Below are 71,788 nucleotides of genomic sequence, written 5' to 3'. Positions count from 1 at the left end.
AGGGAACCTTGGCATGCTGCAGTCCATGGGGTCGAAGAGTCTGATATGACTGAGCAAATGAACAACAAGTCTCTTCTGGCTCCCTCCTTGCTTCTTTTCACATATGCATTCCTCCTGATTGAATATCTGCATGTTTAATCTCATCTTGGAGTCTGCTTTTTGGAGGGCCTGTACGGACTCACTTGAGTTCATGTTTGGTTCACCTTGGTAATTATTCTAATCACAACTTGCAGAGAGTTTTTCCTGACCCCGAATCTCAGGAAATGCTCTCTACTGTTCTCCTTAGAAGTTTCTCTGTATTCCTCCAATGGTTCCTTTGACTTCATCTATTAATTTCCCTCCATATTTTAACATTGAGATTCCCCTCCCCTCAAAACACATCCTTTCCTTATTTTTCTTCTTGCTAGTTATACTGAGTAGACCAGTCTCCATCCATTCTCTTTTCTCTCTCTCTCCTGGAAAGTTTTAATTGCCATCCTTTAGTAAAATGTTCAGTGGGGTCTGCTTCCTATACCTTTGTACCTTCTCAACTTAAAAAAAAAAATTTCGTGATTGAAGAATTTTATTTCTCAGCATGTTTCTCTTCCACTGTTTCAAAGAGTTGAAAGGGTTTACATGTGGGAAAACAGGCATTTCTTCATCTTTACTCTTTTTATGTAAAGACATATGCACATATGTTAATATAATTGATTTCCACTTAAAGCTAACCATTTGCTGTAAACTGTAGAAAAGAAGCTTGTCTTCTAAAAAAATACAGCAGACACATAATTGATAAAATAGAAAATTCCCATGGGAGGAAAATTATCTTAAAATATGATAATTATTATGTGATTGAATTTCCCAATTATGCTTTTCTTTGATAGCAACTAAATATATATATATATTTTTAATTTTTTTATTAAAGGATAATTGCTTCACAGAATTTTGCTGTTTTCTGTCAAACCTTGACATGAATCAGCCATAGGTGTACATATGTCCCCTCCCTTTTGAACCTCCCTCCCATCTCCCATCCATCCCACCCCTCTAGGTTGATACAGAGCCCCTGTTTGAGTTTCCTGAGCCACACAGCAAATTCCCTTTGGCTCTCTATTTTACATATGGTAATGTAAGTTTCCATGTTACTCTTTTCATACATCTCACCCTCTCCTCCCCTCTCCCCATGTCCACAAGTCTATTCTCTATGTCTGTTTCTCCACTGCTGCCCTGTAAATAAATTCTTCAGTACCGTTTTTCTAGATTCCATATACGTGCGTTAGAATATATTTATCTTTCTCTTTCTGACTCACTTCACTCTGTATAATAGGTTCTAGGTTCATCCACCTCATCAGAACTGACTCAAGTGCGTTCCTTTTTATGGCTGAGTAATATTCTATTGCGTATATGTACCACAACTTCTTTATCCACTTATCTGTCGATGGACATCTAGGTTGCTTCCATGTTCTACCTATTGTAAAAAGTGCTGCAATGAACAATGGGAAAATGTGTCTTTTTCAATTTTGGTTTCTTTAGGGTTTATGCCTAGGAGTGGGATAGCTGGGTCATATGGTGGTTTTATTCCTTGATTTTAAAGGAATCTCCATGCCATCTTCCATAGTGGCTGTATCAATTTACATTCCCACCAGCAGTGCAAGAGCATTCCCTTTTCTACACACCCTCTCCAGAATTTATTGTTTGTAGACTTTTTGATGAAGGCCATTCTGACTGGTGTGAGGTGATATCTCATTGTAGTTTTGAGTTGCATTTCTCTAACAATGAGTGAATGTTGAGCATCTTTTCATGTGTTTGTTAGCCATCTGTATGTCTCCTTTGGAGAAATGTCTGTTTAGGTCTTTTTCCCACTTTTTTATTGGGTTGTTTGCTTTTCTGGCATTGAGTTGTATGAGCTGCTTGTATATTTTGGAAATTAATCCTTTGCCAGTTTTTCATTTGCTATTATTTTCTTCCATTCTGAAGGTTGTCTTTTCACCTTGCTTATAGTTTTCCTTTGCTGTGCAAAAGCTTTTAAGTTTAATCAGGCCCCACTTGTTTACTTTTGTTTTTATTTCCATTACTCTAGGAGGTGGGTCATAGAGGATCTTGCTTTGATTTATGTCATCAAGTGTTCTGCCTATGTTTTCCTCTAAGTTTTATAGTTTCTGGTCTTACATTTAGTATTTAATCCATTTTGAGTTTATCTTTGTGTATGGTGTTAGGAAGTGTTCTAATTTCATTCTTTTACATGTAGCTGTCCAGGTTTCCTAGCACCATTTATTGAAAAGGCTGTCTTTGCCCCATTGTATATCCTTGCCTCCTATGTCAAAAGTAAGGTACCCATAGGTGCATGGGTTTATTTCTGGGCTTTCTATCCTGTTCCATTGTTCTATGTTTCTGTTTTTGTGCCAGTACCATACTGTCTTGATTACTGCAGCTTTGTAGTATAATCTGAAGTCAGGAAGGTTGATTCCTCCAGCTCTATTCTTCTTTCTCAAGATTGCTTTGGCTATTTGGGGGTCTTTTGTGTTTCCATATGAATTGTGAAATTTTTTGTTCTAGTTCTGTGAAAAATGCCATTGGTAATTTGATAGGGGTCGCATTGAATCTGTAGATTGCATTTGGTAGTATAGTCATTTTTACAATATTGATTCTTCCTACCCAGGAACATGGAATATCTCTCCATCTGTTTATGTCATCTTTGATTTCTTTCTTCAGTGTCTTATAATTTTATGTGTACAGTTCTTTTGTCTCCTTAAGTAAGTTTATTCCTAGATATTTAATTCTTTTTGTTGCAATGGTGAATGGGATTGATTCTTTAATTTCTCTTTCTGATTTTTCATTGTTAGTGTATAGAAATGCAAGTGATTTCTGTGTATTGATTTTGTATCCTGCAACTTTGTTAAATTCACTGATTAGCCCTAGTAATTTTCTGATACTATCTTTAGGGTTCTCTATGTATAGAGAACCTCACTGCAAACAGTGAGAGCTTTACTTCTTCTTTTCCAACTTGGATTCCTTTTATTTCTTTTTCTTCTCTAATTGCTGTAGCTAGGACTTCCAGAATTATGCTGAATAACAGTTGTGAAAGTGGACACCCTTGTCTTGTCCGTGATCTTAGGGGGAATGCTTTCAGTTTTTCACCACTGAGAATAATGTTTGCTGTAGGCTTATCATATATGGCCTTTACTATGTTGAGGTAGGTTCCTTCTGTGTCCATATTTTGAAGAGTTTTAATTATAAATGGGTGCTGAATTTTGTCAAAGGCTTTTACTGCATCTGTTGAGATTATCATATGGTTTTTATCTTTCAATTTGTTAATATGGTGTGTAACATTGATTTATCTGCTTGTATTGAAGAATCCTTGAATGCCTGGAATAAACCCAACTTGATCATGATGTATGAGCTTTTTGATGTGTTGCTGAATTCTGTTTGATAAAATTTTGTTGAGGATTTTTGCGTCTATGGTCACCAGTGATATTGGCCTGTAGTTTTCTTTTTTGTGTGTTGTATTTGTCTGGTTTTGGTATCAGGGTGATGGTGGCCTCATAAAATGAGTTTGGAAGTGTTCCTTTCTCTGCAATTTTTTGAAACAGTTTTAGAAGGACAGGCATTAGCTCTTCTCTAAATGTTTGATAGAATTCTCCAGTGAAGCCATCTGGCCCTGGACTTTTGTTTTTTGGGAAATTTTTGATTACAGCTTCAATTTCAGTGCTTGCAGTTGGGTTATTCTAGAAATAATTTCTATTTCTTCCTGCTTCAGTCTTGGAAGATTGAACTTTTCTAAGGATCTGTCCATTTCTTCCAGGTTATCCATTTTATTGCCAAATAGTTGCTCATAACAATCTCTTATAATCCTTTGTATTTCTGCACTGTCTATTGTAACCTCTCCTTTTTCATTTCTAATTTTGTTTATTTGATTCTTCTCTCTTTTTTCTGGATGAGTCTGGCTAAAAGTTTGTCAATTTTGTTTATCTTCTCAAAGAACCAGCTTTTAGTTTTATTAATCTTTACTATTGTTTCTTTCATTTCTTCTTCATTTATTTCTGCTAGGATGTTTAAGATTTCTTTCCTTCTACTAATTTTGGGGGTTTTTTTTGTTGTTGTTGTTCTTCTTTTTCCAGTTGTTTTAGGTGTAAAGTTAGGTTGTCTATTTGATGTTTATCTTGTTTCTTGAGGTAGGATTGAATTGTTATAGACTTCCCTCTTAGGACTACTTTTGCTGCATTGCATAGGTTTTGAGTTGTCATGTTTTCATTGTCATTCATTTCTAGAAATTTTTTGATTTCCCTTTTGATTTCTTCACTAACCTGTTGGTTATTTAGAAATGTGTTTTTTAAACTCCATGTGTTTGTGTTTTGTTACAGTTTTTTTTTTCCCCCTTGTAATTGATATCTAGTCTCATAGCATTGTGGTTGGAGAAGATGCTTGATACGATTTCAATTTTCTTAAATTTGTTGAGGTTTGATTTGTGACCCAAGATGTGGTCTATCCTGGAGAATATTCCATGTACACTTGAGAAGAAGGTGTATTCTTCTGCATTTGGATGGAATGTCCTGACGATATCAATGAGATCCATCTCATCTAATGTATGATTTAAGACTTGTGTTTCCTTATTAATTTTCTGTTTTGATGATCTGTCCATTTGTGTGAGTGGGGTGTTAAAGCCTCCTACTATTATTGTGTTACTGTCAATTTTTCCCTTGATGTCTGTTAGTGTTTGTCTTATGTACTGAGGTGCTCCTATGTTGGGTGCATAGATATTCACAATTGCTATGTCTTCCTCTTGGGTTGGTCCCTTGATCATTATATAGTGTCCTTCCTTATTTCTTGTAAACCTCTTTAAGGTCTATTTTGTCTGATATGAAGATTGCTACTCCAGCTTTCTTTTGCTTCCCATTTGCATGGGATATATTTTTCCATCCTCTCACTTTCAGTTTATATGTGTCTTGGGGTCTGAAGTGGGTTTCTTGTAGACAGCATATATATGGGTCTTGTTTTTCAGGCAAATAATAATTAAAATAATGGAATATACACATATACATATACACCCTTGAGCAAAGTCAAAACAGTCCAACAAAAATAAATGACAATAGATTGACCCGGTGAACAAAGGAAATCAAAAATTCTATTTACAAGTTAAGAACAAAACTAACTAAAGCACAAACTGGAAAACAAAACTAAAGCAAGGTGCCAAGTGGGGAATAAAGCAATGAAAACAAAACTAACAAATATGCTGAGAGGAAATGAAAGAAAGAAAAGAAAGTAAGAATAGATATGTAAAGTTAAATAGACGTAGATGAAGAAGATTTATGTACATTAAAGATTAACTGCAAGGGGAAAAGAACAGTAGGAAAGGCAAACAAAGGAGTAAATGTAGAAAAAATATAAAAGGTTTAAAAAAATTAAAAGTTAAAATTATAAAAAAGAGAGAAGAAAAAAGTGAAAGAAGAAAGAAAAAAGGAAAACTTCACAGAACTGCAAAAGCCCAATGTAGATGCAGAGGTTTATAACAACAATAAAAAGTGTGACTGAATATATACATTTACATATATACCCATAAGCAAAATCAAAACAGCCCAATAAAAATAAAGTACAATAGATTGGCCCAGTGAAAAAAGGAAACAGAAAATTATATCTACCAGTACAAAACTAACTAAAGCACAAACTGGAAAACAAAATTAAAGCAAGGTGCCAATTAGGGAATAAAGCAATGAAAATAGAACTAACAAATATGTTGAGAGGAAAGAAAAGAAAGAAAGAATAGATATGTAAAGTTAAATAGAGGTAGATGAAGAAGATTTATATATATATTAAAGATTAACTGCAAGGGGAAAAGAACAGTAGAAAAAGCAAACAAAGGAATAAATGTATAAAAAATAATAATAGATCAAAAAAATTAAAATTAAAAAAAGAGAGGGGGGGAAAAAAAAAGGCAAACTCCGCAGAACTGCAAAAGCCCAATGTAGAGGCAGAGGTTTATAACAACAATAAAAAATGTGGCTGAGACAGAAAAAAGAAAAGAAAACAAAAGCTCAAAAGCTTAATTATTTTCAAAGTGCCAATAAAATCGACAACTACAACGGGGGGGGGGGGAGGGGAGGAAAAAAAGAAAGAAAAAAACCCAAAAGAATCTATAGAACAAGTCAAAACATAAGAATAATAAATGTTTTTCTCGAGTCGCTGCTGCCAGAGTCCTTTCCCTCGTTGGGAGTCACAGCCCACCTCACCTCTTGCCTCACCTCCCTCACTCTGCTGATCTCTGGACCTGCTGTGGGGGCAGCTCAGATTCTGACCTGGTCCTGCTCCTCTGTGTTCTTGCCTCCAACGCCCACCGCTATCTGAACTACTGCGTTTTCCTTTGTGGGAGCTCTCAATGACACAGAGTCTGCCTAGTTGATCGTGTGGATTTAATCTGCAGCTTGTATAACTGGTGGGAAGGTTTGGGTCTTCTTCCTTGGCCACACTGCCCCTGGGTCTCAATTATGGTTTCATTTCCACCTCTGCATGTGGGTCGTCCACTGGGGTTTGCTCCTGAGGCTGCCCTGGAGGACTTGGGTCTGCCCCGTGAGGGCCAGGGGTGGAGGTGGTGCAGCTGCTTGGGTCTCAGGGGTCCTGGCAGCACCAGGTACTCGGGGGGTTGGCAGCTAGGGCAGCAGGAAATATAGTGCTCTAGAAGGGTATGGCAACCCGTATTGGCCAATATGCTCCAGTATTCTTGCCTGGAGAACCCTCCTGACAGAGAAGCCTGGCAGACCACAGTCTACAGGGGTGCAAAGAGTTGGACATGAAGGAAGCAACCCTGTGCGCATAGACGCAAGACTTTCTTGCCTGTGGCAGCTCTGCCCCCGTGAGAGCTGAGTGTGAAGGTGGTGCGGCTGCTTGGCTTGCGGGGACTCTGGTGGCGCCAAGTGTGCAGGGACACGGATGGCCTCCACCGGAAGAGTTATGGCGCTATCACGGTCTTTTTTCAAGCCTCTTGTAGCTGGCGATCAGAAGCCCTCTTTGTCCAGTCTTTCTCTGTAGCTCTGCCTGTTCAGGCACTTAGAGGGCTCCCTTGCCTGGGGTCCTTCTCTGCTGTCAGGCACACAAAGGGGACCCCCTGGCTGGGGTCCTACTCTGTAGATCGGGGCATCAGGCACTTAAAGGGGCCCCTGGGGGGGTCCTGTTCTCTAGTTCAGCGCTTCAGGCGTTTGATGGGCCAGCCTCTCTACTGTTAAGCTGCCAATGCTGGCCTGTGGGGAGAGAGAGGCTGTGGTGATGACTCCACCCTCTGTGCGTGACTCAGCAGTATCACCTTGCTTCCATGGCTGCCCGGCTTTCCTCCACCGTAATTTCCCACCACAATCTCCTCCCTCATATCCCCTCAATCCATCTCTCCACAGTCAACCGCAGCCCTCGCCCTGGGATTGCTCCACAATCCCAGCTCCCAGCTAAACTCCCAGCTCCCAGCTCCCAGCTAAACTCCAGCTGCTAGCCGCTGCACCTTCCAGGGAATCAGCATCCCTGTCTGGGGTATGTATAGTTGCAGCAAGGACTGTCTGATCCTCATTCTGTTCAGGCTGCCACAGATCAGCTGTTTCATCCTCAGCCTTAAATGTTTCTCTTCTGACTCAGACAATTGCCCTGATGTGGGGATCAGACCCCTGGTTCAGTTCCTCCACCCACTGAGGGCAGGTCCAGTCCTTCTAACACTCCTGTTTTTTCCCCTAGTTCCTTCATCCTACCGAGATTTGCATGGTTCTGTATATTCTCTTCCCCTGGTCAGGTCCTCCTGTCCGCTCTCAGCTGCGGCTCTGCATGCACTTCTGTGTCTGAAGGTATATTCCTGATGTATCCATGGAGAGAGATGTACTCCACTCCCTCCTCTGCCATCTTGTTCTCTCCTAGATATATTTTTAAAATTAACAAATGAAGTTTTTTTCCACAGCAGCAAGAAGGCCATCAGTTGAATTTTACAGTTCAGTAAAAGCTTTAGTATATGTGACCTCCTTGTTCTTTGTAGATTCATTCATATAATTATTCATTCAACACAGTCATTATTTAGCTGCTGCGTGTGTAGAGGTGTCAGGCAGTGGGGAGGTGAGACTGGGAGAGAGATCCTAGAAAGGGAATCAACTTTTGATTACAGTCTACTTTTGGGAATTTCCATGCAAATATCCTGAATGTGTTAGTTATGCATAATAGAGTTTTATCTTTTTATTAAAAAAACTCTACATTTTATATAAGCTTCTTCACATTTAAATATTCATTCAGGGTAATACTGGACAAATAAATTACTTCTCTGGCCCTCAAATTCCTCATCATAAAACAGGGGTGGGCAAACAGATTCCTTTTGATTGTCATGAAGATTAAATGCAGTAACATATCAATGTACTCTTTCCTAGCATTCAACAACCATTGGTGTGTTCCTCTAACTAGGCAACTCAAAATCTAAGTTCTGATAACGTTAAGAAGAAAGGAAATAGTACTAAAACTGAAAACATTTACAGATTGGAAGCAGGCACATAGAAGTCAGCACAGCTAAGTAGTAAGGCAAGATTTAAACTTGGAGCTTGCCCTAATTATCAAGCATTTATTACAGAATAAGACAGAAAGCATCTTCCCTTAGTCCTAGGTCAGGTTTCCCAAAAGTAGACCTTGAAACAAGGATTCATGTTGAGATCAGTTGCTCAGACGTGTCCGACTCTTTGTGACCCATGGACACACTCCAGGCTTCCCTGTCCAACACCAAATCCCGGAGCTTGTTCAAACTCATGTCCATTGAGTTGGTGATGCCATCCAACCATCTCATACTCTGTCATCCCCTTCTCCTCCTGCAATCTTTCCCAGCATCAGGGTCTTTTCAAATGAGTCAGTTCTTCCAATCAGGTGGCCAAAGTATTGGAGTGTCAGCTTCAGCATCAGTCCTTCCAATGAATATTCAAGATTGATTCCCTTCAGAATGGACTGGTTGGATCTCCTTGCAGTCCAAGGGAATCTCAAGAGTCTTCTCCAACACCACAGTTCAAAAGCATCAGTTCTTCGGTGCTCAGCTTTCTTTATAGTTCAGCTCTCACATCCATACATGACTACTGGCAAAACTATAGCTTTGACTAGATGGACCTTTGTTGGCAAAGTAATGTCTCTGCTTTTTAATATGCTGTCTAGCTTGGTCATAGGTTTTCTTCCAAGGAGCAAGCATCTTTTAATTTCATGGCTGCAGTCACCATCTGCAGTGATTTTGGAGCCCAAGAAAATAAAGTCTCTCACTGTTTTCATTGTTTCCCCATCTATTTGCCATGAAGTGATAGGACCGGATGCCATGATCTTAGTTTTCTGAATGTTGAGTTTTAAGCCAACTTTTTCACTCTCCTCTTTCACTTTCATCAAGAGGCTCTTTAGTTCTTCTTCACATTCTGCCATAAGGGTGGTGTCATCTGCATATCTGAGGTTACTGATATTTCTCCCGGCAATCTTGATTCCATCTCATGCTTCATCCAGGCCAGCATTTTGCATGATGTACTCTGCATGTAAGTTAAATAAGCAGGGTGACAATATACAGCCTTGATATACTCCTTTCCCCATTTGGAAGCAGTCTGTTGTTCCATGTCCAGTTCTAACTGTTGCTTCCTGACCTGCATACACATTTCTCAGGAGGCAGGTCAGGTGGTCTGGTATCCCCATCTCTTGAAGACTTTTCCACAGTTTGTTGTGATCCACAAAGTAAAAATTTGGCACAGTTAATAAAGCAGAAATAGATGTTTTTCTGGAACTCTCTTGCTTTTTTGATGATCCAATGGATGTTGGCAATTTGATCTCTGGTTCCTCTGCATTTTCTAAACGCAGTTTGAACATCTGGGAGTTCACAGGTTCATGTACTGTTGAAACCTGGCTTGAAGAATTTTGAGCATTACTTTGCTAGTATGTGAGATGAGTGCAGTTGTGCAGTAGTTTGAACATTCTTTGGCATTGCTGGTCTTTGGGATTGGAATGAAAACTGACATTTTCCAGTCCTGTGGCCACTGCTGAGTTTTCCAGATTTGCTGGCATATTGAGTGCAGCCCTTTCACAGCATCATCCTTTAGGATTTGAAATAGCTCAACTGGAATTCCATCACCTCCACTAGCTGTGTTCATAGTGATGCTTCCTAAGTCCCACTTGACTTCACATTCCAGGATGTCTGGCTCTAGGTGAGTGATCACACCACCATCGTGGTTATCTGGGTCATGAAGATCTTTCTTGTATAGTCCTTCTGTGTATTCTTGCCACCTCTTCTTAATATCTTCTGCAGGTCCATACCATTTCTGTCCTTTATTGTTCTCTTCTTTGCATGAAATGTTTTCTTGGTATCACTAATTTTCTTAAAGAAATCTCTAGTCTTTCCCATTCTATTGTTTCCCTCTATTTCTTTGCATTGATCACTGAGGCAGGCTCTCTTATCTCTCCTTTCTAGTCTTTGGAACTCTGCATTCAAAAGGGTATATCTTTCCTTTTCTCCTTTGCCTTTCACTTCTTTTCTTTTCACAGCTATTTGTAAGGCCTCCTCAGGCAACCATTTTGCCTTTTTGCATTTCTTTTTTTGGGGGATGGTCTTGATCACTGCCTCCTGTAGAATGTCACGAACCTCCGTCCACAGTTCTTCAGGCACTCTATCAGATCTAATCCTTTCAGCCCATTTGTCATTTCCACTGTATAATCGTAAGGGATTTGATTTAGGTCATACCTGAATGGTCTAATGGTTTTTCCCTACTTTCTTCAGTTTAAGTCTGAATTTGGCAATGAGGAGTTCATGATCTGAGCCACAGGCAGCTCCCAGTCTTGCTTTTGCTGACTGTGTACAGCTTCTCCATCTTTGGCTGCAAAGAATATAATCAGTCTGAGTCTAGTATTGACCATCTGGGGATGTCCATGTGTAGAATCATCTCTTGTGTTGTTGGCAGAGGGTGTTTGCTATGACCAGTGCGTTCTCTTGGCAAAACTGCGTTCAGTACCTATTTATTTATTTATTTATTTTTTTTTCAGTACCTATTTATTGAATAGGAAACATTAGTTCCCCAAAAACTGTGCCAGCTCCTGGCCATACTTCTGAATTGGTCTCTGTCAGTATCCTACTATTTTGCATTCAATGCCCCGCTATTGCTTTTCCTGACTTCATCAAGGTTCTTTAAGTGGCATGGCTCCCAGGTATAGCTTCCAATTTTCTTCGACTTCTACTTTCCTATCGAAATGCATTTGAACCCCATACACCATGAGTGTTTTTATAAGCTTATTCTTACTAGAATAATTGTGATTGTCCTTTTGAAGGCAACTTGGTGTACTTGTCTTTTGAAGCAATTTTTATCTTAACAGAGAACTTCTGAATATGCAAAAACAGTATCCTCCCCAAATTAATCTCCAAGGGATTTCAGACACCAAATAGAGAAGTACAAAAGGCAAAACTTGATCTCTCTTGATCTGGTAACAGAAGTATGGATTTTGCCTATTAAAGATGATTAAAAAAAAGTCTGTTTATTTTTGCTTCCTTTCTACGGCACACCATGTGGTGCTTACACATGGTTTTATGCTTTGACTTCTCATTGCTAAGGATAAAGAATTGAATTATATTAGAGATTGTTTTGGGAAACCCATGGGGCACATGTAGTTAATTAGAGATATGCCCTCAGTTTCCTGTCCTCATTTATCCTAAGGGATATAAAACACATCCCAATAGAGTTTCTTCTGGAAATCTTATTTAGCCAGGAGGCAATTTTTTTTAATGCTCTCATCAGTTTAAATGGATGCTTTTAGAACTCTAAACTTAATATTAATTCTAAAGTCTCCCTTTATTTAGGAAAAAATTCTCAAATTATTAGTGTGAAAAGACATTTTGTTTGACTAAATGGGATTCAGCATCTCCTAATTCTTACGGCCTCATGGCATAGACGTGGATTTCTTTATTTTGGCTGCTGTAAGTTGATATGCCTCTTTCAATTCATGTACTCTAACTGCAATGAAGACTTTGATGGTTCAGTTATAAAATGCATATTAAAAGAGGAAGAGTTTCAATTATCAAAATAATTCCATACAATTCCTTATGCTTCCCAGTGTTTTTGAGGAGCTAAAATCCATTGTTCTGAATGATTTTAACTTCCTTTTTACCCCTCTTTGGCAACTGTTGCCTCTTTGGCAACTATCCCACGTTTTAGAAGAGCCATTTCCTGGAATTTTATCAGAGTATTTTTACTGACTTAACTGCATCTCTGTTTTCTTATTTGTGACCTAGTTATACCTAAAAGGATATGGCAATCCAGAAGTCAATAGTAATACTCTTTGCAATTTCATAATGAAATCAATTTTTTGTCCTTTTAGTACTCTCAACATGATCATACTGCTCTTCACTGCTATTTGTTTGCTAGCTTTCGGGGTCGTATGCATAGTTTGCACATGATCATAATAACTTATTCATTCCCACGTAACTTAGGATACGTGACTTCAGGGTTCTCAGGGTGTGCTTTAAACAGAATAATACGGGGGACCTGGCAAAGCCTGGAAATTAAGAAAAGTTATCAGTTAAGGCTGCCTTTGGCTTCATGTAACAGACACTCAACTCTATAAGCCTGGCTGAATAGGGTTTTCTTTTTCTGGTATGATAAGAAGAGTGAACCCCACAACCAGGACTGGTCAGCTGCTCAAGAAAACTGCCAAGGACCTGAGCATCGTACTAGCTTCCTGGTCTGCTATCCTTAGAGTGTAGTTCTCATCTTCAGGGATGAAAGAAAAGAGCCCTGCCTCGAGTCACACAGGGCAGGGAGGGCACAAAGCGAAACTGCACATTGGCTGATTTAGTTTTCTGTTATCAGAAAAGTAAGTGCTTTTCTGGAACTTCTACTGAGTGTATACATGCTTATATCAGGTTGACCAAGGCCTAGATCATGTGGCTATGGGAGTCTGGGGCAGTGTTTTCAAGTGTTTTTAAGTATACATTCAATCGGAATTCCCTGGTGGCTCAGACGGTAAAGTGTCTGCCTGCAATGAGGGAGATTCGGGTTCAATCCCTGGGTTGGGAAGATCCCCTGGAGAAGGAACTGGCAACCCACTCCAGTATTCTTGCATGGAAAATCCCATGGACGGAGGATCCTGGTAGGTTACAGTCCACGGGGTTGTAAAGAGTTGAACACGACTGAGCGACTTCATTTTCAATCAGAATAGAAAGAAGAAGGGGTGACGGATATTGAGTAGACAACTAGTGTCTGCCAAACAGGGATTTAGGGAAAGGGAAGTGAATGGGTGACATAGTGCCCCAGATCTAAAGCTCACTAGCGACGAATACAAAGAGAGTTCCTGTGAAGTAGGGGGCCTGGGACAGGTGACCCTGGGCTTTACCTGGTCATACTCAGTAAGATTCTATACTTGCAGGTCAGAAAACCTGAACTCTCCGTCTCTCAGTGACTCTCTGTCTTTTGAATACCCACTCACTCGAAGCTGTAGAGGCAGGAAGGCAACCAGAAAGATGATTTATTAGTTTATGATGAGAATATTGCCAGCAAACATACCAACTATTGATGCTCACTAGTGAAATAATCTCTCCCTGTAGGCAGATGTATGTGTGAAGCAGATCATAAGAATGAAATCAAACAGCGATGTAAATGGGGTGACCTAGGTGGCTAATCTAGTGGAACTAAGACCCGGTAGCCCTCAGCTCCCATCCTCCCCACTACCTGTAGGTAACAGTACCTGGGAATAAAATACAGTTTTCCTCACCTTCTGAGAGAAAGTAGAGTGTTCCTATGAAAGCTTTCACAAGCTGAAATGGCATAAAGTTACGAAGTAATAACTTTAGGCTATATATTGCTAATGAATGCTCAAAATAAATTGAGATAAAACACAGATGCTCGGGTACAACTCGGAACTGTGGCAGCTTAACACCGAGATGCCGAGTGCAGTTCTCAGGGGATGAGCTGGGTGGCGCCACTCTTGGCGCTCAGGATGCGCGCTGCCTCTAAAATAAAAGTGTTGGTCGCTCAGGCGTGTCCGACTCTTCGCGACCCCATGGACTGCAGCCCGCCAGGCCCCTCTGTACATGGGATTCTCCAGGCAAGAATACTCGAGTGGGTTGCTATGCCCTTCTCCGGGAAACAAAAGCTGAATGCTATTTTCACTTTTTTTCCGTAAAAATAAAAATCCTCTTCAGATTTCTTTTGGTTAGTAAAGCTAAGTACTCATGCAGGTATTCTGTAAAAATCAAAGTGGTATAAAGTGAACTTTTGAAAAGCAGGAGATGCCTATTCCCGCGTCCTTGGCTGACGCATCCTCACCCTCACACCCCAGTGCCAGCATGTATTGCCTGTGTTTGCTTCTCTGGCTCCCCTCTTCTTGGCTTCAGATTTTGATGGGTTCCTCTTTTTGACAGTTACATTCTTTCCTCGTATGTGTTTAATATATTCACACTGGTTATCCCCAAGACTGGACCTGGTGAATAAATCTGGGGACAGGCGGGAAACAGACAGGAAATGGACAGCAGTGTACCCTGAGGCTAGCCAAGGTGGAGGGTTAGCACCAGCCCTAGAATCAAGTTGCTTTGGCAATAGCTCCAGGTAAAGGGTGGGCTTCCTTGGTGGCTCTGGTAAAGAATCTGCCTGCCAATGCAGGTGACAAGGGTTTGATTCCCAGCTCAGGAAGATAACATGGAGAAGGAAATGGCAACTCCAGCGTTCTTGCCTGGGAAATCCCATGGACAGAGGAACCTGGTGGGCTACAGTGCATGGGGTCGCAAAGAGTCAGACACGACTGAGCCACTTTCACTTTCTTCACTTTACAGAGGCAGAGGGCATCCTGAGTGCCAAGAGTTGGACACGTCTTAGTGACTGAACAACAACAACAACATACCTTCAGTTCAGCTCAGTTGCTCAGTCGTGTCTGACTCTTTTCGACCCCATGAATCGCAGCACGCCAGGCTTCCCTGTCCACGACCAACTCCCAGAGTTTACTCAAACTCATGCCCATTGAGTTGGTGATGCCATCCAGCCATCTCATCCTCTGTCGTCCCCTTCTCCTCCTGCCCCCAATCCCTCCCAGCATCAGGGTCTTTTCCAATGAGTCAACTCTCTGCATGAGGTGACCAAAGTATTGGAGTTTCAGCTTCACATATATATACATATATGAACAACATGTGTATATGTATATATATGTGAAGAACAATTTTTAGCATTAACTTCTGAGAGAATAACAATTTCTCTACTTAATTCTATCAACACAGCAGACTGAAGAAATTTGGGGGCACAATTAATTTGTAATTGAGGAGAATCTCAAGTGTCATCTCAGATCAAGGAGCTTGACACAGGTTTAAAACGAGTCTCTTGTACATATTTCCTGTTTTATTTATCTGAACTTTCCTCTCAGCCTTGACCACTGACCTTGTGAGTTTCCTCACAAATTTAATTATATTTTCATGCTCTATTGCATTACCAGATATTTTCCTTAACCAAACTACCCCAAGACTTAGTGGCTTAAAACAGCAATCATTTTATTATCTTATGTTTTTATGAATTCATTGGACTCTGTTGGGAGTTTTTTGGTTTTGTTTTTGGCTGGGTTGGAGTCATGTTTAAACTTGACTAGAACAGAACATCAAAGGTGACTCACTCATGAAACATTTGATGCCAAATACTGGCTGGTTGAGAGACATGGACAGTAGCCTGCCTGGGGAAGACTGAGGGCAGGAGGAGAAGGGGGCAACAGAGGATGAGATGGTTAGATAATATCACTGACTCATGAGTGATGAGTATCTGAAAACTCCTGGAGATGGTGAAGGACAGGGAAGCCTGGCCTGCTGCAGTCCATGTGGTCACAAAGAGTCAGACACGACTGAGCGACTAAAAAACAACAAATTGGCCGGTTGCTTTGCTGGGAGCAGTTGACTAGAGAGGGTACACATGGCCCATGCTGAGCTTGTCACAGCATGGTGACTTGTCTGAGAGGGAGGGTCCCAAGAAAGAGGAAGTGGGAGATGACAATCCAAAGACTAAACCCAGAATCATTTCTGCAGTATTCTCCTGGCTATGCAGTTATAGCAACAGTCCAGATTCAAATGGCTGGAAAACAAATTCCTCTCTTGATGGAGAGAGTGACAAAAGAGTTTTTGCCATTTTTAATTCCCAACTGGTTTTTGGAGGCACAAGAATTTTCCCTACTCAGACCCTACATTGAGCCACTTAGGTTGTGATTAAATCTGGTATTCCAGTAGCACCTCTTTCACCAATCTGGCCCCTGTCACATTAAGTTCTTCAGCTCCAATATTATCTTCTTTCTTTCTCTATTATTGCCTTTTAAAAAACTGAAGTATAGCTGATATACAATATTATATGTTATATGTTACAGGTGTATAATATAGTGACTCAGAATTTTTAAAGGTTATACTTCATTTATTATCATCATAAAATAAATATGACTGTGTTGTATAATATGTCCTTATATTAATAGCTTATTTTTTTTTATTATTTTTGCCTTTTTTAAATCTTAGAAGTTGTGAACATCCTAAGTCAGAGGCTACAGTCCTTTCACCTTACTTACCACTTCAATATTAAATAAACACAAGGGTTTCCCAGATGGCGCTAGTAGTAGAGAACTCATCTGCCCAATGCAGGAAACATAAGAGATGCGGGTTTGATTCCTGGATTAGGAAGATACCCTGGAGAAGAGGATGGCAACCCACTCCAGTATTCCTGCTTGGAGAATCCCATGGACAGAGGAGCCTGGCGGGCTACAGTCCATGTGGTTAGCAAAGAGTCAATGACTGAGCAGACATGCACGCATGCACTCAGGCAGCCTGAAATGCCATCTGCCTTCCACCTTTAGACTGTTGCATGCAGTCCTCCCTCCTTCGCTTGTAGGGTCCCATTCTTTAACGCAAATGTCACCTCCTGGCCAAATTCTAGGTAACAGTCAATCACTTCGCTCCTTGGACTCCACACAATTTCACTCATCATTTTCTTGTGTATTTTGGATGTAACTCAAATGTCTCTCAGTCTCAGTCTGTGAGTACAAATGTAGTCAGAATTTTTAAAGGTTATACTTCATTTGTTGTCATCATAAAATAAATATTGCTGTGTTGTACAATATATCCTTATATTAATAGCTTATTTTTTTTAAATTATTTTTGCCTTTTTTAAATCTTAGAAGTTGTCCCATTAGTGACAATGGTGACAACTAATTGTCACATTAGTGACAATTAATTGTGACAACTAATTGTCACATTAGTGACAATACCTGACTTTTGTTAACTTGGTAGCCTTTTTTGCACTGGGAGGTGCGGGGCTGTCTTCCTGTGCCCCAGAGTGAGCCTTCACCTCCTGGTGCTGATGCTGTCCAGCCATCAGTGTCTGTGTTTCAACCTGAATCAAAAGCCGATTGCAAAAATCCCAAGATCTGGCCTCCAATCGACTGGCACAGTGAAAGGGCACTCGGGTCTCCCGTTGGATTGGGAAGTGTAGGCTTTTTGCGAGGTGGGCGTCTCTGCCCACAGTCAGTGCTTGGAACTGCAGAGATGCTTAAGTGGACTAGGAACTTAATTTTAAAGCCGAAAACTGGATAAAGACCAGAGTAAACAGCAGAAGAGATGAATGCCTGACCCGGGGCCGAGATGAGCTGGCTGACACCGCTGGGGCGCTGAACCCGATTCCAAGTTTCCTGGCAGCCACGGTGTAAAGGGGACAACCTGCTAGCCGAAGCTGCTGTTTTCACAGTCAGACACCAAGGCTGCCAGATACTTTCTACAAAATCCTGGGTTTACTTGATGCATCCCTATCAGCAAGCTCAAACACCTGCGAAACTGGGCGCCCCGCCACACCCAGGAGAAGGCAGAGGAGCGTGCTGCCAGAAGCTACCTCTGATGGGGTCTGGTCTGGGGAGAGGGACGTGGGCCGGCGCTCGTCTTCCCCTCCTGGTGTCCGCTGGCACTCGACTTCGGGTGTCCAGGCAACACTCCGAGCGAGCAGGCCATCAGGCTTTTCCTTTCCTCTTGAAGCAGGAAAGGAGGAGATGATGGTCTTCAGGTGGTTTGTTTTTCGTTCAGACAGCGGGCTGTGCCTGCAAAGGGGCGCCTCCCGCGGAGGTTGCAAAGACACCATCGCCTGCACTAGCCTGCCCTGCCCGGTACCCGCGTGCAGTCCCACCCTGCATTCCCTTTGGGTGGACTTCGGCCGCAGGGAGCCAGTTGCAGGCATCCGCAGAGCCGGGATTCCCGGCCGGCGTGTGGGGCGGGCTTTTCGGGGGGGCGGGGTTTAGGCGCGCCGGAGCGGGAGGGGCGGGGCCTCGCGAGGCTGGTCCACGGGGCGGGGCCTGGCGAAGCGGGTGGGCGGGGCTTTGGCGTCGGGAGGGGCGGGGGCGGCGACGGCCGCGGCGTCGGAGAGAAGGAGGGGTGGGGCGCGGAGGGGGCGGCCGGCCGCGGGGAGGGAGTGAGTCACCTGATCGCTGCCCGCGCGGCCCGTCGGGCTCGCTCGCCGCCGTCAGTCGGGCCGCACCGCGTCTCGGCTGTGGTGAGTGGCTCGCGCGTCCCGGGCGCCCTTCGCCGGGAGGGTTCGGCGCGGCGGCGGCGGCGGCGCGCGGTCTGGGCCGTCGGCCGGTGAGGGGCTGTCTCAGGAGGGTCCGGGGGAGGCGGCGGAGGGGAGGACTCGGGGCGGCCGCTCTCTGGTTCTGGGCGGCTGGCGCGGGGGGCCTCTGAGCGGGGCTCGCGCGGGGCGGCCGCGGGCTCCGGTTCCTGGAAGTGGCCGCGTCTGCCGGAAGGGGCGAGCGGCCCCGCGCGCCGCCGCCGCCGCTGTTTACGGACCGGCTCTGTACTTTACCCGGCGCCGCGGGGCTGGGGTGCCCCTCCGCCGCCTCCCGGGCGCACCCCACCCCCGCCCCGATCCCTCGCGCCCGGCTGTGACACCTCAGCACCGCCCGCGCGGCTGGCCCGGCCCGGCCCGGCTCCGTATTGTTCTCCCGCCCACCCTCGGCCGCCGCGGCCCGCGAGCTGTCGGCCTCCCGTCTGCCCAGCCTGGGCGGGGGGAGCCGAGGGGTGTAGGTGGCGCGTGTAATCGTGGACTCAGAAAGGCCGAGTTGGTGGCTGGAGCACAAACACCACCTTGCGGGGCTGGCTGGATTTAGCCCAAGACTGGTTTGGGGGACCCCCGGGGGATCCCAGGCCCCCTCCCCAACCCCTCTTTGTTGGGAGTTTTGCCCGGCACGCTGTAATTAAAGGCTCTCGCTGTCGGGTGAGAGTGGGTGTTGCTCGTAGAGACGCCAGCTTTGTGCGTGTTTCAGGCGAGTGCCGTCGCTCGCGCGTCCTTGCGCGGCGGGTTTTTGTCATTGAGTAGAACCGTGCAGAAAGGCTTTTGTGCAAAGTGAGCGTTGGATTCGGGCTGATTCCGAGCTACAGCGTAGTAGTCATTGTGGAAGGAACTGCGTGGGGTGGGGGTGGGGAACAAGCTACTGAGGTCAGGCTCGGAGGAACAAAAGGCTGTTTTGTAGGGACGCCTTGTCTTTTGGGAAGAATTCTGTCAGTATCGGGTGTGGAGGGCGGTACGGCTAGACCTTGGGTTCCTGTGTTTTGACTCTCCTTATGGCCAGGAGGGGTTTGCCTTTCCGGCGGCAGTTCCGAATGGTAAAGGGGTGGAAACACCCGGGCGTGCGAGTGACGGAGCGCGCTTGAGCGCTTCACATGGTCAAGCCGAAAAGTGGGAAGACGCCGGCTGGCTTCTTCCTGGTCTTGGGTAGTGCTGCAAGGGCTGGCTGGACTGGAAAACGCTTGCTACTTCAGCCTTTGGAGTAAAAGAAAGATGTTAGTCGTTCAGCCGTGCCTAACTCTCTTGTACCCCATGGTGTGTAGCCCGCGAGGCTCCTCTGTTCGTGGGATTCTCCAGGCGAGAATACTGGAGTGGGTTGCCATTCCCTTCTCCGGGGGAATCTTCCCCACCCAGGGATCGAACCTGGGTTTCCCACTTTACAGGCAATTTCTTTACCCTCTGAACCACTAGGGAAGCCTGGGAAGGGGGCGGGGGGGAGACACCTGATGAGTCAGCTTGCAGTAGGACGGCCTTGGTTTAAGTGATAGCCGGGCATCCTGCGTGATTGTTGTTGTTTAACCTATAACAGTGTCAAGTGCTTTACCATTGTTCAGTTTGTTGGTTGGCTCGCAAGGTAGATGACTCCTTAAAAAGAAAGTTGGGCTGCTGAGTCATTCGCCCCAGCCGAGAGGTAATTAGGAACAGCTGGTGCCGGTAGGCTCATCACATGCCTCCACTATAAAAGGCCAAGGAGCGCTCCAGAAGGGTTGCTTCAGAGGCCTGAAGCTGGGGTTGTGTGTGTGTGTGGATATGCAGGTAATCAGTGGGTGAGGTGCCAGCACTTTTAGGAAGCGGCCAAGTAATGCTGAGGTGGTGTTTAAATACAGAGCAGCCTCGTGACCTAGTGCCTGAGAAATTTGTGCCAGTGAGAGCTAAACCAGAGGAAGAAATGTGCAGCTAGGAGTCACCTCCCAACAGTACTGTAACAGAAATATTCATTTCTCTTACTGCACTCAGGGTTTTTTTGTTTCCCTGTTGTGGTTTTGCTGTTGTGTGGTTTATACATCTCAGAAAATGCACTTAATCTGTTCTTCATAAAGATTTCTTTAGGAGAACGCCAAAGGAGCCTGCCTCTTGGTTTTGCATGGACCGTGGCTTTTCAGGCGTACAGTAGTAGTTTCTGATGGCAGAAAGGAGAACGTGGGTGGAATTAACAGGTCTCTTTGGGTCAAGTCTAGAAAGTGCTGACTGATGGAAGGCAAACCATCTGGCTGGCTGTCTTATTGTCTTAGGAGTGATGACGCTGGTGCCTTTCCATGTTGGACCATTACTTCGTGCGTTAAAAACGAGCCCAAGACCCAGGCATACAGTCCCTATTGTCTACAAAGTTTAGGGATGGGAAATGTGGACTGGGAGCAGCTGGCCCTCATCTGTGGTCAGAAGAATGAATGATTCTTATTTCTTTTTGATGGGCTTTTATTTAAGATATTTTGTAGTAGAAAATGCTGCTTTACGTTTGCAACTAGAAGAGATTGGAGATCATAAATTTTTTAGGGATTCAGGCTTCTAAGGTGGGTGCCAGATGATTCATTTGGAAGAAAGCAATAAGCCCTTGATTTTTTTTTAAACATCACCTCTATAAAATAAGACTGTATATTATCAAGTGTGAAACAGATCACCAGTCCAGGTTGGATGCATGAGACAAGTGCTCGGGGCTGGTGCACTGGGATGACCCAGAGGGATGGGATGGGGAGGGAGGTGGGAGGGGGGGAACACATGTAAATCCATGGCTGATTCATGTCAGTGTATGGCAAAAACCACTATAATATTGTAAAGTAATTAGCCTCCAACTAATAAAAGTAAATGAAAAAAATATATATTAATCTTCAAGGTACAGACTAACAGTAGTACATGCATGTTTTATAACATGGGTTTTTTGCACACACACCCCCACCCCCCACCTTCTGTTGGAAGCATAAAGAGTTTGTTAACCACTGCCAATAATACTCTTTCAACAACTAGGTTTTTTTTGTTTTTTTTTTTTTTAACTTGTGACTTCCTCTTAAAAGCTATCATTCTTTCAAATGTTCTTAATATAAATTTTTATCTCATGTGTAGTGTTTTTTTTTTAATGCTGTGTTCTAAAGATTTAGAAGCTTGAGGGTACATTTTGTCATTATTCATGTTGAGAATGGAAATAACAAAAAATGCACAGTTGCCCATTGCCTATGATACCATGTATTTTGAATTTGGAGACAAGTTAGGAGGTTGGTTTGTTTCATGGATAGGACCTGAAGTGTAGTAATATGTGAAAGGGACCACCGGAAGATAATCTGCACAATGGAGTATAATTTGTATGTAACATATTCTTTGAAAAATTACTTTGTGCTGTTACTCCTCGAAGTCTGCATTTTTAGGGGCCAAGTTTACAAGGGGCCCCTTTTACAAGGATTAAAAAGACTACATATTCAGCAGATTACTTGGAAAGTGGCATTTCACCCCTTAGGAGAATATGACTTACTCAGAAAATCAACCTTTCAAGCATGCTGGGGATGGTGTTTACCATTCAGTTAAAACCGTGCAGGCCCTATGCCTTTTGCACTGCTGTACTGTGGGAAATGATGTTGAGAATGATGGTCGCAAAGCCCCTTAAAACGGCCAGTTGTCAGAGATTCTCATCACAATGCCGATCCTCTCCAAGACTTAGGTTTAAGGAATCACCTCTTCCTCCCAGCTTTCTGACCAGTGCTCTGTTAATGGGAGAATCGTCGTAACCCTAAACTCAATTTCCTGAGGCTTCTACATAGGAGACATAAGAGAGACAGGTTCGATCCTGGGGTTGGGAAGATTTCCTGGAGAAGGGCATGGCAACCCGCTGCAGTATTCTTGCCTAGAGAATTCTCATGGACAGAAGAGCTATACAGTCCGTGGGGTCACAAAGAGTTGGACATGACTTGGCACACACATGCACGCACTACTAAATGGTGTATTTTATGTGGTGGAATGGATGACTTATGAAACTATTTTAATTTAAAAAAAAAAAGCCAAATAAGGTAATCTGCCCAAGCCCAAGGTATGGGTAATTTGAGCACTAATTGCCGTAATCCAGGCCCCTTGGAGAAAGCAATCGTTTCATGACTGCAGATAAAGTGGAGCCGTACACCCACCGTGAAACCTGGGCTTCTGGCTGATCACATAGCATTGACAGAACTGAAGTGATCACTGTACTGATCACTGTACAGTTGACGGAGAAGCAGTAAGTAGAGTTATTGGAAGTGAGTCACCTAAAGCCAGACTGCTGAAGGCCAAGTTCTTGCTCCGTTACTTACCTGCCGTGAAGCCTCAGACAGGTTACTTCACTTAGTCGTGCCTCCTTTTCCCATCTGTAAAACGGGATGATGATAATAGAATCTGCGTCATAGAGGCGGTCGCCGATTAAGTGCGTTAATGTGTTAAGGGTTTAGAACAGTGTTGGCTTCGAGTTAAACAATGTGCGTTGGTTGTTACTGTCTGTTCTTTAGTTCATTGAAGTACTTGGTTCCAGTCCCGTCTTGCAGGCTCCTTGAGCTGCTTTCAACCATTGATCAGAGGAGAGATTGAAGAGCAGTGTGTGGGTGTGCCGCGCATGGCTGCTGCTGGGGAAACAACTCAAGTGCACATCCTGACAAATCTCTCGAAGCATCTCAGAGACTGCTCCTGAGGGCAAGGAACACAGGACGTGGCTTTTTATTAAAGGGATCAGCCGATTAAAGTCTCCATCAAACGCTCTAGAGGCAGTTGTTACCAGTTAATTGGAATTGGCTTTTTAATAAATGAAAACACCTGCCATCCTGCATCTAATCTGTTTATTCCTCCCTTTATCGTTGAGGACACTGTGGTCCGGCAAGGTTAGTAACCTGTCCGCTCTCTTCCTGCTTATTAACATCAAGACAGAACTGATTGATTAATATTGATTCTCATTTATGGCTTTTATGTTGTGAACATTTGCAATGTAAATTTACCTGCCAGTTACGTCTAGGTGGTGTACTTTTTTACGTTCCCATATTAATATAGAAAGGTATCGATGATGAACAGTGGGTATATTTATCACATAGCTTCTTGTATCTGTTAGTAGTTCAGAAAGGTCATGTCAAAGGTTTTGACCATCCTTTTGACTAGAATGTGTCAGTTTCTTACTGACAATGATATGTCTTCTCTTTTATTTCCACGGAACATTGGATGTGGTTTGGCTGTGTGTGTTCAGTAAACTGTCAGATGCTGCATTGGTGGTGGTTTAGTCACTAAGTCGTGTCTGACTCTTGCAGTCCCGTGGAGTGTAGCCTGTCAGGCTCCTCTGTCACCATGAGATTCTCCAGGCAAGAATACTGGAGTGGGTTGCCATTTCCTTCTCCAGGGGATCTCCCTGACCCAGGAATCAAAGCCAGGTCAACTGCATTGCAGGCAGATAATTTACCAACTGAGCTATGAGGGAAGCCCCGCTGCATTGGTGGTATAATGTGGATTCATTTTAGTTCTGTGTTTTGGAAATTGGGAATTTTCGAAAGAGTGAAAGAAAAAACAATGTTTGCTGCACCCTTAAGTTTGAAATGTGTACCAAAATAAAACTCTCGATCACTGAGAATTCTGCTTTCTGTTTGCATCTTGGGTGTGAGGATTGAGAAAGCAGCTGGATTTAAATCATTCTTTTAGTTCATCTCCTAAGATAGAAAGAAAATCTATCTTGTGACTTCTTTGTCCTTGTAATTGACTTAGGATTAGATTGGGCAAAATATAATTTGGTTTGTCTAGCTACTATTCTCCTTTAATATGATCATTCCTCTAGAACCGATGCTTTGTGTTATTGAGGATCACGGCCAGTTTAGAGAATATTAATAGCATCATAAAAATTGTCCCCAAGCAAATACAAGGAACAAAGACAGAGCGGCTGCCAGGATCTTGGTTGTTAATGACTGTCCTAGAAGCACAGCGGGCTTGCCATGGAGTCAGCGGGCAGCTGGCTCCTTTCTCAGTACTGACAGTGTGTAGAGAATGTTACCTCCATGCAGCTGGAGCTCTGTGCAAGTCAGGCCTTTTACAAAATAGACGTAAGTCATTTTCTTAATGGCTTAGGAAACTTAGTAATCAAAGGATATTTTTGTAAGGAAATAACTGTCCCCCAGGTACTATCTGGTGAAATCATTTTCACTTTGTCATTTCTTAGATTGGATCTTAGTCATCGTGGTCAGCTGCACTCCATTTCCCCATCCCCTGTTAAACAAGTAGAATTACATTAAAAAGCGTTTTATATGGTGGGGTCATTTTTTCCATTTGTTTGTAGCCTGGACATTGGCAGTGTCCCACCTCTAAGGTTATAGACTAACGGTGGTATGCATATAGGGAATGTCTTGTCTCCTCCTCCTGCCTCCCTCTTCCCCAGCACACACACTGATCTCTCTTTTTACTGACTGGTCAGCCTCTAGGTTTCCCTAGGGAGATATTTTTGCCTAAAGAGATGACCTCTTAGGAGCCTGTTGGAATGGTATGACCCATCCACTTTACTTCCTACTTGGTGCTGTCTTCATATCCTTAATACCTTATTCTCCTCTAAAGTGTGCCAGCGTCTTTTGGAAGTCAGTTAAATTGGTGAGGAGACGTACTTGTCCTTCAGAAAGTTTGCTATGAAATAGGCAGCTATAAAAGATTTATTAGTCTTTCAGTGAATTTATTAGGTTTCAATGATAAGGTTGTCCTTTTGGAGTTAGTGGGGTTTGGTAAGATCAGTAATTTCATTAGATCAGTAATTTCATCACTGATTTCATTAGCATTGTGCACTGAACTGTTTTATAAACTGTGATTGTCAGAGCTTGGCCCAAGACACTTTCCATTTTCAAAGTATCTTGTTGTTCAGTCTCTCTGTCGTGTCTCTCTTTGCGACCCCATGGACTGCAGTACGTCAGGCTTCCCTGTCCTTCACCGTCTCCTGGAACTTGCTTAATCTCATGTCCATTGAGTTGGTGATGCCATCAAACCATCTCATCCTCTTCGTCCTCTTCTCCTGCCCTCAATCTTGCCAGCATCAGGGTCTTTTCCAATGAGTCAGCTCTTCGCATCAGGTGACAAAGTATTGGAACTTCAACTTTAGCATCAGTCCCTCCAATGAACACTCAGGACTGATCTCCTTTAGGATTGAGTGGTTGCATCTCCTTGCAGTCCAAGGGACTCTCAAGAGTCTTCTCCAACACCACAGTTCAAAAGCAACGATTCTTCTGCGCTTAGCCTTTTTTATGGTTCGGCTCTCACATCCATACATGAACACTGGAAAAATATCTAGTGTCTCTTTATTTGCTGTTTTTCTGAGGAGTGTTCCCAGCATGGCCCAGGACTCTCCTCTAGATAGGATTTATTACTAAAATTATAAGGGGAAGTAAGGAAAAAGCCATTGCCCTTTTAATCAGTTCTTTCACACTAGGAAGTGACTTTTGAAGTAGAAAAGTGTTTTTGCTCAGCTGAGTAGAGTTCTTTGCTTACATCCCTTCATTCCTAGTTGTCATTCCAAAGGAAGTGCTGGTAGGGCTGCATCTGGAACTGCCCCCAACTCGGCCTGCTTCGTTGTCTCTTGGACGGTTTCAAGTACAGTTTAAGCTCTAAATGTATTTCCTTGGCTTTTGTGTGTTGTGTGTGCGTGCGCACTTGGCCTTTGAGGTGTGCCTGTTGTCACTGGTCAGGTTCGTCGCCAGCTCCAGGCCCCAGGAGGGCGGGGGCACCGCTTCCTCCCTGGAGCAGGTCGGCAGCTGTGCTGACCAGTGGCAGAGTCGACTGGCATGCCTTCCCGCTACTGGTTTTCAGATACCAGTGCGGAAACGTCCTCCCCTCTCCTGTTCAGTTAACTTTGACCAGCCGTCTGATCCCTGGAGAGTAAAGAAGAATTGTGTCTTCAGGTTTAAAGGCTCTTTGCTCTCTTATCTTCCTGGGCATCTGTTCTTCTTCCCAGCTTAACGCACACAAACGCACATTCTGGTTCGTGTAGATAGTAGGGTTGCTACACTCATTTTCACATTTGGGATATGCCTGTTTGTTAGGCATTGGATTTCCATTTCATTTATGAAACAAATATTTGTGCTTTATATGCCAGGAATTTTTCTCGATACTGGCAGTGTTTTCAGAGATTATAATTTACAGGGTAAACCATTACTGTAGCGTGTGTTCATTGCCAAAATAGCAACGTGTCAAATGTGCCTTGAAAATGTAAGATAGAAGAAGCTTAAGTTTTGGGAAATTAAAAAAGCCTAGGAATGTAAATGATGAGTGTATAGTTTAGTGGTGGAAACAGCTTGTCTTGACAGCTTTTTTAAGAAGCTTATCAATGAAGACTAGAGAAGAGAGAGAGGTGTTAGTAAGGGGTGGTTGGGTCAGAAAGATTGTGTGTCTGTGTGTGTATGTTTTTAAAAGTAAGGTCAGTGAGAAAAAGTTGAAAATGCAGGCTATGTGTTTATTTTGCCCTTGGCTAGTTCCTCTTATGGTTGCAAGATGACTGCCACAAGTTCAAGTGTACAAATAAATATGACTAAGTTTCTTGGAAGAAGACTTTTTTTTTCTGTGATGTTCTCTATCAGTGAGTGGTAAAGGCCTGTCCTGAAGACCTCATAGTAGATGCCACCCCAGCCTCTCCTCTGTTGAGTCAGCATTGCTTACGTGTACGTCTAAACCAGTGTCAAGGGAAGTGGGACCACAGTGACGGGCTGAAACGGACTGTGATTCGTCTTAGGTTGGGACTAGGGTTTGCTACCCCCAGAAACGCATGGCCTCAGGTGGAGTAGACTTGTAGGCACAATCAGGATTTGGTTAGAACATGAGGGGGGCGAATAATAGCAGGATGGCCCACAGGGTCATGCTTGCCTGCTACTTACACCAACACTACGCACAGACAGGTTCTTTTTTTTTTTTTTTAATTGGAGTATATTTGCTTTACAGTTGGAGTATATTTCTGCTGGACAGCAAAGTGAATCAGCTGTGTGTACACATACATCCTTTAGCTCTTAGCCTCCCCCCTCCCCTGAGCCCCTCCAACCCCCCCCCCCCCCCGCGCCCAGGTCATCACAGAGCACTGAGCCCCCCGTTACACAGCAGCTCCCCACCAGCTGTCTGCTTTACATGTGGTAGTGTATAGATGTCACTGCTGCCCTGCAGACACATACTTCTGAGTAGAGAGAGACTATGTGGTTGTCTTTGGATTTGGGTTTTAGGTAATTTTTTTTCCCCCTCTTATTTCCTACTATGATCAAGTATTATTTTTACAGTCAGATCACATAAATGTTTTATTTTAACGTGATTTAAAAGTTGTGAAAATTTGCCCATTCTACCCAAAAAATTATGTGTAGAAGGAATATATTTCTTTCGGTCCTCTGAACAGTTCTACAGTTCTCTGTGATCCTCCTACTTGCAGGGAAAGGAGAATACATAACTGTATCTTGTAGCTTCTGATTGTATCTAACCCAAGAGGAACCACTCTCTTTCGGCCTCTGTGGGACACACCCACCTGTGATGAATGTGGCTCTGGTGAGTGGTGAGGCTAGTCTGGCTTGAGCAGTGGGTTCATTGCCTGGATTGTCCAGGATCCTTTGGAACCCACGTCCTTGAATCTGGGATACAAACAGATCCATCAGTCCCTCTTTACCCACTCCTTTCCGGAGGGGAAGCTGTCCTGTGGTTAGCTTATTTGCCATACCTTTCAGACTTCAAAAATAATTCCACTTGAGTTTTACAGTGTTTCTGTCACACTTCTAAAACTGTTCACAGCGCTTGGATGTGTTCAGAGGTCTTTGTTTGATTCTTGTTCCTCCTTCTCTATCCCAGTTTGTGGTACTTTGTATGGTATGGGAGGGCTTCCCTGGTGGCTCAGATGGTAAAGAATCCACCTGCAATGCGGGAGACCTGGATTCAATCCCTGGGTTGGGAAGATGCCCTGGAGGAGGGCATGGCAGCCCACTCCAGTGTTCTTGCCTGGAGACTCCCCATGGACAGAGGAGCCTGGTGGGCTACAGTCCACGTGGTCGCAGAGAGTCAGACACGACGGAGCGACTAGGCACAGCACAGCCCAGCCCTTCCCGTAGGAAGGGCAAACAAATAATGCAAGGAAAGAAACACTTAGTGTTGTAAAGTCATCAGGCAGAGAGTAACTGCTAACAGGTGTTTTTTTTTTTTTTTTTTCTTTCTCTAATCGAGAATAATGAGTAGCTGTGATAGATGGTTAGGGGAGGCTTCTGAAATGGCATTACTTTTTTGGGTAGAATTTAGAAAGACAGTACTGCCAAAACACTTTCCATCTCAGATGGAAAACAATAGTATTTGCTTAGTCATTTGTTCCTCAAATAATAGTTGAACTGAGGAATATTTCAGCTTTTTTAAAAATAGGCCTCAGATTAATATTACTTAGCTGACTAAATCTTGGGATTATATGTTGGAAAGTAGCTCTTTGAAGGCTAGGTGGAAAGTCTACAGCTCGATATTTTCCATTTTAGAGATGGTAATTTTGACTTCCAGGTTAACATCAATAATGAGAAACAGATTTTAAAATTTTAGTTTTAGCTATGTTTATTGAGATACCTAGCACTGTATTGCCTACCAGGGATTAGTGGATTAGGTTATCTTTAAATAAAGCATTTCAATTTAGTACCTCTACTAAAATTAGAAAGTTTCATATCTGTGATTCATATTATAATTGCTCTACTGCAGCTGCAGTGGTGGTGGTTGGTGGTGTTAGTTGCTAAGTTGTGTCCGACTCTTGTGACCCTGTGGGCTCTAGCCTGCCAGGCTCCTCTGTCTATGGAATTTTCCAAGCAAGAGTGGGTAGCCATTCCCTTCTCCAAAGGATCTTCCCTACCCAGATTGAACTTGGGTCTCCTGCTGTTGCAGGCAGATTCTTTATCTACTGAGCCACCAGGGAAGATCTACTATAACTGCTGCCTTATTTAATTAACATTGTTACTTAATGTTTTTTCCTCTTAATCCGTTTTTTTTTTTTTTTTTGACTCAAATTTATTAGGAGTCGGGATGAGAAGGTGTTTCTGGGGTGGTTGGGAATTTCAAGGGCCCCTTTTCTGTGGTTTGCTTGTGTTTTCAGTTACTTTGCATACTATATTTGTCAAGTCTTAGACCTACAGAAGGTCATTCTGACCAAGGTCTAGTAAGGCTTTCACTTCCTCTAGGCAACCAGAAATAAACAATGTAAATCACGGTTATAATTTTTACAGCTTGAAAACAAATGGCGTGAATATTTCATTATGAATGTAGGACAGGAACACTTATTATTCTGTATTGAAAGTAACTTTTGGTGAAATATCTCCAGCACTGTGTCCTTTTAAATTTCTACGGAAATTTCACTGGGTGTAACTTCAGACTTTGGTTTAAGTTCAGCCTAGTTTAGTGTCAGTTCCTTTTTAATGATCTATGAGATTGTTTATGTAATTCAAGAAGTGTTGATCAGAAATTAACGAACTGAATATTGAGTAATAAGGGGAAATGTCTGTTCCCTAAATGTCCTTTTAATCTTTGTCTAACGTTGTTCTCATCACACGCAGAGGACACTTGAGACATTTCCCTCTATTCTTTGTTTTCTTCCTCCTCACTTTTAGCCCTGTCCTCAACACAGCATCACTATTTAGATCATGTAATATGAATTGAAATGTAATATTTGGACCTAGGGGCAGAAGACATTTTTGACCTTAAGATACTATCCTCTCAGGACTTCAGTTTCCTCATCTGTAATGGAAGTGTGGAAGTATGTTCTATCGGATGAATGTCATCTTTTAGTTGGGAATTCGTTGGGTCTATGAGATTATCCATTCTCTTGAGCAGACTTGTGTAGTCTTAATACTTTCTTTTTATCTTGTTGAGATCATTACTAGGCTTACTCATACTTTCATTCTTAGAGGTTCTGGAATCACTCTATTTTGTAGCTTAACTTCTTGGGTTTGTAGAACCTTGGAAAATGTAGTTTTCTTTTGGTCACTTGCATAAAGTTGGCAATAATAATGATAAGTCTCATGGCAGGCCCTGTGCTGTTAAATGCAGCCAACCATTCAGTCCTTAACGTAAGTGTGGATGTTGTTTTCCTTATGGGGAACCTGTAGGGTGAGGTTAGGGATCTTAGCGATAACACTGTTGGAAATATCTGCATTACCTTAATTATATCCCAGTACTTGTTCTTTCCACTATCATGCTGCTGCTGGTGCTAAAATTGATTTTCTTTTGCATTTCATAATTCTTTGTATTCTGTGTGTAACACTTTATCTTTTTCAAAGGCCTTTGGGACACATGTAGGGCAGGGACTCCCGACTAAAGTCACAAGGATGCGCATTTGTCTGTGTTCACAGAGCTAGACTGGATTTGATGGATCTTTTCTTCTTCTTTTCCTGTAACAAGGTCTTCTTTTCCCATATCAAAGCATCTTTTAAAATTTCTGTGAAATTTAATTATTTTGTAATTATTGTGGAGATATCAGTGCAGCCTGATTTAAAACAGTGTTTGAGAGTTTCCCGTGAATTTTCCAGGCAGTGATAAATCCATATCTACTGATGACTGGAGAAAAATCCATTATAAAGGGGGAAGAAAGTAATTGACATTCCTTGGGAGCCCTAAAGACAACTGAAATGGAACTGCCTTTTTTTCTGAAGGCACATATTTTTGTTTATAGTTTGTTGTCTGTTTGAACATTTTTCTGATTCTAGAGTAATATGTGTTTATGGTTAAGAATTTGAAGGCAGAAACAAGGAAAGATTACCTAAATGTAACCATTGTCAATATTTTGATGTATATCCTAGCTGGAGGTCGAGGAACCAAGATTTGTGGACATGTTCAATGTGAGGTGTCTGCTAGACACATACAGGTGGTAATTTGAGTATGCACGTGGATACGTGAGTACAGAGTTCGCGAATAGGCGAGACTAGACCAAATGTAAGTATGAGAGTATACAGCAAGTCCATCAGTGAGCGTGTCTGTGCTGTGGGTCTGGATGAGTTCTCTTAGGGAGTGTTACAAAGAGAAGGAGAGATGGGAGGACCAAGCCCTGGTGCTTCAGCACTTAGAGCTCTGGAGGAGAAGAGGGAAGCCACCCGGTTGACAGCTTGTGAGGTGGTAAATCAGACAGTTGTGGTATCCAGGAAGCCAAGTGCAGAAGGGATTTCAGGGAGGGAATGATCAACCTGGTCAGTGTTGCTAAGATGCTGTCTGAGAAGACACAAAATTTCCCATTTGGCGGTGTGAAGGCCGCTGATCCTCACAGAGTAATTCCCAGGGAGTGGAGGGGAGAAGGCTTGGTTTTAGTGGGCTCAAATGAAGAGAGAGAAGGAAGAGTTGGGGGAGAGGGAAGTGGAGACACTGTGAATATAAATAGTTTTTTTTTTTTTTTTGAGGCGTTTTACCATATTAGGAGTTGCTCCCCAGGTGGTGCAGTGGTATAGACTCCACCTGCTAATGCAGGAGATGCAAGAGAAGCAGGTTTGATCCCTGGGTCAGGAAGATCCCTTGGAGAAGTAAATGACAACCTCCTCCAATATGCTTGCCAGAGAAATCCCACGGACAGAGCAGCCTGGCATGCTATAGTCCATGGAGTTGCAAAGAGTCGGACACGGCTGACCACAGCACAGCAACACTGTAAAGGAGAGTGGTGAATTGTACTGTGATTCGACGATGTGTGGAGGGTCAAGAAACTTTAAAAGCCATTGCAGTATTTTTGTATAACAATGGGAATGTTGTGTGTTCCTTTTTCTCATAATTTTCCTTGGTGAGACTGCAGAAGCTTGTCAATTTTAGTGGTCTCCTTAAAGAATCAGCTCGTGGTTTAAGTCATCAGTGTTATCAAAAGCAGCTGCCAAATTTTGTTATGTGAGTGGTTTTTTGGGCAGAAATACAACAGATTTCAGAGAATCCGTGCTGTCAGTTCAGGCGCTGTTTGTGTCCGACTCTTTGCAACCCCATGGACTGCAGCAGGCCAGGCCTCCCTGTCCATCACCAGCTCCCGGAGCTTGCTCAAACTCATGTCTGTCCAGCCGGTGACGCCATCCAACCATCTCATCCTCTGTCGTCCCCTTGTCCTCCTGCCTGCAATCTTTCCCAGCATCAGGGTCTCTTCCAGTGAGTCAGTTAGGCAGTTTAACAGTTTGTTTCCCTAAAGGATACCCTTAAATTTTTAAAGAATCTATTTGAATTGATATCTTTGTCAATATGGAATATTAAACAGTATGTATAACATTGTTTCCAAACAAGAAGAAATCTTACTGTATTTTTCTTCCCTGACTATCTCCTAGTTTTGTCAAAGTAATCTAAGATTTTGGTTAAAGGTAGATTTTTCTGTTTATCAAATTCCTTTTCTATTTGAAGAATCTTCAGAACATTGCAATAAGACTCACAGCTAAGTTATCAGCAGTTTAGACTTTAACTGAGTTTCACTGTTTTTTTATTTTGTTTATTGTCTGTTTAAACATCTTTTAGGTTTATGTTTTTACAAAGTATTACATGTTTTTGATTTAAAAACAATAGATTTATCGTAAAGCAGTCTCATTTATTGCACGCCTAGTTTGGCTTCAGAGATGATCTTCACCCGTTTCTGCTGTTTCTTGTTTTTGGTGGTTACCTCTGTCTCTCTAGTTTGTTTCTGCCTCAATATATTTATGGACTTAAGATGCTATCTGTTTGCAGATAACAGTGTCTAAGGTGGTATCTTTTGACTCCGTATAAGTCATAAAGAAATACTGCTTTTCCTTTGGATTCTGTCTGATTCTCTCTCTCACCCTGTCCCCTTTATTTGTCAAGGTTAATAATTACATTTCATTTAATAACCATGATTAAGTCTCCCATTATTCTGACAAAGGAAAACCAGTTAGCAGTGTTCATGTTATTATATCTGTGTCAATATTGAACACTGGAAAGCTAAGTAACATGCTATTACACTTCTCTCCTTACAGTTTCAAGGTCACCCGGTGCCACACAAAAACATTTATTTTTTATTGAAATATAGTTGATTTACAATGTTGTGTTAGTTTTGGGTGTATAGCAAAGTGATTCAGATACACACACACACATATTCATATTCTTTTTTTTTTAATAGATTATTTGAGAATATTGAGTACAGTACCCTGTGCTATATAGTATATCCTGGTTGGTTTTCTGTGTAATAATGTTTATATCTTAATCCAAAACTCCTAATTTATCCCTCCTCCTGCCCCTCCTTTCCCCTTTTGTAAGCATAAGTTTGTTTTATGTGTCTATGGGTCTATTTCTATTTTATATGTAAGTTTATTTGTATCATTTCTTTATTTTAAGATTCCACATATAAGTGATATATGATATTTGTCTGGCTTACTTAGTATGATACTGTTTAGGTTCATAGTTGTTGTAAATGGTATTATTTCATTCTTTTTTAAGGCTGAGTAATATTCCTGTGTGTGTGCGTGTGTATATGTGTGTGTGTGTGTGTGTATACACATACATATATATACACATACCACATCTTTATCTATTTACCTGTCGATGGATATTTAGGTTGCTTCAGTGTCTTGGTTATTGAAAGTAGTGCTGCAGTGAACTTTGGGGTGCATATATCTTTTCAAACTGTGTTTTTTTCTGGGAAAAAGATTGTAGGATCGTATGGTAGCTCTGTTTTTAGTTTTCTAAGGAACCTCCATACTGTTCTCCACAGTGACTATATGAATTTACATTCCCACCAGCACTGAAGGAGGGTTCCTTTTTCTCCACGCTCTCTTCAGCACTTGTTATTGGTAGATTTTTTTGATGATGGCCCTTCTGACTAGTGTGAGGTGACACCCATTATGGTTTTGATATGCGTTTCTCTAATTATTTGTGATGCGGAGCATCTTTTCATGTGCCTCTTGACCATCTGTATGTCTTCTTTGGTGAAATGTCTGTTAGGTCTTCTGCCTATTTTTTTGATTGGGTTGTTTGTGTTTTTGATAATAAGCTGTATGAACTGTTTGTGTGTTTTGGAGGCTAATCCCTTGTTGGTTGCATCATTTGCAATATTTTTTCCCATTAGTAGGTTGTCTTTTCCTTTTGCTTAATGTTTCCTTTGCAGTGCAAAAGCTTTTAACTTTCATTAGGTCCTATTTGTTTTTGTTTTATTTCCATTACTCTGGGAGATGAATTCAAAAAGATATGCTCTGATTTTTGTCAAAGAGTGTCCTACTTGTGTTTTCCTCAGAGTTTTATAGTATCCATTCTTACATTTAGGTCTTTAATCCATTTTGCATTTATTTTGGTGTATGGTGTCAGAGAATGTTCTAAGTTAATTTTACACTTAGCTGTTCAGTTTTCCTAGCACCACTTACTGAAGAGACTCTTTCTTCTCTGTCGTATATTTTTGTCTGCTTTGTCATAGATTGATTGACCATAGGTGCACGGGTTTATTGCTGTGTTTTCTTTCGTGTTCTGTTGATCTACATTGCTGTTTTTGTGCCCAGATTATACTACATTGACTACTGTACCTTTGTAGTATAGTCTGAAGTCCGGGAGCCTGATAGCTCCAGCTCTGTTTTTCTTTTTCAAGATTGCTTTGGCTCTTCAGGTTCTTCTATGTTTTCAGAAACATTTCTAACATCAAATTCAAATAATTGCTAACAATTATGGAACACTGGTATGTGTCAGGCACTCTCCTAAGAGCATTAGGTGTATTATTTCATTTGATCCTCCCAGCAGAGTCAGAGAGGACTAAGCGACTGAACAACATCATGAAGTACTGTTCTTGTCCCTTCTCCCCCTCCCTCCAAAAAAAGGAATTGTCAGAGGGACGTGAAGTGATTGGCCCACTGGCAGGGCTGTCCTCCAGGTATAAAATGCCGTTCCATGCTGTCTGCCTCTGGTCATCTCCAGAGCAGACAGCGACCAGGTTTGCAAGGCTCTGCGAGAGTTAGGCTTAGGTGTGTCCTCTGATGATTAATCTCTGTCCTTGTTTATCTCTAGTCCCTGATTGTGCAGTCTTACAGATGTCTGGGGCAAATACTTAGAAAGGTGTAGGAACGAAGGTACCCTTGGAAGAGGCTGAGTGAGTTTGGGAATTTTACTCTTCAGGGGGAACTGTTGGAAGTTTTCACTTTGCTTTTTTTTTTTTTTCATTTTCCCTTTGAGTATGTTGCAGGAGTCCTACGTGAACTGGCATAGTAACTACTGCATCTCCCTTTCTGCCCATCAGTTGCCTATCTTAGAAAACCCATAGTTAACGTCATATTTCATGATGAAATACTGAACATTTTCTTTACAGGGGAATGAGGCAAGGATGCCCTTTCTTACCACTCTCACTACCGAATCATTGTGGTAAGGGGAAAAAAAGTGTGAAGATGGGAAGAAGTCACACTGTCTCTCTATGCAGATGACATGATTGTGCACATAGACAGTCCTAAGGAACCTACAAAGAAACAGATCTAATAAGTGAAGTAAGGTTGTGGAGAATTCAAGGTTAATATTTAAAAACATAAATTTTATGTTTATAGTATCAGAAGAGAACCAGAAAGTGAAGTTTAACAAACAAGTCTGTTTATAGTAACTATTAAAAAAAAAACCCAAAATACTTAAGAATAAGTTTAACAAAAGATGTGCCAGATCTCTTTCCTAAGAACCTTCAGAATAATGCTGAGAGAATTAAGGAAGACCTAAATAAATGGAGAGATATTCCATGTTCATGTCTCAGAAGACTCAGTTTGTTAGAGGTCAGTTCTCCCAAAATTGCTGTATAGAGTCACTGCTGGCCCTTTCAACTCGAGAAGAAGACAGTCCAGTTAAAAATGGACAGAATAATTGGACAGACATTTCACAGAAGAAGATACACAGATGGCTAACAAGTGTATATAGAGATGCTCAACATTATTAGCCATCAAGAAATGCAAACTAAAACCACAGCACTGTTGTTCACTTGCTCAGTTGTGTTCGACTCTTTGCAGCCCCATGGACTGTGGCATGCCAGGCTTCCCTGTCCTTCGCCAACACCTGCTGTACCGCTGTATATTTGTTAGGCTAGCTAAGATGAAAAAGACTGCCATTACCAAGATTGGTGAGGATGTGGAGCATCTGGAGTTACCACACACTGCTGGTAGCAAGAAAATGGTACAATTACTTTGGAAAAGTGTTTAGCAGTTTCTAAGAAGTTAAACAGAAACTCACCATATCACTCAGCTTCTCCACTTCTAGGTATTTAGTTACCCAAGAGAAATGAAGTATATGTCTGTGAAGATGTTCCCTGAAGCTTTATTACAGCAACCCCCAAACTGGAAGCAGTGCATCTTTATTACGGGCTTCCCAGCTGGCGCTAGTGGTAAAGAACTTGCTGGCCAGTGCAGGTAGACGAAGGAGACACAGGTTTGATCCCTAGGTTGGGAGGATCCCCTGGAGGAGAGTACGACAACCCACTCCAGTATTCTTGGCCTGGAGAGTCCCATGGACAGAGGAGCCTGGTAGGCTACTGTCTGTAGGGTCGCAAAGAGTCAGCCACGACTGAAGTGACTTAGCACACAAACACACATCTTTATGACAATAAATAGTGCATCCACAATGAAAGGGATAGACATACAGTGGTATGTACGTATACTGGAGTACTGCTCAGCAATAAAGAACCCAAACATTGAATGTACGCATCCTGATTGTCATTAAACCTGGTGAAAGAAACCCAAGGCCGAAACACGTTCTGTTTACGTAAATAGAACGTGGTGTTCTGTTTACACAGAAATCACGGAAAATGCACACGAATTGACAGTGACATGAATGCAAATCGTTGGTTCTCTGGAACCAGGTGACCAGGGGGAGACCTCAGAGAGGCACATGGGATCGTGAGAGGGGATGGAAATTTATCTCAATTGTGGTGGTGGTTTCATTCACACTTCAAAACTCACTGAATTCTGTATTTTAAATAGTGCAGTTCGTTCAGTGTAAATCCTACCTCTGAGTGGATACATACAACAGTGAGTGACAAGTGTGCGGTAGAAAATGCATAATTCAGTAAATACACTGAACTGGTATGAGCCAACTCCAGTTGCTAGTTCTTGTTTTCAAAACATAGTCCTCCTCCACTGAGATATAACAGTCCCATTAAGAGTTGAATAGCTGCCACATGTGACACAAATCAAAGGCTTCATTGTTTCCTACATTCGTTGTAGTAAGAGGATTTAACAGAAGAATCTGTTCCTCCTCTCTTGGTTCTGGAACTCGGATTTCCTATGTTCTTTCTTCCTTTGATATTGTCCTTGAGTCTCTAAGGCATGTCTGACTCTTTGTGACTCCAAGGACTGCAGCATGCCAGGCTCCTCTGTCCTTTAGTATCTCCCAGAATTTGCTCAAATTCATGACTTTGAGTTAGTGGTGCTGTTTAAGCATCTCATCCTTTGCTGCCCCCTTCTCCTAAATTCCCTTTCCAACTAATTGAACATTATGGTTAAATGAGAATTGACCAGAAAGTAGTTTTTATTTGAAGTCTTTCTGCAGATACCTTTAGGAACTGCCCACATTCCTGTATAAGTTGATTATAGTGATCATTGTCATATCTTTCACTCCAAGGTATCATTTTCATTTCAAACATTTCCAGGCTGTATTCTTCTTAAATGTAGGGACTGTCTCTTTTGAGTGTGTTTTCACTGCACCAGTCTGCTCTGTGGCACAGGCCAGGCACTTGTAGAAAGAACATTTGTCCTCGTTACGTGAAAGTTGAAGGGTGTTTGGTGATGGTCCTCCCCTCTCATATGACCCTTGGTGTTAGGCTACTCCCCATGCCCTTCTCCACTGAGAATTAAAAACAACCAAGTTGTGAGACTTTTCACTGAAGTGAGTAAAAGTCCAGCTCTTTTGTATACATGGAACTTCATCTTCATTCTGAATTTCTGTTCTGAAGCATTATAGATCTGGTTCTATCATGGAATATTCACCTCAGGATTTTAAAAGTTTGTATAGTTTTTTTAAGTAAGTTACCTTAAAGTTATTAAAATGTAATAAAGCCACAGGAACTTGTTTCATTTTTTAAAAATCAACTTGGAAAGCAAAATACTAAGAGGTAACTGTTAAAATTTAAGTTGTGTACTGAGCAGAGAGCAGAAGTTATTTCTAAATTGAGATGCAGGAAGCTTTAAAATGCCTATTCATCCTTTATCAGCATTACTGAATGAATCAGCAATTTGCTCAGGTCAGTGAACCTTTGTTTTGAATTATAACAATTGTTTCTGTTTCTAAGAACATAGGAAAATTCAGGTGTAACATAGGAATCTCAACTTGGAGTTAATAAATTCACAGAATTTTAGGCCCGTAAGACTCTGTGGGGATGTCACAGCGTACTGTTCATGGTTGAAAAATGTCAGAAGGTGACTGAGTGTCCCATTCTTACCTAATTTAGTCATTCCTTAGTTAATATTATTTGGTAAAAATAGATTACTGACCACCTGGATGGTTTTCAGAATTAGGAGAGTTGAATTTGAATTTCGGAATAACTTTATGTAGGGCTCCACGCTAGTGAGGTCAGGGTCAGGTGATTGTATTTCTGACTCTGGGAAAGCCATCCAAGGGCTTTTCTCTGAGTACTTGGCTCAGTGGCATTGTTGCTCTGTGTGTTGGAGTGGCTGACTGTGCTGTGTCTGGAAGATGAAGTTAGATGATCTGTGTTTTGGGTTTATACTAAAAATGCCGCCATACATTCAGAAGCAGGTACCTGCGTTGGGCCAGGCACTCTGTTACAAGCTTGAGCTGTGACAGAGAACAAGTCAGGCAAGGTGCTGACATTCAAGCTGAGACCTAACAGGTGAGGAGTTGGCCAGCTGAGGAGTAGAAGTCCAGGGGGTGGGGACAGCATGTGCAAAGGTCCTGAGATTGGAAGGAGCTTGGTGCCTGTGGAGCAGGAAGGAAGGATGGTCAGGCTGGAGAACAGCAAGAGAGGGAGACAGAGGCTTTGAGGTAAGGCTGGATTCACAGACAACCCGACCATGCAGGTCTGGAGGACATGCTGAGCATTTAGAATTGGTCATAAGGAATTTGGAAGACATTGTGGGGTTTTTAGCAAGGGAGCTGTAACTTTGATGGAGGGGAATAAATTGGAGGGTATCATGAGGGGCTTGAGGGGACTGAGGATTTTGTTATTTTTATTATCGTCGTTAATAGCCACTGTTGTTTAAAGTTTGTTGGCTTTGGGCCAGACAGCGTGCTCAGCCCTTCACCCTCATCTTCATGTAAGCCTCACAACGACCCAGTGAGGTGCTGTTGTTAGCCTTGTTTGAAACCGAGACCCACCCCAGCAAGGCTGAGCAGGTTGCCTGAGCCGCACAGCCAGCGAGGGGCAGGGCCGAGAGGTGAGCCCCGGGCTGTAGATGCCAGACCCTGCCCTGGCGGCCAGTGCTGTGGTTTCAGTGTGTGAGCTCGTGGCCCGTTACTGGTTCTTAAAATTTGAGTGGATCACAACTGGATTTTTTTTTTAATTTTAATAGAGTAGAAATTAGACTATGTTGCTCTAGTAAGGATAAAATATTGCTGGGTGAACATTTGTGGCACTTTTTATTTTACATAATTATATTTATATATGTGTGAGCTGGTGAGGCCTTGCAAGAGGATAAACAGCATTTGTCTAGGCAAAAGCCAGTGTGTCTTGGACTGGAGTTGTGGCAGGACAGATGGACACAGGTGGGTCTTAGCTGCAAGGGGCAGAGGCACCAGGGCTTGGGAGGGGGCTGGAGCCCAGGGCCGAGTGTGGGAGGTCTCAGGGCTGAGGCCCAGGTTTCTGGGAGGAGTCAGGTCAGTCCACTTACAAGGAGGCCGGACCCTTTCCAGAGGGACCGTCCCAGGTGGCCGTTTGACGCTGTGATTTTCTAGCTTCTCTCAGCTGCAGCTGTTGGAACTTGGTGTTGGCATATGGCCCAAAGCTGTAAGCTGGCCATGAATTTATGAGCTAGCCTGTCACCCAGAACTGCCTGAACAAGGGGACTGAGCCAAAAATAAACTCTCTCTTGAGACGAGTAGTGAACGAACTAGTTGGAGCAACATGTAATGGCTGGATTACATGTGGGCTGACAGCAACTCTGTGGGAATTGGGCCTTGCTTGTTTTATGTGAAAGTCCCTCTCCATTTATTTATGTGTTCTTCAGTGTCTTTGAGTACAGTTTTTTTTAATTGAGGTAAAATCGGTATATAAACATTATATGCCAGTTACATATATAACCTTCAGGTGTTCACCATTACAATTCCACATCTGTATACATTACAAAGTAATAACCGCCAAATGTCTAGTTTCCTTTCATCACCACCCATACAGTTGGCCCCCTTCATCTGTTTTGCTCGTCCTGATCCCTGTTCCCTTCTAGTAAGTAAAAGTGAAAGTGTTAGTTGCTCAGTGGCGTCTGATTCGTTGCAACCCCATGGCCTGCAGCCCGCCAGGCTTCTCTGTACATGGGATTTTCCAGGCAAGAATACTGGAGTGAGTTTCCATATCCTTCTCCAGAGGATCTTCCTGACCCAGGGATCGAACCCGGGTCTCCCGTATTGCAGGCTGATTCTTTACCATCTGAGCTATCGGGGAACGCTCCCCGTTCCCCTGTAGTAACCAGCAATCTAGTCTCTGTGTATATGGATTTTATTTTGTTTGGTTTGTTTCCTTTAGACTCCATATATGAGTGAGAATCACACAATAGTTCTCCATCTGACATATTTCACTTAACATTATACTGTCAAAATGGCAAGATTTCATTTTTTTATGGCTGGGTAGTGTAAATGTCCATCACATCTCTATCCGTTCATCCATTGATGGGCATTTATGTTATTTTCATATCTTGGCTATGATAAACAATGCTTCATTGAACATGAGGGTGTGTATGTTTTATAGTTGGTGTCTTCATATTCTTTGGATTAATACCCTGAAGTGGATTGGTTGAATTATACAGTAGTTCTTTTCTTCATTTTTTTGAGGAATTTCCCGTTTTTCATGGTGGCTTCACAGAGTATGAGGGTAGGATTTATGTAGCTTTAGATCATCATCAGGGCAGGTGATGGGAAAGAATAAGAAGGCTGGGGACTTGTGCTGGGATACTGCAAGGCATGCGGTCAGCTGTTGAATCCGGCTTGGCTGGGGAGGTGGACAGTCTTGGATAAAGTGGAGGGCAGTGGTCCCTGCAGTACCACACACACCAGATATAGTTTCACTGAATGATAGTTCCTCCCCACTACTCTTAACAGCAGTTCCTCGTGTTGATAACTGAAATACCAAGACCAACTGTGAAAGGGAATTTACTACCCTTTTAATGTGGGCACAACCCGAAAGTCAAGTTAGTCCTCGGACGTGGTTTTCGAGTTGCCATGATTTCATGTAGTATGCTGAATCAGTAAATGAATGATAGGTTGTGATCCTTGACCTTGGTAAAAGTTTAACCACATAGTGAGAGATTTTATTTTCATTGACTGTTTCTGAGGAACTTAATATTTCAGCTATCATGAGCACCTTAGAAATGAACACATAAGTAGAACAGAACTCATAGGTGCATGTCTTGTGTGTTTACTGAGACATCATGTCTTTGAGGTGGAATTCACCTATGATTGGGGCTTCCTAGTTGGCACTAGTGGTAAAGAACCTGCCTGCCCATGCAGGAGATGTAAGAGACCCTGGTTTGATCCCTGGGTTGGGAAGATCCCCTGGAGGAAGAGGTGGCAACAGTATTCTTTCTTGGAGAATCCCATGGACAGAGGCGCCTGGCAGGGTACAATCCATAGGATTGCAGAGACTGGGACATAACTTTGGGTCTGGTCTGTCTGGATTTAGTAATTTCTATTTCTCCTTTCATTTTTGTTTGGCATGTAACAACTGTGAAAAAAGTAATGTTTATTGAGTCATGGAACATTTGAGGACTTTCATGTTTTAGGACATGAGTAAGCTTCAGAAGAAAAACAGGGATCACCCTGTGAGGAGCTTGTGGTCCCTGGATCAGGAAGATCCCTTGGAGTAGGAAATCGCAGCCCACTCCAGTATTCTTGCCTGGGAAATTGCATGGACAGAGGAGCCAGGTGGGCTCCAGTCCATGGGTCAGAGAGTCAGACACAATTTAGCAACTAAACTGTCCTTTTTTTTTTTTCTTTTTTCTTTTGGCTGGTTCAGTTCAGTCCCTCAGTTGCTCTTTGCAACCCAGTGGACTATAGCCCACCAGTCTCCTCTGTCCATGGAATTCTCCAGGCAAGAATACTAGAGTGGGTTGTCATTCCCTTTTCCATGGGATCTTCCTGACCCAGAGATTGAACCTAGGTCTCCTGCATTGCAGGCAGATTCTTTACCAACTGAGCCACCAGGGAAGCCTATAGTTGTTTGTATGTATGTGAGTATATATATATATGATCAAAAAAATGTTTGGAGGCTAATCTGTATTAGTATGGGCCTCTCAGGTGGTGCTAATTGTAAAGAAATTGCCTGCCAATGCAGGAGACGTGAGACACGGGTTCAATCCCTGGGTTGGGAAGTTCCTCTGGAGAAGGACATGGCAACTCACTCCAGTATTCTTGCCTGGAGAATCCCATGGACAGAGGAGTCTGGTGAGTTACAGTCCATAGGGTCGCAAGGAGATGGATATGACTGAAGCGACTTAGCAGGCATGCACGTACTTATGTTAGTATGTGTTTTTTAAAAATACACCTTTTGATAACATTCTTTTGTTTTAGCATTTCAAGAAAACCAAGAGTTTCTCTGCATGGTAAACCATGTTGTTAACGATGGAATAGTCCTATTTGTTAGCTACATTTTGTAATGTTAAGTAAGACTTGTTATGTAAAAAGATTCATTACGAAGATCTGGTCTGACAGACCTGAGTCTTGAAATCAAGGAAATCCTTTTCTTCGTGTTGGAGGAGCTTTGCCTTTTGTAGGATGTGTCCCTCGTTCTGGGGCACCACACCCTCCTGCCTGCTGTCAAGTGTTGGGAAACGGGGGACACAGAGAATGTGGAGTGCTGTGTGCCTGTTCCACCGTTTAGCCCAGCCCACAGGGTGACCTCTGGTGACATACACGCTCCCATTGATGTCTTAAAGCAACCCATTGGGATGCCACCCAGAAACTTCTCAGCCTTACCTGTTTGCTCATTGGAGCTGTTTTCTTTGTACAAAATGCCTCATTTCAGAGCCATAAAATCCTTACTTCAAAAGGTCTTCCTGTCCTTCACCCCAAGAATATGTTTCCTATTATTATAAAAATTGCTTTTCAAAAATCTATATTAAATGAAGTGAAGTGAATAAATGGGTCCAGGCTTGCAGGAGCCTTTTTTCTTTAAAAGGTTTCTTTTCATTATGTGTAACGTAGGCCAAATTGTTTCTCAGTATATTTTTAAGGAATTTCACGTGTTCTGATTCTTTGCACTGCAAATCACCTCATTCCTCCAAAGTTACAATCTTTAAGATGAGATAGCCCTTAAATTTTTTTTTTTTTTTGCTGAATCTACAGTTACCATGTCTGTCAGCCTACAATTCTTTTAGTTGGGCCTCTTTAATCTCCAGTGGAATATGGACACACTTCAAAATTGTCCACCTGAAATTTTTGGAATCCAGTTTCCTCAAGCAGTTTATTTTAGGACCGTGTTTAGGGTCAGGAGCTGAATCTGCCTGAGTTCTGAATTTGAACACCCTCAAAAAATGTATTAAGTTCAAGTCACATCCACTCCTAAGCTGTCCTGCCCTAGAACAGTACAGATCATTGGGGTATGCCAGTACCTTTTTAAAACCAGACACCCAGGTTCTCAAGATAAAATTTCTAAAAAAAGAAGCCATCTTTGTTTCATGCCAACATTAAAATTAGAGCACTAAATCAATACAGCTGATAATTTAAAAGCTTAAGATAGGAGGGAAGAGCATCAGCTCTGTAGTCCTGGACGCCGTGGGTATGGTCATCCATGCACACCGATCACTTGACCCTGAGTCTTTTTGAGGTAGAAGCTTTTGTTTTCATTTGGGTTTTGGTGATGAGTATTTTATCTGATGGGGGAGGGTGGGTGTTCCCAAGTGGCCCAGTGGTTCAGAACCCACCCGCCAATGTAGGAGAGGTGGGTTTGATCCCCTGGAGAAGGAAATGGCAATCCACTCCAGTGTTCTTGCCGGGAAAATCCCCATGGACCGAGGAGCCTGGAGGGCCCCAGTCCATGAGGTCGCAGAGAGTCGGACACGACTGAGCAGCTAAACAGCAGCCATGTGTTGATGGGTGTCTGCCGGGGCCGCCGGGACAGACCTCTTTCCCAAGCCGTTCCGTGAGTGACCGCGGCCTGTGTCTCGGCAGGTTGACGACCGTCAGAAGCATGCTCTCTCGGACCCTCCCGACGCAGCCCCGGACGCAGAATGTGGCTGGGTGAGAACGCGGTGTTCGCCTACGAGTCGTCGGTGCACGGCGCGCACGTGCTGCGCTGCCTGGACGAGCAGCGGCGGAAGGACGAGCTGTGCGACGTGACGGTGCTGGTGGAGGGCCGGCCCTTCCGCGCACACCGCGCCGTGCTGGCCGCCTGCAGCGCCTACTTCCACGCCCGGCTCGCCGGCCCGGCCGGCTCGGAGCCGCGCATCACGCTGCCCGGAGAGGTGGGAGAGCTCGCCCCGCGTTCGCGCAACCAAGTCTCTCCTGGTTGATCCCGTTAGGGCAGAACCCCGTCTCCCGGGCATCCCTTGCCTGTGCTTCTGCGGCTGCACGTATACCTTGCTTCGTAGACATCCTGGCCTTTTCCATGTCAACTGGTGCACTTTATTTTTTTGGCCGCACCCACTCCAGTACTCTTGCCTGGAAACTCCCATGGACGGAGGAGCCTGGTAGGCTGCAGTCCATGGGGTCGCCAAGAGTCGAACACTGAGCGACTTCACTTTCACTTTTCACTTTCATGCTTTGGGGAAGGAAATGGCAACCCACTCCAGTGTTCTTGCCTGGAGAATCCCAGGGACGGGGAAGCCTGGTGGGCTGCCGTCTGTGGGGTCGCACAGAGTCGGACACGACTGATGCGACTTAGCAGCAGCAGCAAGGCAGGCGGAATTGTAGTTCCCCCACCAGGGATCGAACCCCTGTCCCCGGCAGTGGAAGTGCAGAATCTTAACCCATGGATTTCCCGGGAAGTCCCTGCAATGATAACTTTGGATGTTAGTTAATTATTTGTTGGGCCGTTGAATAACTCGATCCTCTGTTATGTTTTAATGAAATGACTCGCCGGTGGATATGGGCATTCGGAGAGGTCGCACAGTTGGGGGGGACTCCCCCTTTGGACCTTTTCCTGTGATGGACAGCTGTGGCAGGGATCAGGGTCCTCCCAAGCCTGCATTTGGCTATGACCGACCTGCCTTCATGGACGGGGCTGAAAGGGAGTTACTGGGCACAGCCTCCCTGTGCTGCTCAGTTTTATTGTTTTAACTATGAGCCCCAGTTGCCAGATCTATTCGGTTTTCAAGCCAGATGTTTTAGAATTTGGAGAAAACCTAAAAGATTGTGCATTCCAGCCTCCTCATTGGGTCTACAGGTGGCTGTTAGGTACTCCAGAAGGGGTCTCTCCCTTTCTTCTTTCTTGAGGTTGAGACAATGGCGTGGGTAGAAGAAAGGTGGTTTTGTATCAAATTTATGGAGCGTTGTTCTTACACACCTTTCCCCGCAGGCCTATTATGGAGCTCAGGCACCTAGACACTTAGGTCCTTGTTACCATCCTACCTCCAAGAGATGACTCTTAGGGCAGGAGTGCTGGGTACACTGACTGTTTTAACAGTTTGTTTGGTTTCATTAGTGACTCCAACTAGAAGAGTGCTGAGCCTTGTGGCATTGGGACGCACATTTTGTTTATTGTTAAGTTGTATCTGACAATCTGTGACACTATGGACTGCAGCAGGCCAGGATTCCGGGTCCTTCACTGTCTCCCAGCGTTTGTGTAAACTCAAATCTCCATTGAGTCGGTGATGCCATCCAACCATCTCATCCTCTGTTGTCCCCTTCTCCTCCTGCCTTCAATCTTTCCCAGCATCAGGGTCTTTTCAAATGAGTCAGTTCTTCACATCAGGTGGCCAAAGTGTTGGAGCTTTAGTTTCAACATCAGTCCTTCCAGTGAATATTCAGGACTGATTTCCTTTAGGATTGACTGATTGGATCTCCTTGCAGTCCAGGGGACTCTGAAGAGTCTTTTCCAGTACACATTAGAAGTTGTTAAAAGGAATTTGGACAAAGTATATAGAACCTGTCTGTGTACGACAGGTTTGTGTGGGCTGTTCTGTGATGACACTGAGTCTCCAGTTTAGCTTATTACTGGCCATGCATACATACACCCATGAATGGTAGCTACATGTTGTCAGTTCTGCGGCAGAAGTCGGAACAAATGATATGATTCTAAGGCAGTGGCAAGAAGGGCCAGCTACTGTCAGCCCTTGTTCTTTAACAAATAGCAACACATATCCTAATGGAGATATCCTCATTATGATCTGTAGTTTCAATTTACATAAAAAGACTTTCCAAGCAGAAAAAAATTTGATTCGTATATATGGAAGGAAAGGTATCTGCATGCACGTGTGTATGTATACATTCATCCTAATTTGAATATAAAATACAAATTTTCAGATCTTTGAAGTGTTTCATCATGACAGATTGAAAAGATCATTGTATAGCTGTCTTTAAAGCCTCTTGATTATTTTAAATTATTTAAAATTTCTCAATTAGAATATTTATTGAGATCGTTGTAAATTTACATGCAGCTGTAAGACATAAGGCAGAGAGACCCTTTGCTGCGCTCTGCTTAGCTTCTTCCAATGGTAATATTTTTGCAAAACTGTAGTGTATCACAGCCAGGATTTTGATAGTAGTACAATTCATTCAGCTTAGGCTTTCCTGGTCTTACTTGTACTAAATTGCGTATGCTATGAAATTCTCTACAGTTTCGTTTTCTGGGTGGATCCATGTATCCACTACCACAGTAAGAAAATGGAACAGTTTCAGCACCCACCCGAGAATCCCTTGTGTTGCACTCACTTCCTTCCTGGTTTCCATCCATACACCCTCACCCCCTCCCTCCATCCCTAACCCCTGGCAACCACTAATCTGTCCTTTCTTAAAGTTTTGTCATCTGAAAAATGTCATATAAATGGAATCATACAGTAGGTGACCTTTTGGGATTGTCCTTTTTCCTCTTATATAATTTCTCTGAGATTTATCCAAGTCTTAGGCATCCGCAGTGTATTCTTTTGTATTGCTGAGCAGTACATACTGTGGGTGTACCGGTTTTTATTTAGCTGTACACCTATTGAAGGAAATCAGGCTAATTCCAATTTTGGGCTGTTACAAATAACATCGCAGTGAGCACTTATGCAGGATGAGTTTTCATTTTTCTGGCATGAAAGAATAGGAGTGCAGTTGCTGGGACATATGGTGATTGCATGTTTATAACAAACTGCCAAACTGGTTTGCAGAGCGGCTGCACCATTTTACGTTCCCACCAGCAATGTGTGAGTTTTCCAGTTTCTCCACATCTTCACCAGTATTTGGTGTTGCTATTTTTATTTTATTATTTTTTTAGCCATTTAAAGGCTAATTAAGTATGCCCAGTTTAGCAGGTGTTTGAGGGGATCACAGAAAAATTATGTCTTGATCACTCTTACTGGAATTCAGTGTTTTAGAATTAATTTTTGCATTTAGAGCCTGGAATGACGCTTTCCCCGCCCTCAGTGCGTGTCCTCCCCGCTCTCTGCAGAGGCAGGCTCAGTGTAGATGTACAGTTTTGAGCTTAAAGGTTCTATTAGCTCGAGTTCTTGAATCTTTGCTGAGACTGTACTAGGCACAAGTTTTAGGTCTTCACGTAGATCACTTTGTAAATTTGAATCTTTAAAAATTTTATTAGAAACTCTAAGATAATTGATAGTTAGCCATTTACTGTCCACCATGGTTAGGAATACTTTCATTGCTTTAGCTGTATTGTTCTCCGGCCTTGAAAATTCCACTGTAGTACTTTATCACAGTTGAGGAGTTGTTTGGAATATGGTAACCGCATGAAACTAGGATGGCAGCAGACCCCAGCACTTGAAACAGTGTGTTGGACGTTTATCCATGTTCCTTATTCCATAGATGCCTTCTTTCCACTAATGTGGAAAGTGTGGTAATGTTTATATCTTTATCTCATATGAGTAAATCATACTCCATGGATCATCATGAGTGGAAATCTATAAAGTGGAGGGTGTGGTCCCAATGAACGGATGTGAGAAGCAAGCTTTTCTAGATTCCCTTAGCTTTACATTTCTGAGAAGAATTTTTTTTTTCTCACCGAATTAAAATCCCTGTTTTATAAGTATCACAAAGAGGTTTTCATCTTGCCACCCTGCTGCTTCTCTTGTCCTTATCTGCTAGACAGCTTTTCAGGTGATGTGTTTGTTTTTGTTTTGTACATTAACAGGTGACAGTTAAAGGATTTGAACCTTTAATTCAGTTTGCCTACACCGCTAAACTGATACTCAGTAAGGACAATGTGGATGAGGTGTACAAGTGTGTGGAATTTTTAGGCGTACCTGATATTGAGGAATCCTGCTTTCAGTTTCTCAAATACAAGTTTCTGGACTCCACTGCAGACACGCAGGAATGCCCCAGAAAAAAATGCTTCTTCTCGCCTTGCCAGAAACCAGATTTTAAGTTTTCGCTTTTGGACCAGAAGGATTTAGAAATCGATGAGGTGGAGGAATTTCTGGACAACAAAAATGTCCAAACCCCTCACTGTAAACTGCGTAGGTATCAAGGTAGTGCAAAAGTGACTCCTCCTGTGCAGGACAGTGCCAGCCAAACATGTGAATCCATGTGCTTAGAAAAGGACGCTGCCCTGGCTCTGCCGTCTTTATGCCCCAAATACCGAAAATTCCAGAAAGCGTTTGGGACTGACAGAGTCCGAACCGTGGAATCCAGCGTCAAAGACATTCAGGCCGCTTCTGTTCAGCCTCATGAGCTGTCAGAAAATGAGTGTCTAGGAGGAATCCAGGACTGTGCAGACTTGCAGGTGATTTTAAAATGTGAAGAAAGAAAATCATCAATGGAACATGAAGAAGCCAAGAAGAAAGATCCCGCTTCCCAGGGCTCATCCGGAAAAACAGAAGCAGCTCCCTGCCCCCCCAATTCTGCAGACCCCCACGGGCTCTACTCCCTGTCTCTCTTACACACGTACGACCAGTACGGTGACGTGAATTTTGCTGGCATGCAGAACACGACAGTGTTGATGGAAAAGCCTTCGTCGGGTTGCGACGTGCGAGAAGAGAAGGCTTTCAGTGAGAGTCCAGACGTGAAGTCAGACCCCGGCCCCAGGAAGGACAGTGGCCTTGCCGCCAGTGACCTGAGCAGCGTGGAGCGAGAGGTGGCCGAGCACCTCGCGAAGGGCTTCTGGAGTGACATCTGCAGCGCCGACTCTCCCTGCCAAATGCAGTTGTCCCCTGCCGTGGCCAAAGATGGCCCAGAGCACAGCTACCCCCAGAAGCGGTCTGAGTGTCCCTGGTTAGGCATCCGGATCAGTGAGAGCCCGGAGCCGGGCCAGAGGACTTTCACAACCCTGAGTTCCGTCAGTTGCCCTTTCATAAGCACTCTGAGTACCGAGGGCTGTTCCAGCAGCCTGGAGATCGGAACCGATGACTACGTTTCAGAGCCGCAGCAGGAGCCTTGTCCCTACGCTTGTGTGATCAGCTTGGGCGACGACTCGGAGACGGATACCGAAGGGGACAGTGAGCCCTGTTCAGCCAGAGAACAAGAGTGTGAGGTGAGTGGAAAAGGAGAGTGCGCTTGAGTCATTGTTTGACCTCCGTTAACTGGGCTGAATGTGTCCGCTCCTGTTGGGAATGTGATCTGGTTCAGGGAGGGAGGAGGGAGCCCATACTCAGTTAATTATACCACCGTGTGATACATACCAGGAGTGGCTGATTAAGTTGGAAGGACTGCTGTGTTTCTTTATTTTAAGTAGGCGTATCTGTTCTGTTAACTGGGGAGTGGATTCCCGCATTGGCCGTGTAACTGTAAATCAAGTGCCAGGTCCCGAGAGGAAAAGGAATAATGATTCTCTAGTCATTTCATGATTAACTCCTGGCTAAGTACAGCATATATTCAGTCTTATTCACTGCCACAAGGACGTCTAGACGTGGGACTTAGTCACTTAGCCGTGACTTGTTGCAGGAATGTGGCTTCCGGTCCAGAGTTTTCTTTATACTAGTTTCTCATAGCTATACATTTTTTTCTTATTTTCCCTTAGTCATTTCATCTATTAATTTAAAGAATGTCTTAATAATTTAGCATGAACTACATGTGACTGGTATGTTATTAATCACACTAACCTTGATCTGTGTACTTTGTGTATCAGTGTTTGTATTTGATAGATGCTTTTTTGTAAAACTTGACCGTAGTTCTAGTAATAATAAAGACTCGTTAGTTCTTTATCATATTCTTTGGTTTTATAGCTGTTGGATGACATAGTTTGAAACAATGAAGAGGTTTTTTTCCCCCCTTGGCTTTGGAAGGAGGTGTTTGATTATTTAATTTAAGAAGTAGTATGTAAGCATGAAGTTATATATATCGATTTTTATATATGCCATTTGTAAATGCAGTGCTCGAAACTATGACAAAGTGTTTAAATGAAGCATTTAAGAAATTTTAGAATATTTTATGTAACTAATTTCTGTAAGCTTGAAAGACTAGGTAGCCAGAGAAACTGACAAATGTTTCATTTCTTTTTGATAATTAAATTTTCCCACAGTATTATTTTTTAAAGATTATCTTCTTCTTATTTCAAATTTAAATATGTTGAAAATGACTGTAAATATTCATAAGATTTTTCTAACCATTTCTACATTGGCAAGTAAAATGAATTATGTGAAACTGCCATTTTTCTGACAGAAAAATAAATTTTCAGAAATTCCTTAGAAATTATTAGTGTTATTATACACTATATTAAATCAGTGCTACACAGTAATAGAAATCAAAGAACAAAACAGAATTTTTTTGGTTTGGGTAAAAATACATTTAAAACACTTTAGAAAATAAAATGCCTTGAAGCTCTCTATGGGGTATTGACATGCCGTATAGTAAAATAATTTAAATTCTGTTTTTTTCTCTTAAGTACATTAATGTTTGTGTGTATGATGTTTGATTTGTGAAAAAAATCTGCTTCTCAATTTATCTTCTAAACCTTCTCAAAAATAAAAGAGAAATAATGAAGGAAAAAAAAAAGAATGTACAGAAGTTGGGAATAGAGGGTTTTTTTAAGTCTAAATAAAGTTCCCTGGAAAACATAGATGCATATTTTCCTCTTCCTAGATTTAAGTAAAACCAAAAAATGCAGCAATAATTGCTAATGTTTATTTCACTTTCTAGGTAAAATTGCCATTTAATGCACAACGAATAATTTCACTCTCTCGAAATGATTTTCAATCTTTGTTGAAAATGCACAAGCTGACTCCAGAACAGCTCGATTGCATCCATGATATTCGGAGAAGAAGTAAAAACAGGATTGCCGCACAGCGCTGTCGCAAGAGAAAGCTTGACTGTATACAGAATCTGGAGTCAGAAATTGAGAAGCTGGTGAGTCTGGATGATGCTTCTTATTCTAATTCCAACAGTTCCAACAGTCTTTTTTACAGGAAATAGCTGTCTCAATTCCTAAGTCAGATACAATGTTCAATTTAATTTTAAAATTTGCTGATCAATATTAAAAAATAAATTATGTGACATTTTCAGAAAGCTTAGGAGATAAAAAACAATGAGGATTTTCATAATTTTACCTAAGCAAGTGTTTTACATATACAATGTGATACTGTCATATGTAAGTTGAACTATTTCTGTGTCTCTTTTAAAAAAGTGATTTATAGATTAAAGATAACGTCACTACCTAATTCTTGGTGGTTGAGTAAAAATAAGAGAAATTCTGAAACACTGGAATCTCTTTGTGTTGTGCTTGCTGTCTGTAAATGCTGATGCTCCAGTTGTTGGTTTTAATGAACCAGTAAGTTGTTTTGGTTGATAGAAAAACGAACCAGCCAACTCGAATCTTTCATCCAAAGGAAAAAATTCATGTGCTAATATAAATAGAAAATTTTAATACCTAATGAGACCCTCAGGGATAAGAATGCCTACTTTGTTACATCTTATTTTTTATTCCAGCATCAAAACACAAATTAACTAAAAAGTGGATTAATTTTCCCCAGTGTTTCTTTGTACGGTAGTGGTTGGTACCAATAGAAGAAAGCGTTGTGTGAAGAAAGATAACTGATAGTGCAGGCCCACTAAAGCTAAAAGCCATGGTTAGAGACGACAGCAGAGACAGTGTCTTGATGCGGTGGAAACGTTCACTGAATGTTCTGTTTCTCGTGCGTCCGTGGTGTCACTAAGTCGTATCCGACTCTCTTAGACGCCCTAGACTGTAGCCCACTAGGTTCCTCTCTCTGTGGCCTGCTCTAGGCAAGAACACTGGATTGGCTTGTCATGCCCTGTTCCAGGGGATCTTCCCCACCCAGGGGTCGAACCTGTGTCTCCTGCAGCTCCTGCACTGCAGGTCTGAGCCGCCAGGGAAGCCCGTGTAACTCTGGGCAGGCTATGTAATATCTTTGTGTCTCAGTTTTCTCCTCTGTAAGATGGGATAATACTAGTTCTTACTTTATAGAAATGAGTATTCATTTATGAAGATTATTATTGTTGTGTAGTCTCTAAGTCGTGCCCAACTCTTTTTTTTTTTTTTTGGTGACCCCATGGACTGTATGTAGCCTGCCAGCCTCCTCTGTCCATAGGATTTCCTAGGCAAAAATACTGGAGTGGGTTGCATTTCCTTCTCCAGTTTATGAAGATTAAATGAGCTAATACATCTAAGCCTTTAGAAAAGTGCCTGGCACATAGTACTCAATAAATATTACTTTTTTCTTCTTACTGCTATACTATTATTTATCAATTTTCAATATAGTTTTTCAATATATATAGTTTATATATAGTTTTTCAATTTTCAATATATTTCAAATAGTATAATTTATCAATTATACTATTTATCAATTTTTCTACCTTGATTGTTCCTTTCCTAATGTCTCTGCTTACTCTGTAGACTCTGGGTTTGGACCTGACTGTTTATATTGCCTCTCTCATTTCAGAAAGATTCCTTTTATGTGGTCAGTGGAATAACTTTTGGTTAATTTTCAATAGAAGGGAATATTTGGTTTTCCCATGGTTCTTAGGAAATTTTTGTAGTTCCTTCTAAGAGTAATAGCCTAATAGAGTGGATAGATCAGCATGTGAAGAAAAGTATTTTGATTACAAAACGAATAATGATTTGAAAATAGTACTTTTAAGGTGGATCAGTGAGATAAAGCCATGAGATAAAGTCACTCCGTTGTATCCGACTTTTTGTCCGACTCATGAACTGCAGCACTCCAGGCTTTGCTGTCCATCACCAACTCCTGGAGCTTGCTTCAACTCAACGTCCTTCTACCCAGTGATGCCATCCAACCATCTCATCCTCTGTTGTCCCTTTCTCTTCCCGCCTTCAGTCTTTCCCAGCATCTGAGTCTTTTCCAGTGAGTCAGTTCTTCACATCAGTGGCCAAAGTATTGGAGCTTCATCTTTAGTATCAGTCCTTCCAATGAACACTCAGGACTGATCTCCTTTAGGATGGACAAGTTTGATCTCCTTGGAGTCCAGGGGACTCTCAAGAGTCTTCTCCAACACCACAGTTCAAAAGCATCAATTCTTTGGCGCTCAGCTTTCTTTATGGTCCAACTCTCACTTCCATACATGACTACTGGAAAAACCATAGCCTTGACTAGACGGACCTTTGTCAGCAAAGTAATGTCTCTGCTTTTTAATACGCTGTCTAGGTTTGTAGCTTTTCTTCCAAGGAGTGTCTTTAAGCATGCTTCAGGTGGTCTTTATATGCTCGGAAAGCCAAAGGGAGATGTTAATTTGAATTTAATAAATTGAGTTGTATTTTTCAACAAGAAGTCCTGTCGAAGTCTGTCAGTCACCTTTGAAGAAAAAGAGGCAGGTATTTATTTGATCAGTAAATTGATGGTATTGACTTTTAATCTTTATTTAAAATTTGATAGTATGTTAGAGGTTAGGTGTTAATTCAGTATTGCTTTTACTGTAAGAAATGAATATCCATGATTTACAAACCAAAATCGTGACTTTTCTTTTACCAATAAATATAAGATCTTGAACAAAGTTCAAGAATCATTCAACTTGTTATGTGTTTGACTTATAAAGCTCTCGTCTTTATAGGATTCTTCTCAAGGTCTATGTTTATTCTTTTCTCTAAGACAAAATCAGAAGTCAGAAAATCTGTGTCTCTGATACCATTGTGGTCTCAGACAAAGGTAACCTTGAAATAAACTTTGCTTTTTAAGGAAAAGTAATAAATTGCCAAAGTGTGATTTCTCTTAGAAGAAATCAGATATCACAAGTGATCAGAAATCACAGTGTTCACAAAGTTCTGGAACTTGGGGTTGAGATGTTCACACATCGTTTCATTTCACTGCCCTTGTCCAGGATGATGGTGTAGGAGTCAAATGACCTCATCTGTCTTTGTGAAGGGAAAGTGTTAGCCGCTCAGTCCTGTCTGATTGTATGTGCTCCCGTGGATTGTCTCCAGGCAAGAATACTGGAGTGGGTGGTAGCCTTTCCCTTTTCCAGGGGATCTTCCAAACCCAGGGATCGAACCCAGATCTCCTGCATTGAAGGCAGACTCTTGACAGTCTGAGCCACCAGGGGAGCCCAGTCTGTCTTTAGTGTTTTGAATTTTGTCGTGAAGATTATTGTATTAAAAACAACTGTTTTCTGGTCACCCTCTAACTACTGCTCTAGTGACATGTGCACGCCCATCTCCAAACCCTCCAGTGGGCCCTCTGGGGCTTCCCTGCTGCCACTCTCTGAGGCCCTTGAGCAGCACGTCTTGAAGTGTGGCCTGTGTACAGTTGGCGTCAGTTACCCGGGAGTCCGCCTTCAAAATGCTCCCTGGGGAGCCCCATCCCAGACCTGTGGGAGGGGCCCAGGAACATGCATTCTGCAGAAGTTTCCAGTGTGAGTCTTTATTATGCACACTGAGTTTCTAACCTGTTGCGCTGGAACACGTAAGTCAGACGAAGGCTTTGGAGTCAAACAGCTGAAAACTCTGCCTGGCCTCTTGGTGGCTTTGGAGAGGTTGTTGCCTCTCCAAAACCCAATTCCCTCATTGATAGCAAGAGATAAGAGTAGTATCTCCCTCAGGTCTGGTGCGAGGATAAGATGCAGCCAGAGATGGAAGGCTTTGTCCTGCCCCGCACATGTTCAGGGCTCAGCAAAAATTAGTAGTTATGTTTTCTGTGAGTATCTGCTTTTCATTCCATATTAAATGTACTGGGTACAGGGAAATCAAAGATCAGCGAGACATAGCCCTTGCCAATCAAGTGCTTAGAGTCTCATAGGGAGCCAGCTTTAGGTGTTTTTATTTGTTCGTGAGAATCATCTTCCTCCTCCCCATTCTAGAAATTTGAAGCTTGCAGGAAAGTTCAATGGATAGTGCGGTGAACACCCATATACTTCCTGGGTGGAGTCCCCAGTCGTTGACATCTTGCCATCTTTGCTTTCTGCCTCTCCCTGTGGGTCCTGGCCTCTGTCTCTCTGGCCGGGTCTGTGTCCCCCATCCCGCCTGGCTGCTCTGCAGGTCTTTGTCCCTCTGTCCCTGCCAGCCGCTCTTGGATTCTTTGTTACTGTAGTTGGGTATCTTCTCACTGTACTCCCTGTCCGTCTCTATGGCTCTCCTTTAATTTTCTGAATCATTTGAAACCGGCCACATTATGACATTTTACCCCTACATGCTTAAATATGAATCTTCTAAAATGACATTTTTTGACATCTTTATCAAATATATTTACCCATATCTTTGTCATACCTGAGAAAATTAATAAATCTTAAATAACATATGTAGTTCCTATTCAAATTACTCTTATTGTCCCCAGGCATACTTTATATATATTTTTTCTTTTCAAAGTAGGAGCCAATGCTCACATGATGTTTTTAGTTTTGTCTTTAGTCTCTCAGTCTAGAACAAATCCTCCCCCTTCTCCCCTCATTTTTTTAATTAAAAAATTTTTTGTTTTATATGAGAGTATAGTTGATTAACAATGTTGTGTTAGTTTTAAGTATAGCAGTGGGTGCATGTCAATCGCTTGCTCACTCAGTCATGTCTGAGTCTTTGCAACTCCGTGGACTAGAGCCCGCCAGGGTCCTCGGTCTGTGGGGATTCTCCAGGCAAGAACACTGGAGTGGGTTGCCAGCACCTCCTTCAGGACATGTCAGTATGGCGGAGCACTGTTCCGCTGTGTGTACATACATGTGACTGAGTGAGATGCACTCCTCTTTACGGTGAGCGGTGTCTCACTGTGCATACGTCCCACAGCTGCTTTACTCGTTCATCTGCTGGTGGACAGCTAGGTTACTTCCGTGTCCTGGCTGTTGTGAACAGTGCTGTGACGAACACTGGGCTACATGTATCCTTTTCAGTTACAGTTCCCTCAGGGCATATGCCCAGTACTCCCCCCTGCTATTTTTTAATGATAATAAGTTTTAATGTTTGTCTGATCATTTCCCCTTGGTTCTATTTAACTCCTTCTTTCAGTCCTTGTGTTTCATGTGAAAGTGTGTGTTCTTAGATTGAGATTAAACATTCAGCATTGTGTCCTTCATACTGGGTCACTTGAGGAGACACCATGTCAGGGTGTTGTTCCACTTGAGTGCATGGGAGCAGATCATTTCCAAATTTTTTTTTTTTTTTTTTTGCCTTTGTGATTGTTTTCTGTGGACTGTTAGTTAGGCACTTTGTGAATATCTGGTTCCCCAACACTCCTTTGTCCTTTGGTTTTAAGCATGCGATGATGGCCTTTACAATGGGGACTGCAAAATCGGGATTTTTCCAATTCTGTCATTCCACTGACATTTATTGGTATTCCTCTTTAAAAAGAACTTTCCTTCCCTCCTCTTTTCCCTCCCTCTGACCACATCCTTTTAGTATCACAGTGGACTCATGGATTATTTTTTTCTAATTTAATTTCTTAGAACTCACAATAGTCATTGGTCATCTTGATGTCGATATTTTCCCAGACTTGCCGGGGGGAGAGCCAGCCTCCTCAGCCAGTGGGTGCGTGCTTTTGACATGACCCTGTTAGTGCACCTGTGCCGTTTAGAACAGCGTCTCATAGCTTCAGCTTGTGTCTGTGTGTGTGCACACATGTCTGACTCTTTGCCACCCTGTGGCCTGTAGCCCACCAGGCTCTGTCCATGAGATTCTCCAGGCAAGAACACTGGAGTGGGTTGCCATGCTGTCCTCCCGGGGATCTTCCCGACGCAGGGATCAAACCCAGGTCTCCTGTGTCTCCTGTGTTGACAGGCGGATTCTTTACCCCTGAGCCACCTGGGAAGCCTTCTCTTGTTCCAAGATGGGGAGCCACCCCTTTCTGTGAAAATCCCTAGTACTAGACTGCAGAAAGCATGCTTGCTGCTGGAGAAGAGTTGCTCCTTCTGTGTGTGTGTGTGTGTGTGTGTGTGTGTGTATGTGAAATATGATGAGTTCATTCAGGATATATATCATGCTTCAGTAAATAGAAGTATGTACTTTGCAGTAAAAAAATTTAGTGTTTCTTACTCAGTGCAAAGTTTTTCAAAGTCTTAGATGGCCTTGAAATATTCAAAACCTGACTATCCATAGTTGTAGGCACCCGCTAAAACCTGACTACTCATAGTCAGAGTCACCCACAGTTTTGTAGAAAAACTTTAATATAAACCCACAACAATACTTTTGTGTAAAGCAGGTTTCCTTTTTAACCTTTTAGCTATTTTTGTCCCAGAAAAGCATCTATTTAAAGGTTGGCCATTGTAGATGGCTACTGTGAAGCAACCTGTCTAAATGTTAACTGGCAACATTTAACAGCTTCCTCTCCCCTGAAGTTGCCAGAGAGCAGAAGGCCAAGAGATTTGTCATAGATTTCACAAGAGAAATCTTTGACCCTCTGTCAACATTTGTTTACTCTCACCTTATAAACAGCTTGGTCATTTGGTTTTCTAGCACATACTAGATGAGGCGCAGTGCAGTGGTAGAATGGGAAAGATGGGGTGGTACAATGATAGAAAAAAAGACATGCTGCCCTCAGTGACCAGTGATGGCGGACAGAGAGGCCGGAGCCAGGAGAACCTGAACAAAATTTCATGGTAGGCTTTCTCATAGGGATAATCATTTAACGTGAAAATAACAACAGTACCAATAGGAGTAATAGTTGTGCCCAGTCGTGTCCGACTCTCTGTCTGTACAGACTGCAGCCCACCAGGCTCCTCTGCCCAGGGATTGTCCAGGCAGGAATACTAGAGTGGGCTGCCATTTCCTCCTCCAAGGGCTCTTCCTGACCCAGGGATTGAACCCGCGTCTGTTGGCATCTGCTGCGTTGTCAGGCAGATTCTTGACCACTAGCGCCACCTGGGAAACCCTGCTGACTCAGAGGTGAAGAACCCACCTGCAATATAAGAGACGTGGCGCAAGATTCACGGGTTCAGTTTCTGAGTTAGGAAGATCCCCTGGACAAGGAAATAGCCCCACTCCAGTACGTCTAGTGATGGAAAGCCCATAGGGTCGCAAAAGAGTTGGACACGACTTGGACACGCTTTAGTTAAATAGCAATAATAGTAATTAACAAACACAATTCCCCTTCCCCTCCATTATTCACACTTCAGTAGCTCACCTACCAGCTTTTTGACTCTGGGCATGTTAAAATCTGAACCCCATCTGTAAAATGTGTTTGATATTCCTGAAATCAACAGTCATCGTGAGGATTACATAGTTGAAATGGTGTGTTTGGAAACATTTAGCACAATGTCTGGAACAACTAATGTCCAGTCGTTATTAGATTCTTTGGAGTTATGATCACTTCATTTGTGCTTTTGTGGGGATTGTATTTCATCCCCAGAGTCCATGCTGGTTTATCTGCAGTCCACAGATCCAAAAAACTCTGAAAACCGTGTAAGTCTGTCGCAACTATTTTGGCCAAACAACTGACACAAGCCGAGGTCAGGTTGCACAGTCGTTATGTATCCTCCTTCGTCTGTTGATGCTTTCGTGTGTCTTATTTAGAAATGGGAAGGTGTCTGAGAGTGGGGTGCTGCCTTGGATGCTGCTGGAGGAATTATGTGTGCATCTATACTTTCTCTCTAAAACCTGAAAGGTTATGAACCCCAAGATATGTGTAGGCCTGTTAGGGATGGGGGCTTATGGACCTCAGTATTGAATGTATTTTTGAATGGAATTGGCAGGAAAAATTCCCCATGACCTTACATGATGCGAAGGTGCCATGGATATGAATGTTTGCACACCCTAGCCGTGTTGACGAGCTCATCAACGCAACTCACCGTATTCTCTTTCTCACCTACAGCAAAATGAAAAGGAGAGCTTGTTGAAGGAGAGGGATCACATTTTGTCCACCCTGGGCGAGACCAAGCAGAACCTGACAGGGCTCTGCCAGCAAGTTTGTAAAGAAGCGGCGCTGAGTCAAGAACAGATACAGATCCTCGCCAAGTACTCAGCTTCCGACTGCCCGCTCTCCCTGTTAATTTCCGAGAAAGGCAAGAGCACGCCTGACGGTGAGCTCACATTACCCTCCATCCTGAGTCTGTCTGAAAGGCCTGCGGCTGGACCGCCTGCCGGAGAGCCCAGCCCGTGTTGCCCCCGCACCAGGGGCGGCGAGGCGGGCGGTGTGCGGGGCCAGGAGTCCCAGCCGGCCGCCAGCACCCCCTCGGAGCTGAGCCCGGGGTCCCGGGAGCCCTGTCGCCAGAGTGGGGGCATCTCGGACTTCTGTCAGCAGATGACTGACAAGTGTACTACTGATGAGTAAACGCACCTCTGCCTCCTTCAAACCGGCTCCTTCCCACTGACGTTTTGACATTGTCTTAAAAGCCTGATACGGCCACCCATCTCTTGACAGTATGGTTTGTCGCCCCTCATACTTTGCTGTTAAGGGAATTTCTTTGACATCAGCCTTTGACTTTTCCTTCATTTCCACAAGAGAGGCAGAAATGATCTGCCACCTGGATGCTGAAAGTTCCCATGTGGAAATGCAGTAAGGCTTTGAAAGAAAGAAAGAAAGTGAAGTCGCTCAGTCATGTCTGACTCTTTGTGACCCCATGGACTGTAGCATATACCAGGCTCCCCTGTCCATGGGATTTTCCAGGCAAGGGTACTGACAACTCCTCAGTTTTAAAGAATAACAGCTGTTAGCAATGATTCTTTCCAGTATTCAAAGTAAATCAGAAAATGAAAAACTGTAGCATATCAAACAACAGTTACAGGTTGAAACCTCTGCAGACACATCCTACTCTAAAGAAGTAGCCTGCAAAAGATTAATCATCTGGCCTTCTTACAACATTACTGGTTTAAAAGAAAATTTTCCTCCAAGTAATGCTGACAGAGTTACATGCTACTGAAAAATAAGGTGTCACCTCCTCGGGCATGCTGGTGTAGGCCTGAAGTGGGAACACGTAAAGAGACTGTCTCGCCTGAACCTTGGCGTGTTGCCCTTTCAGCTCTTGCTGAAAGTGGAGACTGGTTGGCCTGCAGCTGTGATCCTGGGCTACGTTGGAAACAGTTAGCAACCCCAGGCAGGAGGCTGGCCTCTGGCTGAGGCTCCTGATCTCCTCGGTGTCGACTTGAAGAGTTCTGGCTGCAGCAGCAGTAGATGAGTGTCATTTTCCTCTTTTCCTCTTCGTCTCTTCTACATCTGGGTCCAGCATGATCTTTCTGTTTTCTCACATTCTCGTCCTTTTGGAAGAAGAAATAAAACTCAGGACACAGTGGCGTGAGCTCCTGCGATGGCAGCCTTGTCTTCGCCTCCCTGGAATCCTGGAGTGCTCACCCGGGACAAGACTGGGGGCCTGCCCGCCGGAGGCCACTCGTACAAGGGAGAAAGATGGCCTGCGTTTATCAGGAGTGGCAGTTCATTTCCCATCCTGTCTCTGAAGTTCTGTGGTTTCTTTGTAAAAAGCATTACGATAGATCAAAATGTGTCTACAACAACCATGCAGATTTGTGAGATAGGCTAAAAACATGATTTTGTTCCATTGTGGGTTTGAATTCGGAAGCCAAATTTAGTCTTGCTCTCCTCCCCAAATCTAGCGCGTAAGGGCACGCCCATCATTTGGGGCTTGGGCATTTTAAAATCAGCCTTTGTGTTTATTCAATCCTGTTTTAAGATGGTTTTCTAATAATCTGAACCCTTGCCCCATGCCATTATGCAGTGGTTGTTAGCCATTCTGCTGTTACAGGCTTGCTTGGGAGTCTAACGAAAGCTGTGGACCTGTCAATGATGAAAGCAGCATTGAGTATTTGCATTCAGAGAAACGTTTGCAGAATCCAGTTTGAAAGGGTACAGAAAGTAATTTTTAGCATCTGGATTGGAAAGTACTTCATTTCACTGAGATTAGACACCTGACTTGTGTAGATTGCATCTTGAGTCTGGCAAAGGGCTTGTGTAGTTAACATGTAGGACTGGGTCTGAAGCCAGTAGGCCTGTGAGGCGACGTGGGGACCAGGCTTCCCGTTTCAGAGTAATTCGTCAAACGTTACCCTTTTTCATGGGGGCAGGTGTTGGCGGGAGCTATTGCCACTATCTTTTCAGTGGTTTGTATGTTATTTCTATTATCAACTTAGCTGTTGTAGGAGAAAACTAGTTGGGCTTGTTTATTTTCTAGAGGCTTTTTATAAGTACACCTAAGAATTTGTCAGGGAGAATATAATTCTATGATAATGAATCCCATACTACAAAACAGTGATCAATGATATGTGTGTGTGTGTGTGTGTGTGTGTATGTATATACCCCTATCTAGCTATTTCTTTGATACTTGTAATTTTAAATTCAAAATATAAAATAATATAAAACCTTTGCTGGTTTACAGCGTGTAGACTCTTACCCAGGCCGACGGGCTCCTTCATTTCCTACCTCAGTGTGCGCTCAGCTGTTGTTGGCTCCAGTCTGTGTGTGTGCAGAGTCAGTCCTGTACTTTAATTGCTACTGTAAATAGCTGCTCTGAAAGATTACTTCCTATTTTATGATGAAACCTAGCTGTCTCCAGAGTTTAAAAACAATTTTTAAGGCACTTGGATTAAATTTCTCGCTACATGTAAACAGTTTAGCATTAAGGTGTATTTTAATGATATTCTAATTATTGGCCAAGTGTATTATTTCATAAAATAGAGCATTACTTTTAATAACCAGCATGTAATACAAGTAACTACACTACCTCATACCTACATGATTTTCAAGTTGTAATCCAGAGGGACAGAGAGATAAAAATTTTTTTATCTTTGTCTTTTGGCCATAAAGTGGGGAAGTTTTTTATATATTGCATAGCATTACGCATTTATGCCTATTTTAACATTAACTTCTAAAGAAGTTTTTTCTAAGAAAATTTGTTTTAAATTGATTTTTTTTTTGATGCTGCCGAAGACAAGTGACAGGATTATGTGTATACAGTGTATATCTTTTCCTTCATGCAGAATTTTTCAAAGGTGATTTTCAGTTTGTATGTGGTGTATTTACATGATCATGGTTCCTTATTTTATGAGTTAGCCTTCTCACTGCTTGATGATTTTTAAAAGCTGTTAGGTCTAACTCAGTAAAATAACCATACCTTAAAGTGTTTCTCATTATTTGAATCCTGCAGCTGTAGCAGATAATTTGTTAAATTGTTATATTCAGAACAAACATGGATATAAATCTAAGTACTCCATCTGTACATCTTATAATTTACTATAGCTTAACGCTTAACTAATTTAAGGAATCAAATATATTTGACACAGTAGACGATACAGGTTGCAGGTGGACACTCAGCCACATTAACAACTTGGAGAAAAAAATATCAAAAAATGGCAATGTTATAATAAATTCTCAGGTGAACTTTTTTTCAGTTATGAAACATCTATTTTGAATTTGTAAATATTTTAACTGTTTTATTAAAGCATGTAATAAACTATTATTTGAAACCTGTTGGGCAGAATGAAAATTTAAAGCCATAATGGCAAAAGATGGCATACTGATTGTAAAATAAACAGAAATAATAACAGCTATTGATTTTTTTGTATCTTTCATAATATAATTTTCTAACAATGCAATAAAACCACTAAATTTATATATCCATATCCTATCAAGATCATGTTTCATTAAAGGTGAACTTTCATAGTATTTAATTTACATTTTCTTCCTAATGTGCTTATCCAAATGTAGCAAAACTCGAAATGTTAGATGTTGGTAATAAAATGACAGTTCAATAAAAGTCTCGAAAACTGCCTCTGATTGACTAGAGTTGTACATTCCATTTCCATTTTCTCACCTCTCACAGGAATTTACTAATTTTGGTCTTTTAATCAGTAAACAGTATGGCTCTGGCATCTGTATGAAGGAGTCTTTTTCACTAGTTGATTATCATGCCTGAAAAGAAGGTTCTCAGCAATTATCAGGTGTTTAAAGAAGCACAGGTTTTAACCTTGTTTCTGATTTAATTTTAGTCTTTGGCTAGAGCTATAGGCTTATTTAAGGGGTATCTCTTTCAGTCTTCAGTTTTAAAAATTTATCTGCAGAATCAAATCAACCATGTTAACATTCAACTTCTAGCCAGGCCCTTGTCATCATGCTTCGGGCAGCTGCTCAGAGTTACCAGCAATCCAGATCAGGGTCTTCTGGTCTAGTTATTGTGAGTCTCCTCAGGGGGTCATGTTGCCTGGTGGGTGGAGGCTTAGTTTTGACCTTAGGCATTGACTGTTTCTGGGGGAGAGACTTCACCATTGCCTAATACCTTCATGTGCTCTTCGCCTCCAAGGGGTTTCTGGCACCCAGGATGGATTGAGTGAGAGCTCCCCCTAGGGGCTTGGAGGCCACATTCCTATGTGAACAGGCATATTCAGAATGGAGCCTCAGAGTTGAGGAGGCTGCCCCTTGCAAAGCAATGTTTAGACCTAAGAAAGCTGCCTTCCCAGGGATGTTTTCTCCTTTGCATGGACTTAAGCAATCCAGAGGTACCTAAAGACAAGCCACGTGGGATTGCTGAGGGACCAGCCTCGGATCCTCAGTCCTGCATACAGACTGGAATTGGGTGGCAAGCATAGGGTCAGTGACACTGGCCTGGCACCACCAGTTAAAAGCTAGAACCTTACCAGCACCCTGTGATGCACTGGGACCCAGCTGCCTTGAGAAAAGCAGGAGAGCAGCACACATGCTTCCCAGTTCTAACAGCCCTGTGAAGTCCTCTCTGGAAGTCGTGCCTTGAGGTTGCCTGCCCAGGCTGGGGGCTCACGCTGCTGGGCTTTGCTCACAAGGCCGTCGTGCTCTTGGTGTTGGACGGGACACCTACGTATGCCACATTGCACATATTATGTAAGGCCCTTTTGCTGTTTTTCAGTTGCTAAGTCGTGTCTAACTCTTTTCAACCCCGTGAACTACAGTACTCCAGGCTTCCCTGTCCATCGCCAACTCCTGGAGCTTGCTTAAACTCATGTCCATCAAGTCAGCGATGCTGTCTAACCATCTCATCTTCTGTTGCCCCCTTCTCCCGCCTTCAATCTTTCCCAGCATCAGGGTCTTTTCTGATGAGTTGGCTCTTTGCATCAGGTGGCCGGCCAGAGTATTAGAGCTTCAGCTTCAGCAGCAGTCCTTCCAGTGAATATTCAGGGTTGATTTCCTTTAAGATCGACTGGTTTGATCTCCTTGCGGTCCAAGGACTCTCACAAGTCTTCTCCAACACCACAGTTCAGAAGCATCAGTTCTTTGGCACTCAGCCTTTATGGTTCAACTCTCACATCCATACATAACTACTGGAAAAGTCATAGCTTTGACTATACTGACCTTTTTTGGCAAAGTGGCGTCTCTACTTTTTAACATGCTGTCTAGGTTTGTCATAGCTTTCCTTCCAAGGAGTAAGTGTCCTTAATTTCATGGATGCAATCACCATCTGCAGTGATTTTGGAGCCCAAGAAAATAAAGTCTGTCACTTTTTCCACTTTTCCTCCTTCTGTTCACCATGAAATGATGGGACCAGATACCGTGATAGTCACTCTTTTGAATGTTGGGTTTTCAGACAGCTTTTTCACTTTCCTCTTTCATCCTCATCAAGAGGCTTTTTAGTTCCTCTTTGCTTTCTGCACTTGAGTGGTATCATCTGCATATTTAAACTTGTTGATATTTCTCCTGGCAATCTTGATTCCAGCTTGTGACTCATGCAGTCTGGCATTTTGCATTATGTGCCCTGCATATAAAACAAACAGGGTGACAAAATACAGCCTTGATGTACTTCTTTCCCAATTTTGAACCAGTCCACTGTTTCATGCCCAGTTCTAACTGTTGCTTATTGACCTGCATACAGGTGTCTTAGGAGCCAGGTAAGGTGGTCTGGTATTCCTATCTCTCTTAAGAATTTCCCACTGTTTATTGTGATCCACACAGTCAGAGGCTTTAGTGTAGTCAATGAAGCAGAAGTAGATGTTTTTCTGGAATTCCCTTGTTTTTTCTGTGGGCAGTGGTATTTCTGTCAGCTGAATTTAAATTCATAGGCAGTAGAATCTGGCAAGTGGGCACTGACTGGGGTCAGGGGAAAACTGATTCCAGGAAACTCTCCAGGGTACTTATTGTCGGCCACAGCCTTTGGGTACACTGGGTGTGTGTTCTGGGCACGTAGCCATGCTCATGGTTGGATATTGGCTCATTTTCAAACCAAGTGGCACAAATATGTGCTACTCTTGTGTGTGTCATGATTCTGAGTCACTTTAGAGTCTTGGCATGGAGCCATTACAACTTCTGGGCCTCCAAAGGAGTGATGTTGAGCCTGTGAAGGGTGACCCCCACCTCTGCTGAGGTCCTGGCACCTATGACTTAAAGATACCCACTCAGCCTTTTCAAAAGCCCACAGAGGCAGTTGGGACTCCACAGAAAGTCATATTTTACAAGTAAAATATCATAAGCCACAATGACCCTCCAAATTCAAAAGGCTCACAGTCTGGTTTAAAACCTCTTACCCAAGCCACTTGTGCTAGCTACTGTGAAAACCCACTGGGCCTAGTCCAAGCCTCCAGGCAACACCAAAGTGAAGATTTCCTGGCCTCCACTGTCCACCATGGTGCCATGAGGTTCCAGATCACATGGGTCCTTCACCACCCAATTCTATTCTGATTGTGGTTTCTCAGTGTCTCTAAACACTGAACCACCACCCCTGCCCCCCGCCAAAGGTTTGGTATCTGGGGACCATTTCATAGTCCTTTCCTGGGTGATGAGCAAGCACAGAAATAAAATGAAGCAGTGGTGGGTGAAAAACCAAAAGGAAACCTCAATAGAGTAGTTGAAGATGTAGCTTAGAGATCTGGGTGTGAACTCCAGGACGAGGCAAGTTTGTGTCATCAGTTTGTTTCCTGTTGGAGGAAATGAACGTTTCCCTGCTCCTGGTTTCCAGGAAGAGAGATTTTCCTCCAAGCAGCAGCACACTGCCCGTACACCTCTGCTCCATCTGCATGGTGGTGCAGTGGGGCTGAACACGAGAGGTGCTGCACGCATATCCCAAGAGGAAGAAGGGCTGTGCCCAGGCGGAGAATAGCCAGTTATTTTTTCCAAATTCATGAATCAACTCCCACCTCTCCAGAGATGGAGAGGGTAAAGATGTTAACGAATGATTTTCTCCCAGAAACCAGAGCGTTGGAGATTAAAGGGAAAATGTGGGAAGGAGTTATGTGGAGGCAGTGACTCTGGTGACTTTGGAAAGCTTATGCTATCACTGGATGTGTACTCAGTCGTGTCTGACTGTTTGTGACCTTATGGAGAGCTTACAAGAGGAGAAACAGCAAGATGGAGAAGCAGGCCTCAATGAAGGTCATGAACTCAGGTTCCCAGCCTCCCCACTTCCTACTCTGCCTCTAGTGGCAACATAGGTTCAGGGTTAAAAACAAAATATTACCTTGTGCTTAAGCCCAAATACTTCTTTTTCCTCTCCTTCACCTCTGTTGTCTACACTGTTCTAGGTTTTAGAAGTTTATTTTCAGTTTTTAATTTATTTTTTATTCTGGCTGCACTGGGCCTCTTCGCTGTAGTGGGCAGGGCTTTCTCTAGTTGTGGCCCACGGGCTCAGTTCCTCCATCAGGGACTGAACCCACGTCCCCTGCATTGGAAGGTGGGTTCTTAACCTCTGAACCACCAGGGAAGTCTTACTGTTCTAGAAGTTTAAATGAAAAGAGAATGCAAAAGATTTAAAAAATCGATTATCACATATCCTCTTTTCATTTGGAAAGAACTGTCTTCAGCGGACACTGTTTCCCTTCTCCCCCTTTAGTTTCCATTTACTCACTGTCTGGAAAGCCACTGTTTCCTCAACAGTTAACTTCCTGCTTTCAGGAGGCTGGACCTAAATAATTTTCTAGATACTGTCTTGTTAGGCAGGTTTCTGGTGTGATATTAATCTCTTTCGAGGCAGTCTTGCAAATAATACCCCGAACACGATTAAATATGGAAATATTCACTGTAATTTAATCTTTCTAAAATAATACCTCTTTGATCCACCTCAGAAACTTTGAGTCGTTTTGCTTTGGACTATTAATTTCAAAGAATTTTCTTTTCTGAAATCACTAAACTTCTGTTTGGTTTGCTTTGATTTAAATGATAACAACCTTAAAAGAACAGGCCCACTACCAGTACCTTTGAAATAAATTTTTCTTTAAAAAAAAGGAATTTTTTTAAACACTGTGTTTCAGGCTTCTCTGAGATTTTTATCTGCTTTTTTTTTTTTTTAGAAGACCTCATCTACTGTGCTCAACATCTGATATTTGAGGTGTCTGTTGTGGAAAATATAGTCTGCCAAGAAATCCTTTGTACCATGCCTAGAAATCTGGGTATCTGCTCAGACAGCCCTGTTTTGACCCACCAGATAAATTAGTATAACCTGGGAGGGAAGCTTGGTGTGGAATCAAGGACGGAGTTTGAAACTTACAAAAATGAGGAGTGGAGCATGTATAAATTAAAGAGTTCAAGCTGCAAAGATAAAGTAGGGGAATTTGGCTACTCCAAACACTTCATAGACTGGCCTTGTGTTCACTAGGGTCTGGCAGAGCTGACAGCTGCAGATGTATTTTAAATAGGCTAAAAATGAAGTATGCACTTCAGGATTAAAAGAATTGCACAGATTTAAGTAATGACTCAGGCAAAAATCCAGGTCTTTTCAGAAAGAGGACGATGGGGACAAAAAGAACGCGGACCTGGAGTGAAGACACTAAATTTTTAAGCCAGGTTTTGACACTTCATTACTGAACATTAAGTAGGACATTCCACTTAATTTCTCCTGTAGCTTCTTTATCTGTACATATGCCATACTGGGTCTTCTGGCCCTTGAGACCAGAGTCAGATTGAATCAAACTTTCATTCATATTCTTTGAAAGTCCTAGTCAGCTATTCGACACATACTGAGTGAATACTCTCCTTAAATTGGGAAGGAAGGTGGATTTCTGGGGCATGAAAGTGGGTATTTGTGGTGGAATTGGCTTAGAGTCTCATGGTCACTCTGTCTTAGGCATTTCAGTTCGGTTCAGTTCAGTTCAGTTGCTCAGTTGCGTCCGACTTTTTGCCACCCCGTGGACTGCAGCACACCAGGCTTCCCGGTTCATCACCAACTCCCAGAGCTTGCTCAAACTCACGTCCATCAAGTCGATGATGCCATCCAACCATCTCATCCTCTGTCGTCCCCTTCTCCTCCTCCCTTCAATCTTTCCCAGCATCAGGGTCTTTTCTGATGAGTCAGCTCTTTGCATCAGGTGGCCAGAGTATTGGAGTTTCAGCTTCAGCATCAGTCCTTCCAACGAATATTCAGGACTGATTTCCTTTAAGATTGACTTAAGGCAGTTGCTTCCATCCAAATAGTTCTGCTTATCATTTCTTGTGCTTTATTTTAGACATTGTTGATAAAGTCATTAAAGTCAATAGCATCCTTTAATTTCACCCAAATAAATAAGTAAGCAGGTAAGTTAAGTAAGAAAACAAACAAATAAAATACTCCTTGGGTAGGGGATTAAGAGGTACAAACTATTATATATTAAAATAAGCTACAAGCATATATTGTACAGTGGAGGAAATATAGCCAGTATTTTATAATGACTGTAAATAGAACATAACCTTTCAAATTGTGTCACTGTACTGTATACCTATAAAATATAATATTGTACATGAACTATACTTCAGTAAGAAAGTGCCTCTGGCACTAGAGTTGAGTGGATAGAGTAGGCTTTATTGAAATTTGGGGGAATATATTTATTTCACTATAATACAGACAGCTTCAGTATGAACACTGTGTGGTAGCTCTGTCTTGAGTTCTCCCCCTCCCCTGGGGGATTTTCACAGCCTGCCCAGCCTCACATTGGGTCTCAGCCTCATGCCAGCCCACTGACTCTTCTGTCTTCCCTTCTCCCCCAAGTTGCCCCGGGGAGCTCACGTTCAGCTCTCTCGTCTGTCTCCATCTCCAAGGATGGCTTTGGACCATCTCGTTTGCAACTTGTTTGCAAACCCCGACAAGTGCTCAGCAGAACAGTGGGGATTTCATGGAGCAGGACTGTCTCTTCTAGAAGGCAGTGCATTCATTCATTCAACAAAATCCTAGTAAGCTCCAGGAGGAACCACTAAACACTGTTTTGGGCTCCAGGGACCCATGAGAGAGAGAGATGAAAATCTATCCTCACCGAATTTACATTCTAGTCCAGACAAAGGGACAAGAAGCAGAAATATAAAGCATTAAGTATGTTAGAAGGTGAAAAGGGCCTTGAGAAAAATAGGCACAGAAGCAGAAGAGCAGAGTGGGAGCTTTGTACAAGGTGGCAAAGGAAAGTCATCTGAGAAGATGACATTTGAATAAGGAACTGAGGGAAGTTAAGTGAGCTTTAGTTGGTTAGACTTTTAAGATTATTTTTTGACTTAAGTTATGAACTATGGTGTTAGAAAGACTCTTGAGAGTCCCTTGGACTGCAAGGAGATCCAACCAGTCCATCCTAAAGGAGATCAGTCCTGGGTGTTCATTAGAAGGACCGATGCTGAAGCTGAAACTCCAGTACTTTGGCCACCTCATGTGAAGAGTCGACTCATTGGAAAAGACCTTGGGAGGGATTGGGGGCATGAGGAGAAGGGGGCGACAGAGGATGAGATGGTTGGATGGCACCACTGACTCAGTGGACATGAGTTTGAGTAAACTCTGGGAGCTGGTGATGGACAGGGAGGTCTGGCGTGCTGCGATTCATGGGGTCACAAAGAGTCAGACACGACTGAACGACTGAACTGAACTGATGAAGTAAAAAAGGAGAAGAGATCAATTTTGTATGGCTATAGTAAGAATCAAATGAAACAATGTATGGAATAACTCCTTTTAGGAAACCAGTTAGTACATAAAATGAAAGTTGCTCAGTCATGTCCAACTCTTTGTGACCCCATGGACTGTAGCTCGCCAGGCTTCTCTGCCCATGGAATTCTCCAGGCAAGAATACTGGAGTGGGTAGCTGTTCCCTTCTCCAGGGGATCTTCCCAACCCAGGGGTGGAACCCAGGTCTCCCACATTGCAGGTGGATTCTTTACAGTCTGAGTCACCAGGGAAGCCTGATTACATAGCTAGCATATGATAAATTTTAGTCTTATTATTATATAGAATGGTGCCCTCTAATGCAGTACCCGCTAGCCACAAGAAGCTGTTTAAACTTACATGAATTCAAATGAAATAGTATTAAAAATTCAATTTCTCACCCTCACTAGTCACATTTCAAGTTCTCAACAGCCACACGTTGCTGGTGGCTGCCACTTTGCACAGTTCAGACACAGAACATTTCTGTCACTGTAGAAAGTTCTACTGCATACTGCTAAATAGACAGTCTAACGTTGATAAGTCAAGGAAGCTACAGTTTCATATATAACAGATGTGTCATGGGACTTTGTTGTCTTAGAATTTCAGCTCAAGCCTTAGAGCTGAGGACAGTGGGAGACACTGATCCCACATATTAAAGATAGATGTCAGCATAGACACATTTGTACAGGGCTTACTGTACACATGCGTGTGCTCAGTTGCTCAGTTATGTCCAACACTTTGCGACTCTGTGGACTATAGCCCATCAGGCTCCTCTGTCCATGAAGTTTCCCGGGCAAGAATACTGGAGTGGGTTGCCATTTCCCCCCTCCAGGGGATCATCCCGACCCAGGCATCGAACTTGTGTCTTCTGCATCTCCTGCATTGGTAAGCAGATTCTTTACCATAGAGTCCCTTGGGAAGCACCTCCAGGGTTTACTAGCAGAGGCCGGATGAGAATTTTGGCCAGACAATCTCAGGTCTCCAGTCTAGATAAGAGAAGC

At 42.8% G+C, this 71,788-nt stretch overlaps 1 protein-coding gene across 2 annotated transcripts; it reads left to right on the top strand.

Annotated features, from left to right (window-relative positions):
* Positions 1–18,331: 18,331 nt before the first annotated feature.
* On the top strand, positions 18,332–63,732 carry BACH1 (BTB domain and CNC homolog 1). 2 transcript variants are annotated; one of them, XM_043448799.1, is made up of 5 exons: positions 18,332–18,464; positions 44,715–45,007; positions 48,829–50,166; positions 51,771–51,977; positions 59,828–63,732. In XM_043448799.1, the coding sequence occupies exons 2-5, from the start codon at positions 44,774–44,776 to the stop codon at positions 60,284–60,286; spliced, it is 2,238 nt and encodes a 745-aa protein (XP_043304734.1). In that variant the 5' UTR covers positions 18,332–18,464; positions 44,715–44,773; the 3' UTR covers positions 60,287–63,732. The 2 variants fall into 2 exon arrangements, with proteins under 2 accessions (XP_043304734.1, XP_043304735.1); XM_043448800.1 differs by having other exon boundaries at positions 18,426–18,550.
* The last annotated feature ends 8,056 nt before the right edge of the window (positions 63,733–71,788 follow it).

Source organism: Cervus canadensis, chromosome 27 (assembly GCF_019320065.1).
Source record: "Cervus canadensis isolate Bull #8, Minnesota chromosome 27, ASM1932006v1, whole genome shotgun sequence".
In the NCBI taxonomy this organism is placed as follows: domain Eukaryota; kingdom Metazoa; phylum Chordata; class Mammalia; order Artiodactyla; family Cervidae; genus Cervus; species Cervus canadensis.
This window is presented reverse-complemented; position numbering and strand designations above follow the sequence as displayed.

Coding starts and splice junctions, on each gene's coding strand:
- BACH1 (XM_043448799.1), top strand. CDS start 44,774: ATGTGGCTGGGTGAGAACGCGGTGTTCGCCTACGAGTCGTCGGTGCAC. Junction 45,008..48,828: donor GCATCACGCTGCCCGGAGAG/GTGGGAGAGCTC, acceptor GTACATTAACAG/GTGACAGTTAAAGGATTTGA. Junction 51,978..59,827: donor AGTCAGAAATTGAGAAGCTG/GTGAGTCTGGAT, acceptor TCTCACCTACAG/CAAAATGAAAAGGAGAGCTT.